The sequence below is a fragment of the Lithobates pipiens genome, unplaced genomic scaffold (assembly GCF_037356315.1).
Source record: "Lithobates pipiens isolate NorthernLeopardFrog02 unplaced genomic scaffold, aLitPip1_a1.2 Scaffold_27, whole genome shotgun sequence".
Lineage (NCBI taxonomy): Eukaryota > Metazoa > Chordata > Amphibia > Anura > Ranidae > Lithobates > Lithobates pipiens.
Genome location: NW_027507788.1, coordinates 4,511,489 through 4,572,436, shown reverse-complemented (window position 1 = coordinate 4,572,436; position 60,948 = coordinate 4,511,489). Strand labels below are relative to the sequence as shown.

The 60,948-nt window shown below is 47.7% G+C and overlaps 3 protein-coding genes across 12 annotated transcripts; 1 reads left to right on the top strand and 2 right to left on the bottom strand.

Annotated features, from left to right (window-relative positions):
- Positions 1 to 367: 367 nt before the first annotated feature.
- On the bottom strand, positions 368 to 2,822 carry RNF186 (ring finger protein 186). Its single transcript, XM_077456344.1, has one exon. The coding sequence runs from the start codon at positions 2,591 to 2,593 to the stop codon at positions 1,814 to 1,816; it is 780 nt and encodes a 259-aa protein (XP_077312470.1). The 5' UTR covers positions 2,594 to 2,822; the 3' UTR covers positions 368 to 1,813.
- A 2,836-nt stretch (positions 2,823 to 5,658) lies between these two features.
- On the top strand, positions 5,659 to 27,961 carry LOC143933432 (OTU domain-containing protein 3-like). 6 transcript variants are annotated; one of them, XM_077456341.1, is made up of 8 exons: positions 5,659 to 5,726; positions 19,747 to 19,895; positions 20,260 to 20,372; positions 23,215 to 23,337; positions 24,266 to 24,373; positions 25,663 to 25,759; positions 26,415 to 26,587; positions 27,191 to 27,961. In XM_077456341.1, the coding sequence occupies exons 1-8, from the start codon at positions 5,674 to 5,676 to the stop codon at positions 27,368 to 27,370; spliced, it is 996 nt and encodes a 331-aa protein (XP_077312467.1). In that variant the 5' UTR covers positions 5,659 to 5,673; the 3' UTR covers positions 27,371 to 27,961. The 6 variants fall into 6 exon arrangements, with proteins under 6 accessions (XP_077312467.1, XP_077312466.1, XP_077312463.1 ...); XM_077456337.1 differs by lacking the exon at positions 5,659 to 5,726 and adding an exon at positions 17,552 to 17,859 and having other exon boundaries at positions 20,272 to 20,372; XM_077456338.1 differs by lacking the exon at positions 5,659 to 5,726 and adding an exon at positions 17,552 to 17,859 and having other exon boundaries at positions 24,266 to 24,349.
- Positions 27,962 to 30,984: 3,023 nt separating this feature from the next.
- On the bottom strand, positions 30,985 to 45,373 carry LOC143933426 (phospholipase A2-like). Of its 5 annotated transcripts, none has more exons than XM_077456320.1 (5): positions 41,971 to 45,373; positions 39,833 to 39,905; positions 36,646 to 36,793; positions 34,227 to 34,333; positions 30,985 to 31,223 (listed from the first exon to the last, which is right to left on the bottom strand). In XM_077456320.1, exons 2-5 carry the CDS (start codon positions 39,864 to 39,866, stop codon positions 31,048 to 31,050), a joined length of 465 nt encoding a protein of 154 aa, XP_077312446.1. In that variant the 5' UTR covers positions 39,867 to 39,905; positions 41,971 to 45,373; the 3' UTR covers positions 30,985 to 31,047. The 5 variants fall into 5 exon arrangements, with proteins under 5 accessions (XP_077312446.1, XP_077312447.1, XP_077312444.1 ...); XM_077456321.1 differs by having other exon boundaries at positions 42,080 to 45,372; XM_077456318.1 differs by having other exon boundaries at positions 39,833 to 39,931; positions 42,036 to 45,371.
- Between the last annotated feature and the right edge of the window lie 15,575 nt (positions 45,374 to 60,948).

Genomic DNA, 60,948 nt, shown 5'->3' with positions numbered 1-60,948 from the left:
CCCTCTTGGTTTTGGCCACATGGAAGCAGCCGCAATCACAAATTATTAACTATATGATTCCAATTGTTGCCAGTTGGCAAAATGACGAGGTCGAAAAACCTCGCCATTGGGCAGAAGATAAATGTTTTTATTGTATTGATAATTTTGACAGCAACTGCAATTTCCACATGAAAATTTGCAGACTGTTATACACGGTTCCCTTCTAAGTGCAGCTTGTTATTGGCTGTGAACGAGTTTATCTCTGATGGAGGTAGCTCTCCTATATATAATCTGCAGAGGATCATGTACATGGGGTCTGAAGTAAGTAGATACCAATATTTATCATACCCCTTGACATTTTCCACATTTTGTCATGTTACAACCAAAAAAAACGTAAATGTATTTTATTGGGATTGTATGTGATAGACCAACACAAAGTGGCACATAATTGTGAAGTGGAAGGAAAATGAAAAATGGTTTTCTAATTTTTTTACAAAGAAATATCTGAAAAGTGTGGGGGGAGGGGCATTTGTATTCGGCAACTACCCCCGAGTCAATACTTTGTAGAACCCCCTTTCTCTGCAATTTCAGCTGAAAGTCTTTTAGCCCCTGTACACACGGTCGGACATTCTGCCAACCAAATCCGTCGGATTTTGTCCGTCGGATTTTGCCTGTCGGATCTTGTCCGAAACTGTTGCATACACACGGTCGGACTAAGTTGTCGAAAAATCCGATCATTCAGAATGTGATGACGTAATTTCGTTACGACGGGACTAGTAGCCAATAGCTTTGATGTAGGAATTTGATCTGAGCATGCGTGGCACTTGGTCCGATCAAAATTCTCTACACATGATCGGAGTATGTCCGATTGAACCAGTTGGTCGGAAAATATTTCCAACATGTTGGAAAATTGGGTCCGACGGATATTCCGACGGAATCAGTCCGATGCAGACCACACACAGTCGGATTATCCGACAACGCGGTCGGATAGGACACATTCTGACGGATTCTCCGACCGTGTGTACAAGGGCTTAGACCCCATTCACACCTGAGCGTTTTGTAGCTTGACGCCTGAAGCTACAAAACGCTGGAGGGGAAAAAATCCATTATTCTCAATGGAGATGGTTCACATCTCCACTCCAAGTCGCCTGAAGCCTTATGCCTGAAGCTCAAACAAGTTCCGGACCCTTTTTTGTCGCACGAATCGGGCTGATTTGGGCGTTTTTCTTCTTTTAACATTGGTGACCTTTTGCCCTGCACAAATTCGCGGCAAATCGCGGTAAAAAACGCTGCAAATCGCGGTAAAAAACGCTGCAAATCGCGGTAAAAAACACTGCAAAAAACGCTTGAAAACGCTACGCTCAGGTGTGAATGCAGCCTTAGGGGGTTGTCTCTACCAGCTTTGCACATCTAGAGAGGGACATTTTTTGCTCATTCTTCTTCGCAAAATAGCTCAAGCTCTCTCCGATTGGATCTGGGTTCAAAAGAGAGACTCTGATGGAGGGAAGACAGATAGAAGAGATCTGGGTATGAAAGAGGGTCACCTGGAAAGGAAAGGGGGACAGAAGGATTTGGATGCAAAAGAGGGACAAATTAATGAGACTGAAGGATGTGGTAAAAAAAGAGGGATACTAGGGGAGGGAAGGGGCATAAAAACTGGATTTGGGTTCAAATGAGGGAGGTTTAAAACTACGCAGTCCTGAAAATTGCAACCTGAAACTGTTCAGTTTTGTCAGAAGAGTCTATAGGTGAACATGTACACAGGTCACAGTCTGATCTATAAGTCAATACATGAGAAGATATAATGTTGAGAACTACGTTGTCCATTGTCCTCTTACACCTTTGCGGCGGCCGTGTCGTCTTTCGGTTGACTTGTTGCTCCTGGCAATCTCAGTTTCCAGTAAGGGTTGAAGCTCAGCAGAACAGTTATTATAACGACCACCCCCAGAGCAAATCCCAGCATCCACTTCATAATCCCAGTGTAGATAAACTGCAGAATGATGATCAGTATGATCAGCAGCATCAAAAGCAGGACCACCAATCTCTTTGCGGCGGTCCACTGCCTCCTGGTCCTTTCCTCATCTGAGATCCAGGTCATGCCAATGCGGTCCAGCCTTATGGAGGCTTCAGAAGCAATGAGCTTCTCCTCAGGGGTCGGCAACCGGCTCATCAGTAGCTCCTGGTTTTTCAAAGTACATATAAGTCCTCCGAAGACTGTGGTGGTCGCCCTACATATGGGGCACGCTATCATCCAGGTGCCCGCTTCATTACAAACTAGGAGTTTGAGGCATATTGCACAAAAGCTGTGTTTGCAGGACAGTTCTTTGGGGAGCCGATGGATATCATATCTGCTGAAACAAACGGGACAGTCCATATCTGTAAGGCAAGAGGAGTTTGTGATCTCCACTTTGGATGAGGAAGGTGTTGAATCATCTGAACCCTGGTTGACCATCTGCTGTACCTCTGAGGATTCTGGGGGAGAAGAAGCCTGTGTAGATGGGGGGACTTCTTGCGGTTCTTCTGTGGTCTCACCAGCTTCCAAATTGATTTCCATGAGATGGCCACATCCCAAAATTTCTTTGGTGGCCTCAGGAGGGCTCATTTCTTCCCCCATGTCTGAACTTGGCACGAATAGTCCCGAGTTTTCTGCTGGTTGTGGTGAATTCAGGCAGTCAAGGCAACTGTTTCCAGATGGCTACTGGCTGCTGTTTATCAACGGTGGTTTAAACGTTAACTTATGTTAGATTAGGTTTTATGGCCGCTGATAACGTTCTCATCTACCCCGATATGAGGGATGTTCCTGTAGGATGGAGGGGAAGTTATTTGTTTAAACAGCTGCCAGCGAGGTCGTCAGGGATGTTTAATAGGCCAAAACATGCTAGGCAGGCTATGATACAATACTGAGCAACGTGTAGAATGCCACCTACTTAACCACTTGGCGCCCAAGCTACGTCATATGACGTCGTGGGCTTTGTGGTGTAATATCTGAATGATGCCTGAGGCCACAGACATTCAGATATCGGCATTTTCAGCCGGCGATTCCCTGCACCATAAGAACGATCATAGTGGCTGTTCCGCCGCTTGATCATTCTTAAGGGTGGCGGGAGGGGACATCCCCCCCTCCCGCCGATGCTTGTACCGACTCACTGATTCCATCGGTGAGTCGGTCACAGAATCCGCCGACCTCCGGATGATACCATAGAGATTTCCGGCGGACCAGATCGTCCCAGGAGTCTCTATGATCGTTCGGAGGCCGGGCGCGATGTTATGACGTCACGCCTGGCCTCTGCATTCAAATTAACGGCGCCATTTTGGCTGGGAAGCCAGGATCGTTTTTTTTATTTTTATTTCAGGCTTCCCAGCCTAGAGGTGAGATGTGGGGTCTTATTGACCTTCCATATCTCACTGTAAATAGGTCCGATCGTGCCATATTCCTATTACAAGGGATGTTTACATTCCTTGTAATAGGAATAAAAGTAATCAATTTTTTATTTATTTTTTTAAAGTGTCAAACTAAAAAAATACAAATAAAATTAACAAAAAAAAAAAAGCGCCCCTGTCCCCGTGAGCTCGTACGCAGAAGCGAACGCATACGTAAGTCCTGCCCACATATGAAAACGGTGTTCAAACCACACATGTGAGGTATCGCTGCGAACGTTAGAGCGAGAGTAATAATTCTAGCCCTAGACCTCCTCTGTAACCCAAAACATGTAACCAGTAAAAAAAAATTAAAGTTGGTATTTAAAAATGGGGATTTTTAAATACCAACGTTTGGCGCCATTCCATGAGCGCGTGCAATTTTGAAGCGTGACATGTTGGGTATCTACTCGGCGTATCTTCCTCTTTCACATTATGCAAAAAAAATTGGGCTAACTTTACTGTTTTTTTTTTACATTTTATTTAAAGCATGAAACTGTTTTTTTTTCTGAAAAAAACATGTTCGAAAAATTGCTGCGCAAATATCGTGTGAGATAAAAAGTTGCAACGACCACCATTGTATTCTCTAGGGTCTTTGCTAAAAAAAAAACATATATAATGTTTGGGGGTTGTCATGGTTTTGCAATAGTTTGCTTACCTGTTTCCATGTGTTCATCTCTAGAGACCAGCCGACCCTCTCCTGACCGCTTTTGTAATCCATCCTCTGGCATGACTCCACCCTAGCTCCTATCAGACAACTCTATATTAACCTGTGCACTGCAAGCCAACCCTGCTGATCAACCTTTGTGTGTGAGCTTCCTGTTTCCTGCCGTGTGCTCTTCTGTTGTTCCGTTACCGACTTTGGCGTGTCCTTGACTATCCCTGTTTGCCTGTGATCCTGACCTTTTGGCGTGTCCCTGACTATTCCTGTCTGCTTGTGGCCCCGACCTTGGCTTTGTCCCTCACTATCCCTATCCTCCTGTTGCCTACTGTGGGTGTGAGCTGGGGGACCCTGGGGGTCGCACCCTGGAGCCAGTTGCAGCCAAGTCCATCCTCACCACTAGAGGCGCTGGTGAACACCTGCTGGCTCTTAGACTCCGCGCCCCAGGGAATCTTACGCTCTAACCCCGGTGGGATCTGTCTCCCGTCTGCAGCAGTCAGCCGTAGGGTCCACAACCTTGCGGTGCACTCCTGATCCCTACGGTGTGCATCTGTCACCTCGCCTCGAGGTGACCTGACAGGGGTTCTATGTAATTTTCTAGCAAAAAAAATGATGAATTTTACATGTAGGTGGTTAAAGAGATACTAAGCGCACTGTTTAATTTACATTATCTCTTATATTTCTGTATATGGACGATGGCTCTGTAATTATTATAATTTTTTTTTTTTATAATCACTTTTTTTTTTTTTTTTTTTTATTAGATAAGAAGGTAGGACCACCACCATGCCAACATCCATAGTCATATGAAAAAGGACAAGTATAGACTTTTTCAACGAAAAAAAGGGCTTTTGTAAGCACAACATGAGGCAGAAGGGCTATATATTAAAAATATAAAATGTCTTTACGACAAAAAAAAAAACAAAAAACAACAAAATGACTAAAAAAAAATACAATTAAAAAGAAAAATAGACACTAAAATATGACAAACAACAACGCCCTCAACTGGGTAAGGTCAGCAGATAACCAGTTTACGAACAAGGAGGCATGGATTCTGTCAATAAGTTGTAGAGCAATCCATTGTAAATTATATACATGAATCAATAAATGGGGTCTATGAACTCATCCAAGCTCGTAAAACTATAACTTGGAGTTCATGGACCCCATTTACTGATTCATGTATATAATTTACAATGGATTGCTCTACAACTTATTGACAGAATCCATGCCTCCTTGTTCACGCCCTTTGACATTTCCAACATTTTTTGTTATGTGACAACCAAAAAAACCGTAAATGTATTTTATTGGGATTTTATGTGATGGACAAACACAAAGTGTCACATAATTGTGAAGTGGAAGGAAAATGATAAATGATACAAATAAATAGGTGAAAAGTGTGGGGGGAGGGGCATTTATTTGTATTCAGCCATGGGAGCCGAGGTGGCGTGAAGCCGCATGCCAGCGGGACGCCCAACACAAAGCCCCCTCCCAAAAAAAAAAAAAAAAAAAAAAGAAACCAGAGACTCAGGACGCAGGTTGCTGGCATTCCTGATAGGGACAGTTAGTGGGTCAACGGGGACAGCCAGAGGAAGTCTAGAGAAAACAAAAAGCATAGTGACATGTTTGTTGATCCTGGCTCCATACGCACCACATTTAATCGCATTGATTCCATGTAAGTATCTAGGGTGGGCTCTATTGTCCCATCCCTAATATATTACAATATAACCATATTAATTAATTACACCTTTTTATATTCTGTAGATATCCCATAGCATCCGCCCCTGATGAGTGTTCCATACACGAAACGCGCCGGGCAATAGGGATGCGGATATATGTACTGAATCCATTATCGATTTTTTCATAATATCATCTGCTGTCAATCCATCATGGTTTCACAATTTTGTATTTTTCCTCGCAATGTTGCTTAGATGACATATGTATATAGATGAACTCATTAAATGTAATTACATATGGCACTTGGTTATTATGCACTGTTGTACCCTTGATGCCTGTATTGCATGTTTGCATACTTATGTGCGTGTCAAGATTTCCAGAATAACATTTATTATAATGTTTTTTTCTTGGATGTGGTTCTGCCTTCTGAGATGTTTTATGCAATTTTTTTACGATTAATAATTATATCTTTCCATTGAGTTCACCTTCGCAATGCCCACAGCTTCACTCAAAGTCCCAATTTCCCTTTTCTAGTTTTTGTACCAGGGATGGAGGCACATTATATTTGTGCCTCATGCAAAGTCCCAAATTCCCCCCCCCCCTTCTTTTAATTAGTAAATAGAGTCCACCTGTGTGTAATTTAATCTCAGTATAAATACAGCTGTTCTGTGAAGCCCTCAGAGGTTAGAGAATCTTATGCGGGCCATACACGGTTCGAATTTCGAAAGAATTTTCTTTTTCGAAAATCGTATCTAAGAATTTTCGTATGAATTTCGCACCATTAGTGGACTACAGCAACAGCCGATTTTCGTGTGGAAATAAAATTTGAGGAATCGGACATGTTGGAAATTTTTTGAAAAACGAACGATTTTCTAATCAATGATGGGAGAATCGTGCGAGAAATGTAATAAGAAAAGAAAATTTACGGAGATAAAAGAAAATTTTACGGAGAGAAAAGAAGATTCCCGGCCAAGAAAATTATTTTCTGTAGCAACATGAGGTGAAATTGAAGGCTTGGTTGGCCGAATTTCGAAAATCAATGGTGGCGCCATCGGATCACAAAAAAAACAAACGAATTTTCTGATTTTGAAAAGAAAATAGTTCGAAATTCGACCGTGTATGGCCTGCATTAGTGAACAAACAGCATCCCGAAGGCCAAGGAACACACCAGGCAGACAAGTCATGGATAAAAGTGTGGAGGTCTTTTAAGCAGGGTTAGGTTGTAAAAAAATATCCCAGATATTTGAAAGTATGTGCAAAAGTGGGTGTACCAAGATGGCCGTCAATTACAGTCTGGTGCGGCTGAAGCGGAATGGGAGCACCAAGATGGCAGCACCGGTTAGTACGGAAGCTGGGTGTAGTAAAATGGCAGCAGTAGCCCCCACCTCAGGTCCGGTACTGACCCGTCTCCCAGCACTTCTCTCAGCCGAAGCCCAGGATTTGTGATGCTGACCAACTCCTCAGAGTTCATTGTCTCTTCGGAGGTCTGTCTTTCTCTCCAGCCGGGAGAAACTTCAACTTCTGGTATTTACTAACAGACTTGCTGGCCACGCCCATTTTACAATAGAGAAGTTGAGACGTTACCAGACACGCCCACTTTACCATATAGAGAAGAAATGACAACAGTCAACTTGTCGAAATCTCCAACCACGTCAATTCTGGTGACTCTCCAACATCAGTAGTTGGAGATTTGGACGAGTTAGATGTTTTGACAGAACACTGGGTAAGGAGGAAAACAGTTTTCGCCACCTTGGAGGCGGCCATGTTGTTGGTTACTAGCGGGCGAACTAACAATGTCCACTCATTATATCGTCTAATGTAGTGTATACGCTGCCGGTGTTCTGTGAAAAACAACCAACTCGTCAAAATCTCCAATTATTGCTGCTGGAGAGTCACCGGTAGTGAAGTAATTGGAGATTTTGGCCAGCTAGAGTTTTCGGCAGAACATCGTTGTTCTCTCAGAATAGCGAACCCATCAGATTAGGTAATGGAAGTGACGTCCCGTCAGCTGCCCATGCGTTCCACCACTACCAGGTTTGCTAATCTGTCAGAACAGCTGCAGTCAGAAGAAGGCGGCGGCGGACATCTTACTACACCCAGCTACGTCTTGAATTTCACAGTCATTTTAACAATGAAGTGAGCGTATATAAATACATTTCCTGGTGCCTCCATGGCAGCATACCTATGGTTGGTTGCCCCCGTCCTCAACCAACCCACAGGACCACTTTAACTCTATCCTCAAGCCTGCAGGATCACAGAATCAGCCCTCCACCATCATTTGGTGCAACCATTGCAGGTTCATGCTCTCCTGTAGTATGGAGTCCCATTACTTGGGCTGCTAAAGGTGCCAAATAAGTATGGGAGCCCCGTTTTTCTGTGGATCTTTCTGGGGGGCACTGTGAGGACCTGTCAGGCAAAATTCATTTCTCCTTATATTTCCCAGGGTGTAGGCACAGCTCACCTTGCCCAGACATGCAAGTTCAGGGCACTGAGAATGGGTTTTCCTGCCAATAAAACCCGCCGGCGGCATTTCCCTAGGAGCTGTGTATGGTGATTGGCCAGCTCACCTTTAAATCACCTTGATCAGCATACCACCAGTGCTCATGATAGAGTTGTTACCGTGTGTACTACTGCTTGACCCAGCTGACATCTGCTCTGTATATTTTGTGTATGACCCTGGCTTTGTACTGACCCTGCTTTCCCCGCTTCTGATTTGGTACCATTTGAACTCTGATCTACCTGTGTATGACCCAGCTTGCCTAGACTACGCTTTTCCTGATTCTACAGTAGTTCCAGACTCAGCATTACTACTTGGCTGCCCAGCCCACCTCCACCTTCATCTGCAGCGGTGAACTACAAGCACCATCCTACCTCTATCTTAATCTGCAGCGGTGGACTACAAGCACCATCCTACCTCTATCTTAACCACTTCCCGACCAGCGCACGACGATGTACGTCGACAGAATGGCACGGGCAGGCATATTGGCGTACAGGTACGTCCAATATTCAATGCCGCCCTGCCATCGGGAGCGCGCCGCCGGCGGCGCGCTCCCACGCTGGTCGGGACCCCCATGAGTCCGGTCACGGGACCCGCGGACTCGATCGCCGCGGGCATCCCCACGATCGTCTCACGGAGCGGCCGAATGGAGGAAATGCTGTGTAAACAACATTTCTCCATTCTGCCTAGCAACTAGTGACGCTGATCTCTGCTCCATGTGATTGGAGCAGAGATCAGTGTTCACTAAATGAAAGCCCAACCCCCCCACAGTTAGTAACACACCCCTAGGAACACTTAACCCCTACACTGCCACCCACTGGTTAACCCCTTCACTGCCAGTGTCATTTACACAGGAATCACTGCATTTATATAGCACTGATTGCTGTATAAATGACAATGGTCCCAAAAATGTGTCAAAAATGTCCGATGTGTCCCCCACAATGTCGCAGTCACAATAAAAATCGCTGATCACCGCCATTACTAGTAAAAAAAAATAATAAAAAATTATTAATAAAAATGCTATAAAACTATCCCTATTTTGTAAACGCTATAACTTTTGCGCAAACCAATCAATAATCGCTTATTGCGATTTTTTTTACCAAAAATATGTAGAAGAATACGTATCGGCCTAAACTGAGGGAAAAAAATGTTTTTTTATATATATTTATATTATTTATATTTATTATAACAAAAAGTAAAAAATAATGCGTTTTTTTCAAAATTGTCGCTCTATTTTTGGTTATAGCGCAAAAAATAAAAACCGCAGAGGAGATCAAATACCACCAAAAGAAAGCTCTATTTGTGGGAAAAAAAGGACGTCAATTTTGTTTGGGAACCACGTCGCACGACTGCGCAATTGTCAGTTAAAGCGACGCAGCGTCGAATCGCAAAAAGCGGTCTGGTCTTTGACCAGCAAAATGGTCCGGTCTGCAAGTGGTTAATCTGCAGCCGTGGACTACAAGGTCCAGCCAACATCTACCTTCATCAAGATCCAGCTGACCTGCTCTGCTTAGACCCGCTCATGGTATGTGCTCTTGTTCATTGAACTCTTTGCATAATCAGCACATCTGAACTATATCTTATAACTTATCTGCTCCTAGCCTGATATTATCACGAGACATACATAAAAAGGGAAGACGATCATGAATCCTGAGCAGGCTCAGCTGTTTGCACAGGAACTTTTGCCGTTTATCGAATCAAGTCCAGGAAATGGCCACAGAGCTCACCAAGGTGCAATCTCCTTCTACTACCACCGCTACAAATACTCCATCATCTGAAACTGAAAATTCCTCCGCCTGACGAGTTTTCTGGTGACCGTAAAGGGTTCTGCAACTTCAAAAACAGCAGCAAATTATATTTCAAGTTAAAGCCATCCTTGTCTGGCTCTGAAACTCATTATATCATTACTCCTAGGTGACCCCCAGGCTTGGGCCTTTAACCCGGAACCAAACCATCTGGTCCTGCTAACAGTAGATGGCTTCTTTGCCATATGGTGATCCAGATCGTGCTGCTACTGCAGAATCAACCCTGCGTAACTTACAGCAAGGGACTACCACTGCTGAAATGTATTGCTCAGAGTTTCCCAGGTGGGCCCCGGAATCTGGCTGGAATGATGCAGCTCTCCGTAGCCAGTTTAGAATAGGCCTTTCAGATGAAATTAAAGAGGAAGTAAACCCTGATGAGTTTACTTCCTCTTTCATTCCCTGCAAAGGCAAAGCATAATGGACTACTATGCATCGCATCGCATCGCATCGCATAGTAGTCCATTATGTGTCACTTACTTGACACAGGAGTCAGCGATGTCCCCGCTGTCCCCTGTAGTCCGCCGCATCCATCTTGTTGGTGGGGTCTCGCAGCTCCGCCGCTGTCATTCGGCGAAGCCGCGATGACGTCACTCCCGCGCATGCGCACGGGAGTCGACACGCGCGGCAGCTCCATTCTTGGAAATGCCGCGCTCAGTGCGCCTGCGCGCCGCTGTCTACGGCGCATGCGCCGTAGACAGCGGTGCCCGTTTTCAGGCAAATATCTCCTAAACCATATAGGTTTAGGAGATATTGCTTGGACCTACAGGTAAGCCTTAATCTAGGCTTACCTGTAGGTCAAAGTGGTTTGTAAGGGTTTACAACCACTTTATGGACGCTCTGGTCAACTTTTCCTACCCTGGAGGAGGCTATGTGTCTAGCCATTAGAATTGACAGCCACCAGCGGGAGGGGAGGCGAGAATTCACTTCGGCTGTGGCAAATTATATACCTCCCTTGCCACCTAATTATTCCACCTCCAGTACCAGATCTAAGGAAGAACCTATGTAGTTAGGCTCCACACTTTTATCTGCCCGGGAACACAGACACACTGGCGTAACATGGGACTCTCATATGCTCCGTTCTTGCCCTACACGTCTGGGACCTAGGTTAGTGATGGTGAACCTTGGCACCCCAGATGTTTTGGAACTACATTTCCCATGATGCTCAGGCGCTCTGCAGTGTAGTTGAGCATCATGGGAAATGTAGTTCCAAAACATCTGGGGTGCCAAGGTTCACCATCACTGCCCTAGGTGATTGTGGGGAGGTCACCTTAGGTCTGCTTTTATCTCCCCAGGAGGACAATGATATACTATTACCGGGGGCGTGGCGACCGCCGAACGAGATGGCCGCAAGCGAATAGAGCTCCGCTCGGCCGAAGGGGAACTATCGACATACCGCCTTCAGGTCGCACCTCTGAATCGCCGCCGCGGCTCGACTAAACGCCGCAGAAGTGTGGAGTCCCGGGGACATGAAGAAAAAGCTCCGCGCGGCGGAGAATATGCAAAAATTACCGGCCTTTTTTCCGGCCGTATCCCGCGGACTACAAGAAAATGGCGGCGAGAGACAAACCCTCGGGCAAGCCTCGAGTGCTCTAGGGACGCCGTCCGGACCGGAAGCGCAGCGGAAGGAGAAGGAGAGGAACGCAGCCACTGCTCATAACATGTTCGCTGCACGGCACAGTGAAAATAAATCGCCCTGTGACTCACCCACAACTAGGAGCCCGGCAAAATCCAAGCCCAGGCTGGATCCGGATATCCCTGTACACTCTAACAAATTCTCAGCCCTGGACATGGAGGTGAGTGGTACTACTGACAAGGACTCAGGAACACATGCCCCAGCAGACCCAATAGCAATGTTTCCAACTACAGGGCAGTCAATTTCGGATATTACACTTAAAGAGATGCTGATGTCGCTTAGATCATCACTACAATCAGATATGTTGTCGTGTCTCCAGCAATGCAGAGCTGATATCACTGAATTGGGGGGCAGGGTGCATCAAGTTGAAACGCAGATGAGTGATGTTACCATATCCTTTAATGCACTGGTGGACTCCCATATGTCCCAGCAAGACTCTATATCTAAAATACAATCGAAATTGGCAGACCTTGAGGACCGTTCCCGCCGGAACAATTTGAAAATTAGGGGCGTACCGGAAAGCGTTACATCGCAACAGCTCCAGTCCTATGCCACAGATCTTTTTCATGCTGTTGCGCCATCACTGTCTCCTTTGGATCTGAAGATAGACAGGATACATAGAGTACCTAAACCTTCCTTCTTACCACAAGAAGTCCCGAGAGACGTGCTCCTTCGAGTCCATTTTTTCCAAACAAAGGAATTACTTTTAGATGCCTTCCGTAAAGCGGAGAACATTCCAGAACAGGCTGCAGGCTTACAAGTGCTCCCGGACCTTTCGCAACACACGTTGCAATTACGACGCAACATGGCGACAGTCACTAAAGCGCTCCGAAACCACAAGATAATGTATAAATGGAAATACCCGGCGAAACTTGTCGTTTCACATCAGGGTGCCACTCACTTAATTACCTCATTGGAAGATGGTCTGAGCCTCATTCGTCAATGGCAAATCCTACCGCCTGATACTAGTGCTGATCCTCCTCCACTGCAGGTGGCCCCTCCTGGCAAAGTTCAACCAGAGTGGCAACTACAACAGCGCAGAAGATCCAATTCGAGGCGTAATGATATACTATTACCCGCGCTTATTCTCTTTGGGATGGGGGCTCATGAACTGCTGGCCTTTGTAGATTCTGGAGCCGCTGAGAATTTTATTGATAAGACTCTGATTACCTCTTTGCCCCTGAAAACTCATGCTCTAGTTTGCCCAGTCCACCTGATTTCTGTGGATAATCGGCCTCTTTCACAAGATGAAGTGTTGCAATCCACCAACCCTTTCCAGTTCCAGGCTTTGCATCGGGAGAAGGTTTCATGCCTTGTCATCGACTCTCCATCCGCTCCTTTGAGCCTAGGCCAGTGATGGCGAACCTTGGCACCCCAGATGTTTTGGAACTACATTTCCCATGATGCTCATGCACTCTGCAGTGTAGCTGAGCATCATGGGAAATGTAGTTCCAAAACATCTGGGGTGCCAAAGTTCGCCATCACTGTCCTAGGCCTTCCATTGGCTTCAGAAGCACAATCCAGTAATTGACGGGCGAACAGGAAATATTCTGGCTTGGTCCAATCAGTGTGTAAGGAACTGCATCCGGCACCCTGTTGGATCTGCTGCCTGTCAAGCGGGAATGGAACAGATTCCGCTTTGTTATAAGGACTTTCGGAACGTATTTGCTGAAGCTTTACCTCCTCATTTATGATTGTCCCATTGACCTCTTGCCTGACGCTACACCTCCTCGAGGGAGAGTTTTTCCACTGTCTGAGCCAGAGAATCTTGCTTTGCAAGAGTATATCCAGGAAAACCTAGCTAAGGGTTTCATCCGTCCCTTGGGGGACTGAGGCTTTGTGTTGACTACAGAGGTCTAAATAAGATAACTCCCCAATTGGTATCCTCTTCCTCTCATCACAGAGTTATTCTCCCAAATCCAGGGAGCCAAAATCTTCTCCAAACTGGACTTAAAGAGGAAGTAAACCCTGATGGGTGTTACTTCCTCTTTCATTCCCTGCAAAGGTAAAGCATAATGGACTACTATGCATCGCATCGCATCGCATCGCATAGTAGTCCATCATGTGTCACTTACCTGACACAGGAGACAGCGAAGTCACCGCTGTCCCCTGTAGTCTGGAGCATCCATCTTCTCGGTGGGTCTCGCTGCTCCGCCGCTGTCATTCGGCGAAGCCGCGATGACGTCACTCGCGGCATATCGCCGTTGAACCACGGCACGCTCAGTGCGCCTGCGCGCCGCTGTCTACGGTGCCTGTCTTTCGGCAAATATCTCCTAAACCTACACGGTTTAGTAGATATTTCTTGGACCTACAGGTAAGCCTTAATCTAGGCTTACCTGTAGGTCAAAGTTGGTTGTAAGGGTTTACAACCACTTTAAGGGGAGCCCTATAATCTAGTATGCATCTGTGCAGGAGACGAATGGAAGACCACCTTTAACACCAAGGATGGCCATCACGAATGTCTTGTCATGCCTTTTGGTCTCTGGAATGCGCCAGCTGTCTTTCAGAGCTTTATGAATGACATTTTTCCGTGACCTGTTGGGTCACTTCATGCTTGTAAACTTATATGATATTTTGATATACTCTCCCAATCTTGAAACACATCAAAGGCACGTCTGCTCGGTATTGGCCCTATTGAGGGCTCACTCCCTTTTTTGTAAAGCCCCAAAAAGTGTTTATTCCATGTCCAACAAGTACCTTTGCTGGGCTACCTAATTTCTGACACAGGCTTCACCATGGATCCAGCCAACATTCAAGCCATTGTAGACTGGGCACCACCTTCAGACCTGAAGTCTATTCAGCGTTTCCTGGGCTTTGCAAATTTCTATCGGAAATTGATTAAGGACTTTTCCACCATTGCACATCCCATCGCCTCTCCCACCAGGAAGACTCAGACTAAGTTTAAATGGACTATTGAAGCCCAAGCGGCCTTCACTCAGCTGAAGAAAGCCCTTACCTCTGCACCAATTCTTACGCCATCCTGTTCCTGAGCTGCCTTTTATTGTGGAGGTAGATGCATCTGAAGTAGGGTTGGGGGCGCTTTTGTCACAACAGGATCCTGTAAATTCTGCCATCCACCCCTGTGCCTTCTTGTCCCGTAAATATTTCCCAGCAGAGAGAAATTATGATATAGGCAACAGAGAACTTCTAGCCATAAAGCTAGCTTTGGAGGAATGGAGACATTGGCTGGCGGGAGCTCGCTATCCATTCATAGTTCTGACTGACCACAAAAACCTTGAATATATTCATTCTGCTAAAAGCCTGAACTCACGTCAAGCCAGGTGGTCATTGTTTTTCTCCAGATTTTACTTCACAATTTCTTATCTATCAGTACCAAAAAACATAAAGGCCGACGCCTTGTCTCAAAGCTTTTTATCAGAGTCTCCTCCTCTGCTTCCTCCACAACCAATTATCCCTAAGGATAGGATTTTGGATTTCACCCAGACTGACATCTCTGAGGCCTTATTACCTTCACAGGCTGAGGCCCCTCCCTCCACTACCTCTGGTATGCTTTTTGTGCCCCTGGCTCTTCGTTTGCAGGTATTGCAGCAGGTACACGCATCACAGACGTCATTATACTATATTTATTGATATGCACTCACTTTATTGCTAAAATTACTGTAAAATTCAAGACGTAGCTGGGTGTAGTGAGATGTCCGCTGGGTGTAGTAAGATGTCCGTTGGGTGTAGTGAGATGTCGGCTGGGTGTAGTGAGATGTCCGCCGGGTGTAGTGAGATGTCCGCTGGGTGTAGTGAGATGTCCGCTGGGTGTAGTGAGATGTCCGCTGGGTGTAGTGAGATGTCCGCTGGGTGTAGTGAGATGTCCGCTGGGTGTAGTGAGATGTCGGCTGGGTGTAGTGAAATGTCGGCTGGGTGTAGTGAGATGTCGGCTGGGTGTAGTGAGATGTCCGCTGGGTGTAGTGAGATGTCCGCTGGGTGTAGTGAGATGTCCGCTGGGTGTAGTGAGATGTCCGCTAGGTGTAGTGAGATGTCCGCTGGGTGTAGTGAGATGTCCGCTGGGTGTAGTGAGATGTCCGCTAGGTGTAGTGAGATGTCCGCTAGGTGTAGTGAGATGTCCGCTGGGTGTAGTGAGATGTCCGCTGGGTGTAGTGAGGTGTCCGCTGGGTGTAGTGAGGTGTCCGCTGGGTGTAGTGAGATGTCCGCTGGGTGTAGTGAGATGTCGGCTGGGTGTAGTGAGATGTCCGCTAGGTGTAGTGAGATGTCCACTGGGTGTAGTGAGATGTCCGCTAGGTGTAGTGAGATGTCCGCTGGGTGTAGTGAGATGTCCACTGGGTGTAGTGAGATGTCCGCTAGGTGTAGTGAGATGTCCGCTGGGTGTAGTGAGATGTCCACTGGGTGTAGTGAGATGTCCGCTAGGTGTAGTGAGATGTCCGCTGGGTGTAGTGAGATGTCGGCTGGGTGTAGTGAGATGTCCGCTGGGTGTAGTGAGATGTCCGCTGGGTGTAGTGAGATGTCCGCTAGGTGTAGTGAGATGTCGGCTGGGTGTAGTGAGATGTCCGCTAGGTGTAGTGAGATGTCCGCTGGGTGTAGTGAGATGTCCGCTAGGTGTAGTGAGATGTCCGCTGGGTGTAGTGAGATGTCCGCTGGGTGTAGTGAGATGTCGGCTGGGTGTAGTGAGATGTCGGCTGGGTGTAGTGAGATGTCCGCTGGGTGTAGTGAGATGTCGGCTGGGTGTAGTGAGATGTCCGCTGGGTGTAGTGAGATGTCCGCTGGGTGTAGTAAGATGTCCGCTTCCGCCATTCTGACTGCAGGTGTTCTGTCAGATTAGAAAACCCGGTAGCGGTGGAACGCATGTGCAGCTGACGGACGTCACTCCCGTTACCTAATCTGGTATTAGATCACCACTGCGGTTTTTATTTTAATGCGTTATAAACAAAAAAAAAAAGAGCGAAAATTATGAAAAAAAAAAAACCCACAATATTTTGTACCTTTTGCTATAATAAATATCCCCAATTTTTATTAAAAAAAGAGAATTTTTTCCTCAGTTTAGACCGATATGTATTCTGCTACATATTTTTGGTAATAAAAATCGCAATAAGCGTATATTGATTGGTTTGCGCAAAAGTTATAGCGTCTACAAAATAGTGGAAAGATTTGTGGCATTTTTATTATTATTTTTTTTTTTTACTAGTAATGGCGGCGATCTGCAATTTCTATTGGGACTACGACATTGTGGCGGACACATCGGACACTTTTGAGACCATTCACATTTATGCAGCGATGAGTTCTAATCAAATGCACTGATTACTGTAAAAATGTCACTGGCAGGGAAGGGGTTAACACTAGGGGGCGATCAAGGGGTTAAGTGTGTTACTTAGGGAGTGATTGTAACTGTGGGGGTGGGGGGGGGGAGGGGACTGCCTGGGTGAGGAGAGCGATCGTTAGTCGTACTTAGTATGAACAACAGATTGCTCTCCTCACCCCTGACAACATGGAGATCTGTTTACATTGACAGATCTCCGTTCTGTCTCTTTGTGGAGCAACCGCGGGTGCCCGGCGGGACGCGCATCGGGTGCAGTGCACGCGCCTCTGTGCCCTTTCGGTCAAAAGGCGAACCGATGTGAAATTATGTTGGTCTGCCCCTGCGGCTGGTCAGGAAGGGGTTAAAAATACTGCATTTCAGTATAAAAGGTGAGTTTATTGCTAGAATAAGTGTGAAATTGAAAACTTGCCTGGGTGTAACAAGATGTCCGCTGCTGCCTTCGTGTTCTGTCAGATTAGGAAACCTATTGAGACGCATAGCGGCCATGTTGGAACGCATGGCGCATGCGCAATAATCAGTTTTGCTCAACCCGTCACTTCCGTTACATTTTCTGACGGGTATCGGTTTACTCTGACAGGACGCCGGAAGTCTTCTTCTCCTCTCTATGGTGAAGTGGGCGTGGCTAACAGCTCTGTCAGAGGATACCGGAAGTGGGTCTCTCTCTCCGTCTCTGTAGCTCGGGTTCCCCGGCTCGGTCCGTTTCCTTACCATGTCGCGGAAGCAGAGCGTTCGGCCCCGGCCGGGGAAGAAGGCGGAGGTGGAGAGGAAGAGAGACGAGCGGGCCGCCCGGCGGGCTCTGGTGAAGGAGCGGAAGAACCGGGCCGGAGAGGCGGCGGACCCCGAGGAGTTCGTCAGCTTCACTAACCAGCTTCAAGTCCTGGGGCTCCGGATGAGAGAAGTGCCGGGAGACGGGTCAGTACCCGGTGTGAGGGGCGCTAGTTCCGCCATCTTACTACACCCAGCTTGTGTACTGTATGGGGGAGTCGCCATCTTGGTACTCTCATGCCTCACCAGCGGCCTCAGAACGCATTGGACGGCCATCTTGGTACACCCATTGTGTGTGTGTGTGTGTGTGTGTGTGTGTGTGTGTGTGTATATATATATATATATATATATATATATATATATATATATATATATATAGTTCTTTCAAGTAAATAAAAGCTCCAAGCTCGGGCTGTCAGTGACAGGTGGTCAGTGTTCAGCCGGAGGCAGTGCCCGCTGAATATGACAGGAGATTGAATTTGTGCCAATCAGACACGGCCACGACGCTTTACGTCGCTGCCGGGTGCGTCCTTTTCAACCGAACCGGGCAGCCCCGCAACAGTGTGCAATGCATGCAGCTGCCGCGGAGTTTAAGGGGTTAAAACTGGTGATGAGGTGATGACACCCCCTCGCCGCCTGTCAAAGGCCCTCTGAAGAGCTTTCCAACTCGGATCACTCTTCAGAGGGAATCGCAAGCAAAATAAAGCCCTTTTAGTTTGCTCTGTGGTGCATGGCGTATTATAGGCGACGTTTTCCATAAAATATTTATCTCTGTGCTGCTGATCTCCTTCAGCCTCTTTGCAGCCATTTGTGACAACGCAGGAGCACAATTTGGGAGGCGGGGACAGAGCGTTGTCACCTTATAACAGGAACGGCCTGAACAGGGGTCTTCATGGCAGGATCACAAAAGTATCATTTATTTTCAAAGAAAAAAAAAATGCACTGGCCTGTTCTGAGGGGTCCCGAACCTCCTCCTGATGGGGGGGGGTGCTCCTGTGTTGGGCTGTGTGCTGATGGGGGGGGGTGCTCCTGTGTTGGGCTGTGTGCTGATGGGGGGGGGGCTCCTGTGTTGGGCTGTGTGCTGATGGGGGGGGGGGGGCTCCTGTGTTGGGCTGTGTGCTGATGGGGGGGGGGGGCTCCTGTGTTGGGCTGTGTGCTGATGGGGGGGGGGGGCTCCTGTGTTGGGCTGTGTGCTGATGGGGGGGGGGGGGCTCCTGTGTCGGGCTGTGTGCTGATGGGGGGGGGGGGGCTCCTGTGTCGGGCTGTGTGCTGATGGGGGAGGGGGGGCTCCTGTGTTGGGCTGTGTGCTGATGGGGGGGGGGGCTCCTGTGTCGGGCTGTGTGCTGATGGGGGGGGGGGCTCCTGTGTCGGGCTGTGTGCTGATGGGGGGGGGGGGCTCCTGTGTCGGGCTGTGTGCTGATGGGGGGGGGGGGCTCCTGTGTCGGGCTGTGTGCTGATGGGGGGGGGGGCTCCTGTGTCGGGCTGTGTGCTGATGGGGGGGGGGGCTCCTGTGTTGGGCTGTGTGCTGATGGGGGGGGGGGGCTCCTGTGTTGGGCTGTGTGCTGATGGGGGGGGGGGCTCCTGTGTTGGGATGTGTGCTGATGGGGGGGGGGCTCCTGTGTTGGGCTGTGTGCTGATGGGGGGGGCTCCTGTGTCGGGCTGTGTGCTGATGGGGGGGGGCTCCTGTGTCTGGCTGTGTGCTGATGGGGGGGGGGGGGGGGGGGGCTCCTGTGTCGGGCTGTGTGCTGATGGGGGGGGCTCCTGTGTCGGGCTGTGTGCTGATGGGGGGGGGCTCCTGTGTCTGGCTGTGTGCTGATGGGGGGGGGGGGGGCTCCTGTGTTGGACTGTGTGCTGATGGGGGGGGGCTCCTGTGTTGGGCTGTGTGCTGATGGGGGGGGGGGGGGTGCTTCTGTGCTGGGTTATGAAAAATGATCTGGGAAGGAAGGCGCCCCCCCCCCCCCCCCCCCCCCGGTATTGAAGAGGATAATAAAGCCGCAGATTTTATAAAGGTTGGAAATTCATGTCTTTTATCAGGAACTGCCTGTTCCGGGCCCTGGGGGACCAGCTGGAGGGCCACTCCCGGAACCACCTCAAACATCGTCAGGAGACCGCCGACTACATGATCCGGCACCGCAATGACTTCGAGCCCTTCGTGGAGGATGACGTCCCCTTCGGCAAACACGGTAAGAGCTCCGGTGTCCAGACCTGATAATCCTATACACAATACAATGTACAATATACATAACGAATATAAATACTAAATCTAATATCTAATGATATAATGTAACATTAATACATCAAGAATGCCTTGTACAATAATATTGTGAAATGGGTCCCATATATAGTACAATTTATGCAAAAATAACAATAAATGAAATAAGTCCACTGATCAAATCTTAAATAAAAGTCAATTCATCAAAATTTGTTGGAATCACAAGTTTTATTCAGCATTTCCTGCTATAAAATCACTCAGAAGCTTCAGTGAATATCGAGATCCCGATCCGCCTGAGCTCAGCATCTTATCGTCTCCTCTTCTTCTTCTTCTAGTGGACAATTTAGCGCAGCCCGGGACGTTCGCCGGTAATGACGCCATCGTGGCTTTCGCTCGCAATAACCAAGTGAATGTCGTCATTCACCAACTCAACAATCCGCTGTGGCATGTAAGAATTCAGAAACCGTTCTGGAAACTCGTGTAGTATCTTTTTTTTTTTTTTTGTTTCATTTTTATGCTCTGGATTGTACACAGTGACAGCTAGCAGTGTGCGCAGCATCATCAGTTCTCTTTATTTTATGTCCATCTCCAGGTAAAATAAACAAACAACCCCACACTTGCCCCTCCCCCACACACACACTATCTATGGGAGGGGGAAGACATAGGCTTCTAAAGCTGAGAAGTTCACCTTTGGGAATATGCAACATGTCCCACCCGTTTGCTGCAGCTGCTGCCCCAAGGTGCCCGTTGCAGCGGCCGCTGCCCCAGGCTGCCGCTGCTTAATTTACCGCAGCCTCCCCCACCCTTCTTTCCTCCCTATGGCAACAGTACAGGGAAGAAGCTCCTTGTATTAGTCATTTTTTGAAATTGGCAAGCTCGTACGGGTCTTTGCCCACACCACTGCATCATTCATTCACATACAGTGCCTTGCGAAAGTATTCGGCCCCCTTGAACTTTTCAACCTTTTGTCACATTTCAGGCTTCAAACATAAAGATATAAAATTTTAATTTTTTGTGAAGAATCACCAACAAGTGGGACACAATTGTGAAGTGGAACGAAATCTATTGGATTTTTGAAACTTTTTTAACTAATAAAAAAATGAAAAGTGGGGCGTGCAAAATGATTCGGCCCCCTTGCGTTAATACCTTGTAGAGCCACCTTTTGCTGCGATTACAGCTGCAAGTCGCTTGGGGTATGTCTCTATCAGTTTTGCACATCGAGAGACTGAAATTCTTGCCCATTCTTCCTTGCAAAACAGCTGGAGCTCAGTGAGGTTGGATGGAGAGCGTTTGTGAACAGCAGTTTTCAGCTCTTTCCACATATTCTCGATTGGATTCAGGTCTGGACTTTGACTTGGCCATTCTAACACCTGGATACGTTTATTTGTGAACCATTCCTTTGTAGATTTTGCTGTATGTTTGGGATCATTGTCTTGTTGGAAGATAAATCTCCGTCCCAGTTTCAGGTCTTTTGCAGACTCCAACAGGTTTTCATCCAGAATGGTCCTGTATTTGGCTGCATCCATCTTCCCCTCAATTTTAACCATCTTCCCTGTCCCTGCTGAAGAAAAGTAGGCCCAAACCATGATGCTGCCATCACCATGTGTGACAGTGGGGATGGTGTGTTGAGGGTGATGAGCTGTGTTGCTTTTACGCCAAACATATCGTTTTGCATTGTGGGCAAAAAGTTGGATTTTGGTTTCATGTGACCAGAGCACCTTCTTCCACATGTTTGGTGTGTCTCCCAGGTGGCTTGTGGCAAACTTTAGACGAGACTTTTTATGGATATCTTTGAGAAATGGCTTTCTTCTTGCCACTCTTCCATAAAGGGCAGATTTGTGCAGTGTACGACTGATTGTTGTCCTATGGACAGACTCTCCCACCTCAGCTGTAGTTCTCTGCAGTTCATCCAGAGTGATCATGGGCCTCTTGGCTGCATCTCTGATCAGTCTTCTCCTTGTCTGAGCTGAAAGTTTAGAGGGACGGCCAGGTCTTGGTAGATTTGCAGTGGTCTGATACTCCTTCCATTTCAAAATGATCGCTTGCACAGTGCTCCTTGGGATGTTTAAAGCTTGGGGAAATCTTTTTGTATCCAAATCCGGCTTTAAACTTCTCCACAACAGTATTACGGACCTGCCTGGTGTGTTCCTTGGTCTTCATGATGCTCTCTGCGCTTTCAACAGAACCCTGAGACTATCACAGAGCAGGTGCATTTATACAGAGACTTGATTACACACAGGTGGATTCTATTTATCACCATCAGTCATTTAGGACAACATTGGATCATTCAGAGATCCTCGCTGAACTTCTGGAGTGAGTTTGCTGCACTGAAAGTAAAGGGGGCCGAATAATTTTGCACGCACCACTTTTCAGTTTTTTTATTAGTTAAAAAAGTTTCAAAAATCCAATAGATTTCGTTCCACTTCACAATTGTGTCCCACTTGTTGGTGATTCTTCACAAAAAATTAAAATTTTATATCTTTATGTTTGAAGCCTGAAATGTGGCAAAAGGTTGAAAAGTTCAAGGGGGCCGAATACTTTAGCAAGGCACTGTAGCTCTCTGTGTGAGTGAACTACAAGCCCCAACATCCTTTGGGGCTGTCGGCTTGTAGTTCTCGATGAACTACCATGGTGCTGTGATAGTTCACTCATGCTTCCTTTCAGTGTATCTGAATGCCTGCGTGGGATGTATGGGCACACGGATACACCGACGGGTCTGCGGGAGACCCGCATGGCACCAGTGATTTGCTGATTGCGAGTGCAATGCTTTACAGCAGGGGGGTCTCAAACTGGCGGCCCTCCAGCTGTCGCAAAACTACAAGTTCCATGAGGCATTGCAAGGCCGACAGTTACAAGCATGACTCCCACAGGCAGAGGCATGATGGGACTTGTAGTTTCGCAACAGCTGGTAGGCCACCAGTTTGAGACCCCCTGCTTTACAGGCTTAAAAAAAAAAAAAAAAAAAAAATGCATGCACACTTTATTTATTTTATTTTATTTTTTTATGCAAACAAAATAACATTTATTGATTGAGTTGGTCTTTGATGATTATTTTCCTCCATGGTGATAATCTGGATTTCCATACAATACAATGTGATCTTTGTGGTGGATCTGTGATGGATAGTCCTGTGTGCAGTACATATGATGGGATTTGTATCTCTGAACCATCTTTAGAAATCCTTCTTTATTCTGTTTGCTGTGAATGTTCCGCCAAGACAAACATTTGCAGAGATTAGCGGGACGAGCCGCGTTCCCCGGGACTCACCTCTTTCCTTGTCTTTGATTTGCAGATCCGAGGATCGGATAAGAGCGGCGCCCGGGAGCTGCACATCGCCTACCGCTACGGGGAGCACTACGATAGCGTGCGCCGCATCAACGACAACGCCGAGACGCCGGCCAACCTGCAGACAGAGGTGAAGCCACGCGGCCGATGGGGAATCTCGTGGATCTCTGACATTTTCTGTGAATGACTTTAGTTACCATTTATGTAACAAAATGACTGAAATAAAAAAAATCATATGCTAAAGATGAATAGCAGGCTGTGCCTTCCTGTCCTGGTGACAACTGCTCCCCTATGTCTTGTATGGGGGGGGGGGGGGTCACAAGGGCAGGAAGTCCAGCAGTGTGCTCTAGCATTTTGGGTACTCCATTCTCCCAGTGACATCACTGGACCTCCCAGTGACATCACTGGACCTTGACATCACCGGACCTCCCAGTGACATCACCGGACCTGCCAGGAAGCGGGGAACCAAGGTTTATTTTTATTTTTTTTATTTTTTTCCAGATTTTGCAGTTTTTTTTTTTTTTTTTTTCCCCCAAGGTTTGTCTGTACTTCCTAACCATTTTTAGTTTATCTTCTTGAACTTGGCGTGACGCTGCATGCAGGCAGCCTATAGAAGTGAATGGAGATGCCGCGGCTGGGTGGACTCTCCTGCACAACCCAGGTGTGTAAGGACAGGTGCATGACACTAGATGCACCCGAGTACCCGTGAGACTGCGCTGTGCAGGCGAGTCCGTCCCAGCCGCGGCATCTCCATTCACTTATATAAGCTGCCCGCATGCAGCACCGCGCCAAGTCCCAAAACATAAACCAATGACTCTTCTCGTTGCACAGGGCGCTGAGCCCCGTGTGAATGAGCTCCTAAAATGCTTCTTATGAGCAATTACATTTTTCAAAGTTCAGTTTTGGAGTGTCAAAAACCCCAGGAAGTGTTTGCTGTACGAGTGTTTGAAGTACTTGCATTGACTACACAATGATACCCGATTGGCTGTCGCAGGCAAGAGGGGGAACGATCTTGTATGATTCCAGGGATCTGACTGTTCTGTTTCATTCTCCCGCAGACGTTGTCCAAAGACGAGTCCAATCGGAAAGGGAAACAAAAGTCCAATTCGTCAGATGAGCGGCGGGGGGACGCGGTGCAGAAAGTGCGCAACGCCACCGGCTGTGCGGTAATGGAGAGACCGGAGCGATTAATGGTTCATGTAGTGAGAGTTAGGCCCCCCCTACACACTATTAGATTTTCTGCAGATTTTTGTCTTCAAATTTACCAAAACCCACGGGTTCACACAGCGGCGACTTGTCAGGCGACTTAGATGCCTGACAAGCCGCGTCCCATTCTGTACTATGGAACCGTTCTAATAGGAGCGACTCAAGTCGCTCCGACTTAGAAAAAGGTTCCTGTACTACTTTTGGGAGCGACTTCTATACAGGAGTCATTTTGCAAGCTGCCCTTGAAGTCTTGTGCAGGTCGCCTGAGGCAGTCGTGCTGCCCCTGTGTGAACCGGCTCTTAAGGTTTGACCTCATATTATTATATGGTTTTGGTAAATCTGAAGACAAAAATCTGCAGAAAATCTAATAGTGTGTATGGGGTGGTCTTACACTCGTTCAGCTCAGAATTTAGGCTCAGTTGAAGAAAGGAACATTTTAGATGAGCCTAGAAAACACAAACACTTCTGGCTGAATATGAGGATACCAAATAATTTGTGTGTAATATTCAATAAAAAGTTCCCTTTAACCACTTCACCACCGGAAGATTTTACCCCCTTCATTACCAGGCCATTTAGCACCGCTCTACTTTTAACTGGCAATTGCTTGGTCATGCAACACTGTACACAAATTACATTTTATATTGTTTTTATTTACACAAATCGCACGCTTTTTTGAATTTTTTTTGTGGTATTGAATCACCATTGGTGTTTTTTTTTTTTTTTGTTTGTTTTTTTGTTTTTTGTGATATAAACCAAAAAATTCAGAAAATTTTGTGCTCAGCGACGTTCCAGTACGTCGCTGAGCCTGTAGCTGCTGCCCCCGCTCGCAGTAAAATAACTGTGCAAGAGGTTAAAGTCCTCCCAACAGTTTAGCAATTTTTGATCCCTTTTCATGAATATTCAGGCTCCTCCTCTATTTTTATTTTTTTTCCTCCGTCCTCCTTAGAATAAAGAAATCCTCGTCTTGGCCCCTTTGACATGGAGGATGCGGAGGTTTTCGTGCCGCCAAAGGAGGGTTCCAAGAGGATGCTCTGCCTCCCACCCCCACCCCCTAGATACAGAGCCCCTCATTGTACTAGTGCTGATTGGCTACAGTGGCAACATGGCAGTGAATGCACTGGCTGGGCATTTCAAAAACGTCCCCTGCCCAAAATAAGCAAAAATATTCAGTTTGATTGCCCTTTACAGGGAATCGGATGCTTTTTAGGTTTTTATGATTAATATTCATTCTCCATCTTTCTGTGCTCAGGACGTTCGCCTGATTCTGCAGAGTCTGGAAGCCGAAAGCTTTGACGTAGAATCTACTATTCAGGTCATCCTGCAGATCGAAGAGCTGAAACTAATCGGTAAATATTCTCATGTCTGCATTTATCATTTTGGTGATTTTATTTATTTATTCTTTTTTTCAATTCTGGCCTCTTCCCTGTGGGACCCCTCCTGGGGAAATCTCCTAATGAATACCCAGTTACTGTTATAGGTGTTAGAATAGGGGATAGTAAAAGAAAGGGGAAGATCAGAGAAGACAGGATCAAACAGCCTTTTTAAACAATGCAGAGGATTAAACCCCTAGGTGGTTCCACAGTGAGTATAACAAGCATGCTTTACTGCATAATACAGACTGATTTTACTGTTGTTGGTTTAGTAACACTTTAAGGACAGAAATCGCTTTTATTTCGTACTTTTTTTTTTAAATTTAAGCCATTTTTTTTTAATACTGTAATTTTATTTGGCAATTATAGTATTAAACAAATGAACCCTGAAATGACATCTGCAAGTTAGTTTTATAGTAGTAATGAAGCCTCCTGCCTTCATATAATCAATGGGAGGGGGGAGATTCACTAAATCTTAGAGAGAGGAAAATCTGGTGTAGCTCTGCAGAGAAGCCAATCGGCTTTATTGAACAAGCTGAAGTTGGAAGCCGATTGGCTACTATGCACAGCTGCGCCAGATTTTCGGAGTGCTTCAGTTTTAGCTGGTTTCCTTTTTATCTAATGTTGGCAGATGGCAGCACGGAATGCATAGCTGAGGGAAGCGGCTGCTACGAGGGTCCGGAACACACAGAAAAGCACAGCGCCGTATCCAAGAGCAGAACCGGACCAAAGCTAGAGCAATCGAGGGAGACCGCCGATCCGAAGAATGTTCCAGATGAGAACAAAGACAACCCCAGCCAAAAGGTGCGTTACCACACTGCCCCTAGTGGTGCAATAAAATCACAACACCCCTGGACCTCTGCAGTGACATCTGTACATGGAATATTGTTTTGTTTCACAGAATTTCTGTAACCTCTCTCTCTCTCTCTCTCTCTCTCTCTCTCGATCTCTCTCGATCTCTCTCGATCTCTCTCGATCTCTCTCTCTCTCTCTTGATCGATCTCTCTCTCTCTTGATCGATCTCTCTCTCTCTTGATCGATCTCTCTCTCTCTCTCGATCTCTCTCTCTCTCGATCTCTCTCTCTCTCGATCTCTCTCTCGATCTCTCTCTCTCTCTCGATCTCTCTCTCTCTCGATCTCTCTCTCTCTCGATCTCTCTCTCGATCTCTCTCTCGATCTCTCTCTCGATCTCTCTCTCGATCTCTCTCTCGATCTCTCTCTCTCTCGATCTCTCTCTCGATCTCTCTCTCGATCTCTCTCTCGATCTCTCTCTCGATCTCTCTCTCGATCTCTCTCTCTCGATCTCTCGATCTCTCTCTCTCGATCTCTCTCTCTCTCTCTCTCTCTCTCTCTCTCTCTCTCGATCTCTCTCTCTCTCTCTCTCACGCTCTTTCTCTCGCTCTGCAGTTGAGTAATAAGCAGCGGAAGGAGCAGCAGCGACTGCAGAAGAAGAAGCGGCAGGAGGAGAGGCACCGGCAGCGGGTGCAGGAACTGCGGGGTACTAACACGGACAATAACCAGCGAGATGACGACGAGGACCAGGCAAGCGTTACGGTTGTGAAGGCTTTTGCCGCTCTAAACATTTGACTTTTATTGGCTAATAAAGCCTCTGCGGTTCCCTTCCTTCCTGGTTTCTATGATTCCACACTTTGGACACTTCCTCGGGTGGTGCCACCTCCTTCCTTCAGGCGTCAGGTCTTCTCTCATGGAAACCCAACCCCCCCCCCACAGTGCCTTGTGGCTGCCACCATTTTTGTTCCTCTGATGTTCAGTGTTTTTGTGGTGCAAAGCCAGGAGATCCCAGAGCTGCCCAATCTGGAGACGTTGTGTGTCTGTACTGGAAGGGGCGCTCCCAGGTGAATACTGTCCGGATGATGTTGGGTTGGGGGTTGGGGGGGGGGGGGGGTGGGGTGCTATTTTTCCCATGACCGTTCTTAACAAGTTTGTTCCTATTACCAGGATTCTGCATGAAGCACTTTTTATTTTTTATTTTTTTTCTTCCTGCCTTTGTGGCATGTAAGACGCAATGTTTGCACCGGGCTCTGTAAATCCAGCAAGTCCGCCCCGCCATGAACACTTGGTACTGCGATCTCTGGTTATGCACCAGCAAGAGTTGGTTAATTCTATGTCTGGAAAATTTCTATTTTAAATAAAAAAATAATAATTATTGTGTATACAGATCAGACTTGGTGTATGCAAACTATAAGAAGAGCAAACAAGCACAACTCGGCACATATATCGTATCGTATAATCGTATCCGGATTCTTTGCAGTGCGATTTGCACCCTTTCATTTTGTATTGACACAAAGTATCGGTTTATAGTATCTGCAGCATTTGGCCGAGTATCGATACATCGCGCTATATACTATACTACATATGCTATATACTATAATTTATTTTTTGTTTTTATTTATCTTTTTTTTTTTTGTTTTTTTTTAAGCAGAGGCCCTAAAGAATTGGTGAGTTTTGCAATTTTTTTTTTTTTTTTATGTCGCAGTATTTGTGCAGCGTTTCTTTTTTTAAAATGCATTTTTTTGGGGGGAACACACTTTTTTTTTTTTTTTTTTTTTTTTTTTTTTTTTTTACAATTTTAATGCAAAAAAACAAAACACAATACATAACCCAATTTTTTTGTTGACTATAAAAGATTATGTTGATGCTGGTAAACGTATAACAAAACACGTCACGCCTTCAAAGGACTTGTAAACCCTCAAGGTTTTTCACCTTAATGCATTCTATGCATTAAGGTGAAAAACCTCCTATGGTGTAACTGCTGCCACCCCCACCCCCGGGTGCCCCCCCCCCCCCTTTTTACTTGCCTGAACCCGGTCTTTCCTGCGCCAGGAACAAGCTCCAGCCAGTGTCTCTCTCGTGTCCTGATTAGATAGATTGATAGCAGTGCAGCCATTGGCTCCCGCTGCTGCCAATCAAATTCAACGCCGCTGCGCCTCTGACACTGTGTGCGAAACGGAGCTGCGGCTGCCTGCTGATGCTGAGACTTACCGTATTTATCGGCGTATAACACGCACCCCAAGTTTAGGAGGGAATTTTAAGGAAAAAAAACTTTTAGGAGGGAAGTTTAAGGGGAAAAAAAAACCTTACATTTATATGCCCATCAGTGTCATCTGCAGCCTTGTCCACCATTGCAGCCTTATGCAGCCTTGTCCACCATTGCAGCCTTATGCAGCCTTGTCCCCCATTGCAGCCTTATGCAGCCTTGTCCCCCCATTGCAGCCTTATGCAGCCTTGTCCCCCCATTGCAGCCTTATGCAGCCTTGTCCCCCCATTGCAGCCTTATGCAGCCTTGTCCCCCCCATTGCAGCCTTATGCAGCCTTGCCCCCCCATTGCAGCCTTATGCAGCCTTGTCCCCCCATTGCAGCCTTATGCAGCCTTGTCCCCCCATTGCAGCCTTATGCAGCCTTGTCCCCCCATTGCAGCCTTATGCAGCCTTGTCCCCCCATTGCAGCCTTATGCAGCCTTGTCCCCCATTGCAGCCTTATGCAGCCTTGTCCCCCATTGCAGCCTTATGCAGCCTTGTCCCCCATTGCAGCCTTATGCAGCCTTGTCCCCCATTGCAGCCTTATGCAGCCTTGTCCCCCATTGCAGCCTTATGCAGCCTTGTCCCCCATTGCAGCCTTATGCAGCCTTGTCCCCCATTGCAGCCTTGTCCCCCATTGCAGCCTTATGCAGCCTTGTCCCCCATTGCAGCCTTATGCAGCCTTGTCCCCCATTGCAGCCTTATGCAGCCTTGTCCCCCATTGCAGCCTTATGCAGCCTTGTCCCCCATTGCAGCCTTATGCAGCCTTGCCCCCCCATTGCAGCCTTATGCAGCCTTGTCCCCCCATTGCAGCCTTGCCCCCCCATTGCAGCCTTATGCAGCCTTGTCCCCCCATTGCAGCCTTATGCAGCCTTGTCCCCCATTGCAGCCTTATGCAGCCTTGTCCCCCATTGCAGCCTTATGCAGCCTTGTCCCCCATTGCAGCCTTATGCAGCCTTGTCCCCCATTGCAGCCTTATGCAGCCTTGTCCCCCATTGCAGCCTTATGCAGCCTTGTCCCCCATTGCAGCCTTATGCAGCCTTGTCCCCCATTGCAGCCTTGTCCCCCATTGCAGCCTTATGCAGCCTTGTCCCCCATTGCAGCCTTATGCAGCCTTGTCCCCCATTGCAGCCTTATGCAGCCTTGCCCCCCCATTGCAGCCTTATGCAGCCTTGCCCCCCCATTGCAGCCTTATGCAGCCTTGTCCCCCATTGCAGCCTTATGCAGCCTTGTCCCCCATTGCAGCCTTGTCCCCCATTGCAGCCTTATGCAGCCTTGTCCCCCATTGCAGCCTTATGCAGCCTTGTCCCCCATTGCAGCCTTATGCAGCCTTGTCCCCCATTGCAGCCTTATGCAGCCTTGTCCACCATTGCAGCCTTATGCAGCCTTGTCCACCATTGCAGCCTTATGCAGCCTTGTCCACCATTGCAGCCTTATGCAGCCTTGTCCACCATTGCAGCCTTGTCCACCATTGCAGCCTTGTCCACCATTGCAGCCTTGTCCACCATTGCAGCCTTATGCAGCCTTGTCCACCATTGCAGCCTTATGCAGCCTTGTCCACCATTGCAGCCTTATGCAGCCTTGTCCACCATTGCAGCCTTATGCAGCCTTGTCCACCATTGCAGCCTTATGCAGCCTTGTCTATTTTATTTGGTATTTGTTTTTTATTTTTTTTAAATGCCGCCGCCGAGATACAGTGTTTATCTCGGCGGCGCGCGGTAGTTCTCGGCAGCTTTCGCCCGCCTTCGGACATTCTCGGCAGCTTTCGCCCGCCTTCGGCCATTCTCGGCAGCTTTTGGCCGCCAAGAACAGCCGAAGGCGGCCGAAAGCTGCCGAGAATGGGCGATGATGGCCGAAAGCTGCCGATGATGGCTGATGGCGGCCTGAAAGCTGCCCAGAGGCTCAGAATTTCGGGGGATCGACGTATAACGCGCACCCACGATTTCCCCCGCTTTTAAGGGGGGAAAAAGTGCGTGTTATACGCCGATAAATACGGTAGTTGCTTGCTTGCGAGAGAAAACCGTAGGAACAGCAGTGGCCGTGCGCCTAGTTTGCCTAGTGGTAGCACCGGCCATGACAGAGAGCTCCCCTTCCATTTCATAAAAAAACACTTTGTAGCCACATCAACGTTCTATTTTGTAAAACATCACCAGAACTATCAGAGCCGTTTCAACATATGATTTAATGATGGGCTGCCTAAAAGAGACCGGCGGGCCCCCCTCGGCCCTAGTTCCAGGTCAGGGGGTTGAGGTCGCAGGGCGGCTGCAGCTCGTCGCATCTCGTGGATTTGGAATAGAAGTTGTTGGAAGGGGAATACGTTGCGTCGTGTCTCTTGAAACAGAGGGCCGCCTCCCGGTCACACTCGCAGGCCTGCCTGGCGCATCCGTCCAACTGATTGTCCACTGGTGGGAAATAAATAGAGGATGTCAGATCAGTCCATCTACAGCAGGGGGGGAGGCAACCCCGGGGGGGCCCCTCCAGCTGTTGCAGAACTACAAGTCCCATCGTGCCTCTGATGGGAGTAAATGTAATTGACAGCTTTGCAATGCCTCATGGGAAATGTAGTTCCACAACAGCTGGAGGGCCCCCAGGTTGCCTACCACCCCCCCGGTCTACAGCAAAGAAATCCCATTCAGATTGAGGCTAGGTTCACATTGCTGCGATGCGGGAACGCCGCGAATCCGCGGCGTTTTCCCGCATCGCATACCTCCCGCCGGCAGTTCACACTGCCCTATGCGGACGGCTGGGGGTGTCAATGTTATGTTAATGACACCCCCAGATCCGTCGGCATATCGCAGTGCGATCTGCCGACTCGCACAGGAATCGGATCGCATGGTGTGAACCCCCATGCGATCCGATTCCGTTGCGGACCCAAAAAAGGGTCCCGTGCGAGTTTGCTGCGGGACCGCTGCGAGTTCAGCCATACTATCTGTATACTATCTGTATGGCTGAACTCGCAGCGCTACGGAGATCGGATGTGATTTGCTGTGCGAATCACATCCGGTTCTCCCCCCGCAGCGGTGTGAACCCAGCCTGAATCAGTTCTTTGTCATGGCGGCTGCTCAACTATCTGCTGCAAACTATAAAAGAATTATTATCCTTCTATTAATTATGTTGTCTATGCTTCAAAAAATTTCTGTGCAAATCGCAGATGGTCACCATCACACACATCACAACTATTCCCGATATCTCGCCAAGTATGTTTTTTTTTTTAATGATCATTGGCTCCATCTAGTGGCTATAATGCTGTATTTACTAGACAATTGCACTGCCAAAAAATGGGTTCGTTTTCGTTTCATTCGTTTTTTTGTTTTTTCAGTTTTTCTGGTTATTTGTTATCGAAATTCGTTATTTTGAGTAAATTTGAAAATCCGAAAATAACAAAAAAAAAAAAAATTCAAAAGAATGAAAATCCGAAACGATGACTAATAATAACTATTAAATTATAGATATTGGAATTTCCTTTCAAATTTTGGCTGTTAGTGAACATAATGAATACAAATGTATCCAAAGTTCCAAATTACCTGAAATAATGAATGTCGCATCTAAACAAATGGAACGTTTTTTTAATTATTAATTTGTTACGTTAAATTTTTATTTTTTTATAATTTATTATTATTAACGTAACAAATTAATAATTAAAAAAAACTTTTTCTTTTATTATTTCATTACGTTCTATTTGTTTAGATGCGACATTCGTTATTTTGGATAATTCGTAACTTTGGATAAATTAGTTGCAGAAAACCTCTTCTGAACAGAAACTGACAGCTGATAAAAAAATAAAAAATACACGGTTCGAATTTCAAAAGAATTTTCTTCCAAAAATCGCATCTAAGAATTTTCGTATGAATTGCGCACCAATATTGGGGGCTGCAGTAACGGCCGATTTTTTTTTTTTTATTTTTTTTTTTTATATTATTTATTTTTTTTTTTTTTTCCCGTGCGGCACTCAAATTTGAGGAATCGGACATGTTGGAAATTTTTTGAAAAACAAACGATTTTCTAATCATAAACTAGCCCCTTTGTTTCAAACATTTGGAGACCCCCTGCATTAGGGTAATATAGGGATATCTGTAGCAGAAATCTCTCTGCCATTCCTCTGTATATAATAAAAATTCTCTATGATGAAATATTTGAACATCAGAAACATGGAGTCTAAATGCTTTCCCTATGTTAATAGTGTTTCAAGCATTCAAGATGTTTCTAGAAGACAGACAGCCCTTGGCATGGATGTAGGAAGCTGGTGCCGATTGTACCGTCTATGGGGGGGATAAGACACAGATTGTACCGTCTATGGGGGGGGGGGGGTAAGACACAGATTGTACCGTCTATGGGGGGGGGGTAAGACACAGATTGTACCGTCTATGGGGGGGGGGATAAGACACAGATTGTACCGTCTATGGGGGGGGGGGGGGGATAAGACACAGATTGTACCGTCTATGGGGGGGGGATAAGACACAGATTGTACCGTCTATGGGGGGGGATAAGACACAGATTGTACCGTCTAGGGGGGGGATAAGACACAGATTGTACCGTCTAGGGGGGGGATAAGACACAGATTGTACCGTCTATGGGGGGGGATAAGACACAGATTGTACCGTCTATGGGGGGGGGAGGATAAGACACAGATTGTACCGTCTATGGGGGGGATAAGACACAGATTGTACCGTCTATGGGGGGGATAAGACACAGATTGTACCGTCTATGGGGGGGATAAGACACAGATTGTACCGTCTATGGGGGGGATAAGACACAGATTGTACCGTCTATGGGGGGGATAAGACACAGATTGTACCGTCTATGGGGGGGGATAAGACACAGATTGTACCGTCTATGGAGGGGATAAGACAGATTGTACCGTCTATGGAGGGGATAAGACAGATTGTACCGTCTATGGAGGGGATAAGACAGATTGTACCATCTATGGGGGGATAAGACACAGATTGTACCATCTATGGAGGGGATAAGACACAGATTGTACCATCTATGGAGGGGATAAGACACAGATTGTACCATCTATGGAGGGGATAAGACACAGATTGTACCATCTATGGGGGGATAAGACACAGATTGTACCGTCTATGGAGGGGATAAGACACAGATTGTACCGTCTATGGAGGGGGATAAGACACAGATTGTACCGTCTATGGAGGGGGATAAGACACAGATTGTACCGTCTATGGGGGGGGGATAAGACACAGATTGTACCGTCTATGGGGGGGGATAAGACACAGATTGTACCGTCTATGGGGGGGGGGATAAGACACAGATTGTACCGTCTATGGGGGGGGATAAGACACAGATTGTACCGTCTATGGGGGGGATAAGACACAGATTGTACCGTCTATGGGGGGGGATAAGACACAGATTGTACGATCCTGTCTATGGATGGTGATTGGACTTACAGCATGTTATGTCTCCATCGATGAAATCGTATCTGTAGATCACCCAGTGTGGGTAACATCTTCTGCTGGAGATGGAATCAAAGCAGCAATCATGGATGTGACAGCACCTGGAGAGGAACACGGAGAGAAAGGTGTATATAATTCATTACAGCGAGGTGTATATACAGGAAGAATGCAGCCTATCCAATCAATAGAGAGCGGTGACATCACTGAGAATGCAGCCTATCCAATCAATAGAGAGCGGTGACATTACTGAGAATGCAGCATATCCGTTCAGTAGAAAGCGGTGACATCACTGAGAATGCAGCATATCCGTTCAGTAGAAAGCGGTGACATCACTGAGAATGCAGCCTATCCATTCAGTAGAGAGTGGTGACATCACTGAGAATGCAGCCTATCCAATCACTAGAGAGCGGTGACATCACTCTCAGTACAGCCTATCCAATCACTAGAGAGCGGTGACATCACTGAGAGTACAGCCTATCCAATCACTAGAGAGTGGTGACATCACTGAGAATGCAGCCTATCCATTCACTAGAGAGCGGTGACATCACTGAGATTGCAGCCTATCCAAAGAGCGGTGACATCACTGAGAATACAGCCTATCCAATCACTAGAGAGCGGTGACATCACTAAGAATTTAGCCTATCCAATCACTAGAGAGTGGTGACATCACTGAGAATACAGCCTATCCAATCACTAGAGAGTGGTAACATCACTGAGAATGCAGCCTATCCAATCACTAGAGAGCGGTGACATCACTGAGAATGCAGCATATCTGTTCAGTAGAGAGCGGTGACATCACTGAGAATGCAGCCTATCCATTCAGTAGAGAGTGGTGACATCACTGAGAATGCAGCCTATCCAATCACTAGAGAGCGGTGACATCACTGAGAATACAGCCTATCCAATCACTAGAGAGCGGTGACATCACTGAGAATGCAGCATATCCGTTCAGTAGAGAGCGGTGACATCACTGAGAATGCAGCCTATCCATTCAGTAGAGAGTGGTGACATCACTGAGAATGCAGCCTATCCAATCACTAGAGAGCGGTGACATCACTGAGAATGCAGCCTATCCAATCACTAGAGAGCGGTGACATCACTGAGAATGCAGCATATCCGTTCAGTAGAGAGCGGTGACATCACTGAGAATGCAGCCTATCCATTCAGTAGAGAGTGGTGACATCACTGAGAATGCAGCCTATCCAATCACTAGAGAGCGGTGACATCACTGAGAATACAGCCTATCCAATCACTAGAGAGCGGTGACATCACTGAGAATGCAGCATATCCGTTCAGTAGAGAGCGGTGACATCACTGAGAATGCAGCCTATCCATTCAGTAGAGAGTGGTGACATCACTGAGAATGCAGCCTATCCAATCACTAGAGAGCGGTGACATCACTGAGAATACAGCCTATCCAATCACTAGAGAGCGGTGACATCACTGAGAATGCAGCATATCCGTTCAGTAGAGAGCGGTGACATCACTGAGAATGCAGCCTATCCATTCAGTAGAGAGTGGTGACATCACTGAGAATGCAGCCTATCCAATCACTAGAGAGCGGTGACATCACTGAGAATGCAGCCTATCCAATCACTAGAGAGCGGTGACATCACTGAGAATGCAGCATATCCGTTCAGTAGAGAGCGGTGACATCACTGAGAATGCAGCCTATCCATTCAGTAGAGAGTGGTGACATCACTGAGAATGCAGCCTATCCAATCACTAGAGAGCGGTGACATCACTGAGAATACAGCCTATCCAATCACTAGAGAGCGGTGACATCACTGAGAATGCAGCCTATCCAATCACTAGAGAGTGGTGACATCACTGAGAATGCAGCCTATCCATTCACTAGAGAGCGGTGACATCACTGAGATTGCAGCCTATCCAAAGAGCGGTGACATCACTGAGAATACAGCCTATCCAATCACTAGAGAGCGGTGACATCACTAAGAATGTAGCCTATCCAATCACTAGAGAGTGGTGACATCACTGAGAATACAGCCTATCCAATCACTAGAGAGTGGTGACATCACTGAGAATGCAGCCTATCCAATCACTAGAGAGCGGTGACATCACTGAGAATGCAGCCTATCCATTCACTAGAGAGCGGTGACATCACTGAGAATGCAGCCTATCCAATCACTAGAGAGAGGTGACATCACTGAGAATGCAGCCTATCCAATCACTAGAGAGCAGTGATATCACTGAGAATGCAGCCTATCCAATCACTAGAGAGCAGTGATATCACTGAGAATGCAGCCTATCCAATCACTAGAGAGCGATGACATCACTGAGAATGCAGCCTATCCAATCACTAGAGAGCGATGACATCACTGGGAATGCAGCCTATCCACAGGATCAATGACAGACGAATATGACTATATATAATGCACAAGGCCTTACTCACCAGTCAATATTGTCCACAGGCCACCCGCTCCCTCCGGCACCGCAGTGGCAGCCATAAAATGCGTATGAAAATATTGGCGATCTGCGAACCACTTTATCTATCATGATACCAAACTGAAATATTCCGCCGTATGTCTGAGCCAACATCACTGCATGGAGAAAAAAAAAAGGGGAGGGGTCACCAATGTTCCCAATAAACATTAAGGTCCAATTCTACCTCCCCTCCCCACAGCACAGATGGAACCTGCTGCCTACAGATGGGTCCAAATTTGGCCCGAATTTTGATCCACCTATGCCCGTTCCCGCTCAACAGAGTTTGATATAATAATTGACTTCTGGCAATCGGGACTGCTGGAGAATGTTTCTCGATCAGCTGGCTGCAGCCCCTGATCAGTGTAATCTAACAGCAGAGAAATTCCCACTACGAGAGTCCAATGGGGAGGATTCCTCCATCCATCTCACATATGTAGGTGGTATTTTTGTTGATCGACCCTCTTACTGATAAGAAATAAGACCCATCTATGGTCAACCTTAGCTAGTTTAGAGAGTTGCAGTCGGTGCTGGGCAGCTCTTCTCGCCCCCTTGGCCAGGACCCTGACTCCCCTCTCCTGGTTCCTGATTCTGTACCTCTGCTGTCCAGTTGTTGCCAACTTCTGCCCGCCTGATCCCTCATCTGCGATCCTACATCTGCCAGCTTGCCTGCCGCCAAGCCTTCAGCTCCACATCTGCTACAAGATGATCTCCCGACCCGGATTTCCTACAGGCACCCTTGCCACTCTACCTTGTTATACCCAGGTCACCAACCCCAGGGGGAAACAGGACAACAAGTGTAAGGGAAGTCCAATCTTTAACCCAACCTCCACCAGGTACATGACACAGATATTGCTTTTGAATGATATTATTCATGTGGATCGACACTGCGTGTTTCAACAAACTGTCTTCTTTAGGGGTAAATGTGGGACATATATAGGGAATGGGAGAAACGTCAGCCAAATGGGTTAAAAATATAGAATGATCAAATATCATCCGTCTATATTTTTAACCCATATGGCTGATGTTTCCCTCCGTCCCTATATTACATATGTAACACATTTACCCCTGAAGAAGACAGTTGAAGCGCTTCGGATGGCTCCACATGTGTAATGTCATTCCATAGCAAGACCTGTTTCTAATTGATCTGATATGGAAAAAATACCTCTACTCTCTCCACATACTACCATCAATTACACACAGATCTTGCTTTTCAATGATGTTACACATGTGTAACCATTTGACGCATTTCAACAAGTTGTCTCCTTCGGGGGTTAATGAGGTACATATATAATACAGGGACCGAGGGAAACCTCAGCCATGTGGGTTAAAAATATAGATGGATGATATGTTTTAGCAATCTGTATCTTTAATCCATATGGCTGATGTTTCCCTTGGCCCCTGTATTACGTATGTACCACATTTCCCCCTGAAGAAGACAGTTGAAATGCGTTGGTAAGCTCCTGATGTGTAATGCCACGCAAAAGAAAGATCTGTTTGTAATTGACGTAATATGGAAAATATCTCTTTTCTCTCCTACATCTTTCATCAATTACAAACAGATATTGCTTTTGAATGACGGTCTTCTTCAGGGATAAGTGTGTGTGTGTGTGTGTGTGTGTGTGTGTGTATATATATATATATATATATATATATATATATATATATATATATATATATATATATACAGGGACCAAGGGAAACATCAGCCATATGGATTAAAAATGTTTGATAAAATATCATCAATCAGAATTTTAAAACAACATGTCTGATGTTTCCCTTGCTCCCTGTATGATATATGTACCACATTAAACCCTGAAGAAGACAGCTTGTTGAAATGCGTTGGATAGCTCCATGTGTTTAATGTCATTCAAAGGCAAGATCTGTTTGTAATTGATGCTTTTTGGAAATTATACCTCTGCTCTCTCCACATATTACTTCAATTGCAAACAGATTTTGATTTTGAATGATAGTATTCATGTAGAGCGACCGGACACGGTCTACATAAATGCAAAGTCTTCTTCAGGGGTAAATGTGGTACATGTATAATACAGGGAGTAAGGGAAACCTCAGCCATATGGAATAAAAATATAGCTTGATAAGATATCATCAATCTATATTTTTAATCAACATGGCTGATGTTTCCCTCGGTCCTTGTATTATAGATGTACCACATTTACCCTGAAGAAAACAACTTGTTGAAACGTGTCAGGTGGCTCCACATGTCTAATGTCATTCGAAAGCAAGATCTGTCTGTAATTGATGTAATATGGAAAATATACTTCTACTCTCTCCATATATTACACAATTAAAAACAGATATTGCTTTTAAATGACATTATACATATATAGCGACCCTATGTGTTTCAACTGTCTTCTTCAGGGGTAAATGTGGTACATATATAATACAGGGACAGAGGGAAACAACCATATGGATTTAAAATATAGAATGATGAAATATCATCAGTCTATATTTTTAATCCACATGGCTGATGTTTACTTTGGTCCTTGTATTATATATGTACCACATTTACCCCTGAGGAAAACAGCTTGTCGAAATGCGTTGTATGGCTCCATATGTTTAGTGTCATTCAAAGGCAAGAATTGTGTGTAATTGATGTAATGTGGAAATTATACCTCTACTCTCTCTACATATTACATCAATTAGAAATAGATCTCACCTTTGAATGACATTACACATATGGAGCCCACTGACACATTTCAACCCACTTCTTCTGGGGTGTTACGTATATAACACAAGGGCAGAGAGAAGCGGGTTGAAAATATAGACTGATGATATTTTATAAATCCGTTTTTAATCCATATGTCTGATGTTTCACTCGGTCCCTGTATTATCTATGTACCACGTTTACCCCCTGAAGAAGACAAGTTGTTGAAATGCGCCGGGCCGCTCCACATGGCCAATGTCATGCAAAAGCAAGAACCGTTTGTAATTGATGTAATAGGTGGAGAGAGTAGAGATATATTTTCTGTAAGTTTTTGTAACAATAATGCTAGAAACTTTGATCGGCCATGATATATTTTTATTACGCGTTGAATACAATTCTTGCGATTTTTAGGATTTTGTCGTTTTTGTGTTATTCTCTCTGCAAAGTTTGATACGGAGGATAACTGAATTAAAAAAACGCTATCGCTCACCCAAGCCAAGGAGGGTCACCAGAGACGTCGTCATGGGTCTGGCTGCAACAGCGTAAAACCTCAGGAATTTTTTCTGCAGGACAATAAAGAAAATCTGTCCTGGGGGTTTGTAACAAAAATGTATTTATGTCTCCACCACGGGAGTGTTAATAAAACACAGACTACGATACTTTAAGAAAGTACATAGATCAGCCATAACTTCATAACCACCCACCTAATATTGGTTAGGTCCCCCCCTTTGCCACCAAAACAGCCCTGACTCGTCGAGGTGTGGACTCCATGTGAAGGTACGCTGTGGTATCTGGCACCAAGCCATCAGTAGCAGATCCTGTAAGTTGGGAGGTGGGGCCTCCATGGATCAGACTTGTTTTTTTTTTTCCCCCACGTCCCACAGATGCTCAATTAAATGGAGATCTAGAGAAATTGGAGGCCAAGTCAACACCTCAAACTCAATGTTGTGTTCCTCAAACCATTCTGGAACCAGACCAGGCCACCTTTTTCCATTGCTGCACGCTCCAGTTCTGATGCTCACGTGCCTATTGTATGCGCTTTTGCCTGTGGACACGGGTCAGCACGGGCACCCTGACCAGTCCCATACACAACCAACTGCGATGCTCTGTTCTGACACCTTTCTATTGCAGCCAGCATTCCTTTCACCAACAATATGAGCTCCAGTAGCTCTCCCCCCACCTCCATCAATGAGCCTCCCTATCGCCTCCATCAATGAGTCTTCCCTCCCCCACCTCCATCAATGAGCCTTCCCTCCCCACCTCCATCAATGAGCCTTCCCTCCCCACCTCCATCAATGAGCCTTCCCTCCCCACCTTCATCAATGAGCCTTCCCCTCCACCTCCATCAATGAGCCTTCCCTCCCCACCTCCATCAATGAGCCTTCCTTTCCCGCCTCCATCAATGAACCTTCCCTTCCCCACCTCCATCAATGAACCTTCCCTCCCCACCTCCATCAATGAGCCTTCCCTCCCCACCTCCATCAATGAGCCTTCCCTCCCCCACCTCCATCAATGAGCCTTCCCTCCCCACCTCCATCAATGAGCCTTCCCCTCCACCTCCATCAATGAGCCTTCCCCTCCACCTCCATCAATGGGCCTTCCCTCCCCACCTCCATCAATGAGCCTTCCCTCCCCACTCCCATCAATGAGCCTTCCCTCCCCACTCCCATCAATGAGCCTTCCCTCCCCACCCCCATCAATGAGCCTTCCCTCCCCACCTCCATCAATGAGCCTTCCCTCCCCACCTCCATCAATGAGCCTTCCCTCCCCACCTCCATCAATGAGCCTTCCCTCCCCCCACCTCCATCAATGAGCCTTCCCCTCCACCTCCATCAATGAGCCTTCCCTCCCCCCACCTCCATCAATGAGCCTTCCCTCCCCCCACCTCCATCAATGAGCCTTCCCTCCCCCCACCTCCATCAATGAGCCTTCCCCTCCACCTCCATCAATGAGTCTTCCCCTCCACCTCCATCAGTGAGCCTTCCCCTCCACCTCCACCAGTGAGCCTTCCCTCCCCCACCTCCATCAATGAGCCTTCCTCCCCACCTCCGTCAATGAGCCTTCCCTCCCCACCTCCGTCAATGAGTCTTCCCTCCCCCACCTCCATCAATGAGCCTTCCCTCTCCACCTCCATCAATGAGCCTTCCCTCTCCACCTCCATCAATGAGCCTTCCCTCCTCACCTCCATCAATGAGCCTTCCCTCCCCACCTCCATCAATGAGCCTTCCCTCCCCACCTCCATCAATGAGCCTTCCCTCTCCACCTCCATCAATGAGCCTTCCCTCTCCACCTCCATCAATGAGCCTTCCCTCTCCACCTCCATCAATGAGTCTTCCCTCCCCACCTCCGTCAATGAGCCTTCCCTCCCCCACCAGCATCAATGAGCCTTCCCTCCCCACCTCCATCAATGAGCCTTCCCTCTCCACCTCCATCAAAGTTTGGAGACCCCCTGGTCTAGACATAACAACTTGGTCCTCGTCAGAGTCCCTCAAATCCTTACACTTGTCCATTTATTCTGCTTTCAACACATCAACTTCAGGGATGACATGTTCACTTGCTGCCTAATATATCCCCCCCCCCCCCCACTTACAGATGGCATTGTAACCAGATAATCAATGTTTACTTTACCTGTCAGTGGTCAGAATCTTATGGCTGATCGGTGTACATCGCCACTGCCTTTGTTAGCTCCTTACCTGATGGAGATCAGCAGTAGGATTTGGGTGAAGGTTGGGCTCACCTGTCCACGGATCCTGCTCGTCTCTCGCACAGTCTGGGGAACGCTGCCAATACTACCAGCCGGGTGGAGCCTCTCTAAATGTCAAAACGTTCCTTTCCTGCTAGACTCTGTCTGTCCCATCCCCGATGTCCGGCAGATCGGAGCGCAGACATGTTCACCAATCTGCTGTGAACATATGTTGAGAATGAGATGAATTGGCAAATCAACAATCAAAGCGAATCAGCGAATAAGATTGTGTGCTGTGCGGACCAGGGCAGTGTGATTTTCCCATTCCCAAAACCTCAATTACAGCAGATTGGAACAAAATATGGTTGGCTACCCTCAAATACTCACTTTATATTTTAGCCCAGAAAAACACATGGAAATTAGTTCTTGTTTTGGTACGTGATCCAAATCTGGCCCTAATGGCACCTCCACCCGAGGGCTGTAATGAGCCTGGTACCCTCTACTCCACATGTGGTGGCCCCAAGGCTACATATGAGTTTATAACTTCCTTCAGTTGGTCCTAAATAGGGATGAGCTCGATGTTCGCCTCGAACATCGGCCGTTCGTCTGTTTGGCGAATTCAGAACTTTGTGGACCGTTCGCACCAAATTCGTGTGGCACGAACGGCCCACAATGCACTACGCCATTGCAGTGCATTGCTGGCTCATGATTGGCCAAGCATGCGCTGTGACCCCGCATGCTTGGCCAATCACAGCGCCGGCAGCGAGGAGAGCCATAATTGGCCAATTATAGCTCAGGGGGTTTAGTACACGCCCCACACTATATAAGGCTGCCAGCGCGGCGGCCTTGTGTAGTGTGTTCCGGCGTGCAGGGAAAGAGCAAGATAGGCAGGGACAGTGTGTTCTTTTCTCAGGCATCTTAAAGTTAAAGTGGGTGTTGTGTGCCTCCAGCACAGTATACACCTGTATCTACCCTTTTTTGCTGGTGTTCTCTAATACAGGCATCTGCAGGAGTTAGTGGGTGTTGTGTGCCTCCAGCACAGTATACACCTGTATCTACCCTTTATTGCTGGTGTTCTCTAATACAGGCATCTGCAGGAGGTAGTGGGTGTTGTGTGCCTCCAGCACAGTATAAACCTGTATCTACCCTTTATTTCTAGTGTTCTATAATACAGGCATCTGCAGGAGTTAGTGGGTGTTGTGTGCCTCCAGCACAGTATACACCTGTATCTACCCTTTATTGATGGTGTTCTATAATACAGGCATCTGCAAGAGTTAGTGGGTGTTGTGTGCCTCCAGCACAGTATACACCTGTATCTACCCTTTATTGCTGGTGTTCTCTAATACAGGCATCTCCAGGAGTTAAAGTGGGTGTTGTGTGCCTCCAGCACAGTATAAACCTGTATCTACCCTTTATTTCTAGTGTTCTATAATACAGGCATCTGCAGGAGTTAGTGGGTGTTGTGTGCCTCCAGCACAGTATACACCTGTATCTACCCTTTATTGATGGTGTTCTATAATACAGGCATCTGCAAGAGTTAGTGGGTGTTGTGTGCCTCCAGCACAGTATACACCTGTATCTACCCTTTATTGCTGGTGTTCTCTAATACAGGCATCTCCAGGAGTTAAAGTGGGTGTTGTGTGCCTCCAGCACAGTATAAACCTGTATCTACCCTTTATTGCTGGTGTTCTCTAATACAGGCATCTAAGTGTGTGTTGTGTGCCTCCAGCACAGTATACACCTGAAGATACCCCATTATTGCTGGTGTTGTTCTGTTGCATATCTTGCATATTAGCCTTTAAAATTAGCACTTTTGATTTTGAACGTTCGAGTCCCATAGACTTTAATAGGGTTCTAAAGTTTGTACGAATTTTAGGTCCGTTTAAAGGTTCTGGTGCGAACCGAACCGGGGGTGGGGGGGGATGTTCGGCACATCATCCCTAGTCCTAAACATTAATCTAACTCATAACCCATGGGAAGTCCATGTAGCAGAATACAAGTTGGCCCAAATTTTTTTTTTACATTTTTTTTTTATTGGAAATGTTTTATAGCAGAAAGTAAAAAAATACTATTTGTGTGAAAAAAAAAAAATGATTTAAGTTTCGCTCGGGTTCAGTGTTGCATGACGGCACAATTACCAGTTAAAGTAACGCAGTTCTGAATACCAAAAAATAGGATGGTCATGAAGGGGTGTGGTGGGGGGTAAATCTTCCTGAGTTGAGGTGGGTTTGGAACGGGGAAAAATGCTTCAAAAAATACGCTGCAGAATGCACACGTCTTCAAATGAGATGAAAAAAAAAAGAAGGGGAAAAAATACAATGGATCTCATCACAAATGTGATAAAAAAAAGGCACCAGAACGCATCGAAAACAAGCAGAAATGCATCGGAAACGCGGAAATTGTTTTGCGAAGCGGCCCTCGGTCTCCTAATTCGCTCGTCACGCTGACCTTTTCTCGCACGGATTTGTGTACTCGTGTCTTACACGAATGCTCTCTGCAGGTAATCTTATAACTAAATAAATCTTTTGTGAAACAAAACTTCCATTCAGCTGGAAAATTAAAAGAGGCAGCAGAATCGCCTCCTGAGTGCCGGGCAGCCGCTGCTCCGCCGCCTGCTGAAAAGCGATCCGCCGAGTGTAAACAAGCCCTAAAGGTGACGATACCCCAGTGCCACAGAACCTGGCATAGCCGGACTTGAGGCACAGCTGGAGAGGCAGAGGAGGCGCCGGCCATAAGGCACAGCTGGGGAGGCGGAGGAGGCGCCGGCCATAAGGCACAGCTGGGAAGGCGAAGGAGGCGTGGGGCATGAGGCAGAGCTGGGGAGGCGGAGGAGGCGCGGGGCATGAGGCAGAGCTGGGGAGGCGGAGGAGGCGCTGGGCATGAGGCACGGCTGGGAAGGCGTAGGAGGTACTGGGCACGAGGCACAGCTGGGAAGGCGGAGGAAGTGCTGGGCACGAGGCACAGCTGGGAAGGCGGAGGAAGTGCTGGGCATGAGGCACAGCTGGGGAGGCGGAGGAGGTGCCGGGCATGAGGCACAGCTGGGAAGGCAGAGGAGGTGCCGGGCATGAGACACAGCTGGGGAGGCGGAGGAGGCACTGGGCATGAGGCACAGCTGGGGAGGCGGAGGAGGCGCCAGGCATGAGGCACAGCTGGGGAGGGAGAGGAGGCAAAGGGCATTAGGTCAGAGAAGGAGGCACCTGCCATGAGGCACAGCTGGGGGGGGCGGAGGAGGTGTAGGCCATAAGGTTAGTGGTGAGCACAGCGGGGGAGGCGGAGATGTATCTGCAAACCAGTGAGTCTGCCTAGGGGGGAGTGTTAGTCTTGCTTAGGGTGTGAAATAGGTAAGCATATCCACAGATGTGCCCCCCCCCCCCACAACTTGAGATAGATTTGACACATGGAGGGCCAACTATAAAAAAAAAAAAAAAAAAAATGGCTGTGCGAATGCTTTGAAGAATTTCACAGCCATCACAAAGAATCACCGTATTGTTTCTAATACGTTTATTTCTTATGCTTATCAGCTCCATCTAGTGGACATAATACAGAACTTTCCTGATTAAAGTATTTTATGAAAATACTGCATTATGGCCACTAGGTGGAGCTGAAAATCATTAGAAATAAACATATTAGACACAATCCAGTGATTGTTCATGATGGCTGTGTGAATGCCGAGCCCTTCCCACAGAGAATGTTTTTATAAATAGACCCCCCCCCCCCCACAGGGAGCTTTCACAGAAATGAAGAAATCAGGCGCGCTTTGGCCTTGGGTGGTATAGGTCTTGTCCCAGCACTGGTCCTGGATGCTGCAAAGCGAACAGAGATGAAGGAAATGAAGAAGAGGCTTATTGATCGCACGGGGTGAAGGCGGGGGGTGGCGATGACCCCAATAAGAGGCGGGCACAGCCTGGATCCGCGTTCATGGGTACTCACATCCTGCATCGCTGTTTGTTCTGCAGGGCAGTCAGGTATTTCCTGGATCATTAACTCTCTCCGAAAACCCTCTGCGTGCCAAGCGCCCATCCACATCCTTGCAAGTCCAAGAGGAAAAATGTCCTATATGAGAGCTTCCCAGTCATTGGATATTCAATTCCCCCCATTATCCCCCCCCCCCCCTCTGCTCCTCTCCATAACCTGGGTGGGAGGGGTTCTGTAGTCCTCAGTGCATGCTGGAAGCAATGTATCTCAGAGGTGGCACACGTTGTTGGTAATGTTTGCACTCATAGATTTTCTGTTAATGCCAAGTTATAGAATATTTCATGAGTTTAACTACTTGCTGACCTGGCCGTTTCTGGAACGTTTTGTTTAGAAGTTTAAATCTGTATTTTTTTGCTAGAAAATGACTTAGAACCCCCCAAACATTTATTATATATACTTTTAGCAGAGACCCTAGGGAATAAAATGGCGATTGTTGCAATATTTTATGTCGCACTGACCTCGAATCGGTCCCAATGCATGAACCATCAGCCCCAATGCATGCACTTCATATGCCCAGATAAGCCCCAATGCATGCACTTCATATGCCCAGATCAGCCCCAATGCATGCACGTCATATGCCCAGATCAGCCCCAATGCATGCACGTCATATGCCCAGATCAGACCCAATGCATGCACTTCATATGCCCAGATCAGCCCCAATGCATGCACTTCATATGCCCAGATCAGACCCAATGCATGCACTTCATATGCCCAGATCAGACCCAATGCATGCACTTCATATGCCCAGATCAGCCCCAATGCATGCACTTCATATGCCCAGATCAGACCCAATGCATGCACTTCATATGCCCAGATCAGACCCAATGCATGCACTTCATATGCCGAGATCAGACCCAATGCATGCATGTCATATGCCCAGATCAGACCCAATGCATGCACTTCATATGGCTAGATCTGCCCCAAATGCATGCATTGGGTCTGATCTGGACATATGATGTACATGCATTGGGGCTGATCTGGGCATATGAAGTGCATGCATTGGGTCTGATCAGCCCCAATGCATTCACTTCATATGCCCAGATCAGCCCCAATGCATGCACTTCATATGCCCAGATCAGCCCAAATGCATGCACATCATATGCCCTGATCAGACCCAATGCATGCACTTCATATGCCCTGATCAGACCCAATGCATGCACTTCATATGCCCAGATCAGCCCCAATGCATGCACGTCATATGCCCAGATCAGCCCCAATGCATGCACGTCATATGCCCAGATCAGACCCAATGCATGCACGTCATATGCCCAGATCAGACCCAATGCATGCACTTCATATGCCCAGATCAGACCCAATGCATGCACTTCATATGCCCAGATCAGCCCCAATGCATGCACTTCATATGCCCAGATCAGCCCCAATGCATGCACTTCATATGCCCAGATCAGCCCCAATGCATGCACTTCATATGCTCAGATCAGCCCCAATGCATGCACGTCATATGCCCAGATCAGACCCAATGCATGCACTTCATATGGCTAGATCTGCCCCAAATGCATGCATTTGGTCTGATCTGGGCATATGATGTACATGCATTGGGGCTGATCTGGGCATATGAAGTGCATGCATTGGGTCTGATCAGCCCCAATGCATGCACTTCATATGCCTAGATCAGTCCCAATGCATGCATTTCATATACCTAGATCAGCCCCAATGCATGCACTTCATATGCCTAGATCAGCCCCAATGCATGCACTTCATATGCCCAGATCAGCCCCAATGCATGCACTTCATATGCCTAGATCAGCCCCAATGCATGCACGTCATATGCCCAGATCAGCCCCAATGCATGCACTTCATATGCCTATTTCAGCCCCAATGCATGCACGTCATATGCTCAGATCAGACCCAAAGCATGCACTTCATATGCCCAGATTAGACCCAATGCATGCACTTCATATGCCTAGATCAGTCCCAATGCATGCATTTCATATACCTAGATCAGCCCCAATGCATGCACTTCATATGCCTAGATCAGCCCCAATGCATGCACTTCATATGCCCAGATCAGCCCCAATGCATGCACTTCATATGCCTAGACCAGCCCCAATGCATGCACGTCATATGCCCAGATCAGCCCCAATGCATGCACTTCATATGCCTATTTCAGCCCCAATGCATGCACTTCATATGCCCAGATCAGCCCCAATGCATGTACTTCATATGCCCAGATCAGCCCCAATGCATGCACGTCATATGCCCAGATCAGCCCCAATGCATGCACGTCATATGCCCAGATCAGACCCAATGCATGCACTTCATATGCCCAGATCAGCCCCAATGCATGCACTTCATATGCCCAGATCAGACCCAATGCATGCACTTCATATGCCCAGATCAGACCCAATGCATGCACTTCATATGCCCAGATCAGCCCCAATGCATGCACTTCATATGCCCAGATCAGACCCAATGCATGCACTTCATATGCCCAGATCAGACCCAATGCATGCACTTCATATGCCGAGATCAGACCCAATGCATGCATGTCATATGCCCAGATCAGACCCAATGCATGCACTTCATATGGCTAGATCTGCCCCAAATGCATGCATTGGGTCTGATCTGGACATATGATGTACATGCATTGGGGCTGATCTGGGCATATGAAGTGCATGCATTGGGTCTGATCAGCCCCAATGCATTCACTTCATATGCCCAGATCAGCCCCAATGCATGCACTTCATATGCCCAGATCAGCCCAAATGCATGCACATCATATGCCCTGATCAGACCCAATGCATGCACTTCATATGCCCTGATCAGACCCAATGCATGCACTTCATATGCCCAGATCAGCCCCAATGCATGCACGTCATATGCCCAGATCAGCCCCAATGCATGCACGTCATATGCCCAGATCAGACCCAATGCATGCACGTCATATGCCCAGATCAGACCCAATGCATGCACTTCATATGCCCAGATCAGACCCAATGCATGCACTTCATATGCCCAGATCAGACCCAATGCATGCACTTCATATGCCCAGATCAGACCCAATGCATGCACTTCATATGCCCAGATCAGCCCCAATGCATGCACTTCATATGCCCAGATCAGCCCCAATGCATGCACTTCATATGCCCAGATCAGCCCCAATGCATGCACTTCATATGCTCAGATCAGCCCCAATGCATGCACGTCATATGCCCAGATCAGACCCAATGCATGCACTTCATATGGCTAGATCTGCCCCAAATGCATGCATTTGGTCTGATCTGGGCATATGATGTACATGCATTGGGGCTGATCTGGGCATATGAAGTGCATGCATTGGGTCTGATCAGCCCCAATGCATGCACTTCATATGCCTAGATCAGTCCCAATGCATGCATTTCATATACCTAGATCAGCCCCAATGCATGCACTTCATATGCCTAGATCAGCCCCAATGCATGCACTTCATATGCCCAGATCAGCCCCAATGCATGCACTTCATATGCCTAGATCAGCCCCAATGCATGCACGTCATATGCCCAGATCAGCCCCAATGCATGCACTTCATATGCCTATTTCAGCCCCAATGCATGCACGTCATATGCTCAGATCAGACCCAAAGCATGCACTTCATATGCCCAGATTAGACCCAATGCATGCACTTCATATGCCTAGATCAGTCCCAATGCATGCATTTCATATACCTAGATCAGCCCCAATGCATGCACTTCATATGCCTAGATCAGCCCCAATGCATGCACTTCATATGCCCAGATCAGCCCCAATGCATGCACTTCATATGCCTAGACCAGCCCCAATGTATGCACGTCATATGCCCAGATCAGCCCCAATGCATGCACTTCATATGCCTATTTCAGCCCCAATGCATGCACTTCATATGCCCAGATCAGACCCAAAGCATGCACTTCATATGCCCAGATCAGACCCAATGCATGCACTTCATATGGCTAGATCTGCCGCAAATGCATGCATTGGGTCTGATCTGGGCATATGATGTACATGCATTGGGGCTGATCTGGGCATATGAAGTACATGCATTGGGGCTGATCAGCCCCAATGCATGCACTTCATATGCTCAGATCAGCCCCAATGCATGCACTTCATATGCCTAGTTCAGCCCCAATGCATGCACGTCATATGCCCAGATCAGACCCAAAGCATGCATTACATATGCCCAGATCAGACCCAATGCATGCACTTCATATGCCCAGATCAGACCCAATGCATGCATTTCATGTGCCCAGATCAGCCCCAATGCATGCACGTCATATGCCCAGATCAGACCCAAAGCATGCATTACATATGCCCAGATCAGACCCAATGCATGCACTTCATATGCCCAGATCAGCCCCAATGTATGCACTTCATATGCCCAGATCAGCCCCAATGCATGCACTTCATATGCCTAGATAAGTCCCAATGCATGCACTTCATATGCCCAGATCAGACCCAATGTATGCACTTCATATGCCCAGATCAGCCCCAATGCATGCACTTCATATGCCTAGATAAGTCCCAATGCATGTACTTCATATGCCCAGATCAGACCCAATGCATGCACTTCATATGCCTAGATCAGACCCAATGCATGCACTTCATATGCCCAGATCAGACCCAATGCATGCACTTCATATGGCTAGATCAGACCCAATGCATGCACTTCTGATCAGTTTGTGCTGTGAAAGGGGGGGAAGATATGTATTGGGGGGGGGGGGGAGAATTGATTTTTGCTGATGGGGGGGGGGGGGGGGGGGAGCGAGGGGAGGATGGAGGGTGAGAATAAAGACTTGTGCTGGATTTTTTTTTTTGCAGGCGAGGGAGTGGGATTTTTGATGCCAGGGTAACATGGGGGAGAGCATTGCTCGCAGGGGGAGGTTACACTCTTCTTACCCCTACACTGTGCGTTGTTTTTGTTTTGTACTCGTGACTCCTAATATGCATTACCCTCTCCTGTCCCCTGCATTCTGTGCATAGGATTCACAGGCTCCATTCACACCTACGCATTCCGGATTGCAGATGGAATTGCCGCGATTCTGCCCAGGATTCCCGAATCGTTCGCTAATCGCAGGACGCGCTCAGGATGCCTTTACTCTAATGGGCACCCCAATCGCGGAGCAAAACTTCTTTTAGGGTGACAGGCACCCCACGATTCTGTTTGCGTGATTTTGCCACGATTTGTCGGGTGACAATCGCGGCAAAATCGTGCTGCGGTTGGGGTGCCACGCCTTGCCCCTGTAAGGTGTTCGGGTTTGGCTTGAAGAAAAGGTGGCACCACCTGGAAACCCACCCTGACAAATGTTGTGCCGGTAGGATTGCCACCTTTTCTTCAAGCCAAATCTGAACACTTTAGCGGCCCGGGACACCGGTGCCCCAAGGATAGAAGTAATGCGGTGTGCATAGCATGCTGCAGTGAACAGTGGGTGTGACCAAGTTGCTCTTGCTGATGTCATCACCCTGCCCCCCCCTGTGATGCCGAACCTGCCCCCCCTGTGATGCCGAACCTGCCCCCCCTGTGATGCCGAACCTGCCCCCCCTGTGATCCCGAACCTGCCCCCCCAGTGATGCCGAACCTGCCCCCCCAGTGATGCCGAACCTGCCCCCAGACAGTCGCCCGCAGCTCCCGGAGGGCAACATATTTGTGTGTGACTATCTTGATTACCTGGGTAGCCACAGCCCGGTCTGAATAATGTGTCCGGGTTTCAGTCCGCCCTGAAACCCGGGCACGTGATTCAAAACCCGGACTGTCCCGGGTGAATCCCAGACAGTTCCCATCCTTTTGACACTCCATTTGCCAGGACAGAAAAAAAGGCCATATTTTTTTCCAGCAGGGACACAGACAGCAATAATAATTTAAAAAAAAAACTTACAGAGGTTCTAACCCCTCACCAAAAAAAAACAACTTTTTTTTTTTGGGCTGGAGTTGGCCTTTGATCATTCCCTCATGGTCTTTAAAAAGTCCACTTTTTAAAAATAAATTAAAAATGTCTCTCCTTATTCATTTTACAGCTTGCAAGGATGACTAAGCAAAAAAAACAAAAAAAACAAAAAACAAAATAAAAACATAAAATATCGACTTTACAGCAGTGGATCGCAATACCAAATTTAGCCACAAGATGTCGCTTATGTTCAAAGAATATGAGAATAAGGAACTACATTGCACAGAGGTGAGCGATTTCCTAAGACAGTTCGGAAAAGACTTTACACATCCGATTGGTTACAATGTTGATTAAGATCAAGACAACATTGTTTTATTATATTATAAGTTTACAAATTTATATATATTTTTGTAGCAGTGTTAACTTTTTTTTTTGTTTTTTGTTTTAAGCTTGAAGTTTATAAAACATCATACCAAAAACAAAACATCGCTTGTCCTTAAAGTGTATCTACACCCCCAAACACTTTTTATAGATGGATGGAGAGCGGATTAGAAGCTCTGTCTGCTTTTACTGCTATCGGAGGCTCCGTTATGCCCCGTACAGACACGGTCAGACATTCCGACCACAAAATCCGTCTGATTTTTTCCGACAGATTTTGGCCGAAATTTGTCTTGCATGCACACGGTCGCACAAAGTTGTCGGCAAAATCCGATCGTTCGGAACGAGGTGACCTTATACACGTACGGCGGGACTATGCAGAGGCCGGTAGCCAATAGCTTCCGTCTCCAAATATTTGCTGAGGACGCGTGGCACTTTGTGCGTCGGAAATTCACTGCACACGATCGGAAAAAGTCCGATCGGATTTTGTTGTCGGAAAATTTTTAGATCCAGGTCTCAAACTTTTTACCGTCGGAAAAAGTCAGACACACGATCTGATTTTCCGACAACATAATCCAATCGGACTTTTTCCATCGGATCGTGTGTATGGGGCATAAGAGAGAGAATTCCCCTCACTTCCTGTCCTGGAGCAGCCTTTTACTAGATAGAAAGGGAGCAAAAACTCCAGTTTCTGCCCCCCACAGGCCGGCTCCAGTAGGTGGTCATGTGGTCCACAGATCAGTCCTGTCCATGGAAGAAGGTTCTCCTAATGACATCTCGTTATGTGTATAGAAGACTCCTCTCCACAGAATCTCTTTTTTTTTCATTCAAGACAAGAAACCTTTAAGGATTTAGAGAAGATCTGTAGAGAAGAGCGGACCAAAAATCTCTTTCTTCCATCACCATCATGGGGAAGACCAAAGAACGGTCAGAGGACGTCGGGGAGAAGATTGGAGACCTGCACAAGGCTGGAATGGGCTACAAGACCATCAGCAAGAAGCTTGGTGAGGAGGAGACGACTGATGGAGCGATTATTCACAAATGGAAGAAATATAAACTAACCATCGATCCCCCTCGGTCTGGAGCTCCATGGAAGATTTCTCCTCATGGGGTGAGGATGGTCATGAGAAAAGTGAGGGATCGGCCCAGAAATACATGGGAGGAGCTTGTGAAGGATCTCTGGGCAGTTGGGATCACAGTCACCAAACAAACCATTGGTGATACAATATACCACCATGGATTGAAATCCTGCACCCAAGGTCCCCCTCCTCAGGAAGACACGTGTACGGGTCCCCCTCCTCAGGAAGGCACATGTACGGGTCCCCCTCCTCAGGAAGACACGTGTACAGGCCCCCCTCCTCAGGAAGACACGTGTACGGGTCCCCCTCCTCAGGAAGACACGTGTACGGGTCCCCCTCCTCAGGAAGACACGTGTACGGGTCTCCCTCCTCAGGAAGACACATGTACAGGTCTCCCTCCTCAGGAAGACACGTGTACGGGTCCCCCTCCTCAGGAAGACACGTGTACGGGTCCCCCTCCTCAGGAAGACACGTGTACGGGTCCCCCTCCTCAGGAAGACACGTGTACGGGTCCCCCTCCTCAGGAAGACACGTGTACGGGTCCCCCTCCTCAGGAAGACACGTGTACGGGTCCCCCTCCTCAGGAAGGCACGTGTGCGGGTCCCCCTCCTCAGGAAGACACGTGTACGGGTCCCCCTCCTCAGGAAGACACGTGTACAGGCCCCCCTCCTCAGGAAGACACGTGTACGGGTCCCCCTCCTCAGGAAGACACGTGTACGGGTCCCCCTCCTCAGGAAGACACATGTACGGGTCCCCTTCCTCAGGAAGACACATGTACGGGTCCCCCTCCTCAGGAAGACACGTGTACGGGTCCCCCTCCTCAGGAAGACACGTGTACAGGCCCCCCTCCTCAGGAAGACACGTGTACGGGTCCCCCTCCTCAGGAAGACACATGTACGGGTCCCCCTCCTCAGGAAGACACATGTACGGGTCCCCTTCCTCAGGAAGACACATGTACGGGTCCCCCTCCTCAGGAAGACACATGTACGGGTCCCCCTCCTCAGGAAGACACATGTACGGGTCCCCCTCCTCAGGAAGACACATGTACGGGTCCCCTTCCTCAGGAAGACACATGTACGGGTCCCCCTCCTCAGGAAGACACGTGTACGGGTCCCCCTCCTCAGGAAGACACGTGTACAGGCCCCCCTCCTCAGGAAGACACGTGTACGGGTCCCCCTCCTCAGGAAGACACATGTACGGGTCCCCCTCCTCAGGAAGACACATGTACGGGTCCCCTTCCTCAGGAAGACACATGTACGGGTCCCCCTCCTCAGGAAGACACATGTACGGGTCCCCCTCCTCAGGAAGACACATGTACGGGTCCCCCTCCTCAGGAAGACACATGTACGGGTCCCCCTCCTCAGGAAGACACATGTACAGGTCCCCCTCCTCAGGAAGACACGTGTACGGGTCTCCCTCCTCAGGAAGACACGTGTACGGGTCCCCCTCCTCAGGAAGACACATGTATGGGTCCCCCTCCTCAGGAAGACACATGTACGGGTCCCCCTCCTCAGGAAAACACGTGTATGGGTCCCCCTCCTCAGGAAGGCACATGTACAGGTCCCCCTCCTCAGGAAGACACATGTACAGGTCCGCCATAAAGTTTGCCAATGAACATCTAAATGATTCAGAGAAGGATTGGGGATGAAGAGCTGTGGTCAGAGGAGACCAAAATTCAGCTCTTTGGCATTAACTCGACTCTCCAGGTTTGGTGGAAGAAAAATGGTGACTATGACCCTAAGAACACCATCCCTACAGTCACACACGGAGGGGGAAACATGAACACCATCCCTACAGTCACACACGGAGGGGGGAACATGATGCTTTGGGGCAATTTCTCTGCTAAAGGTCCAGGCTGACTTTGCCCCATTGAGGGGCCAATAGACGGGGGCCGTGTATTGTAAGATCTTGGAGGAGAACACTGAAGATTAGTGATGGCCGAACGGTTCGCCCGGCGGTCGTTTCGCGGCGAATTTCCGACTTTCGCCGTCCGCGGGTTCGAACGCCTTTTTCCGTCGTTCGCCCCGGCGGACTTACGTGTTTAATGTATACAAGAACTTTAACCTTTCGTGACACGTTTATCATGTGTTACAGGACAACCAATTGAGACATGACAGCTCATGGACACTTGGACATTCCCCCTAACCTATAAATACACCCGATCCGGTGGCCATTTTACATTCTTTCTTCTGTCACTGTAGGGAAAGGATCCTGTGTGGAGTAGGGACAGAGAAAACGCTAGCTATTTGGTACACAAAAGTTCTTTTCAGGACTGGTATAGGTGTTAGGTCAGCAGCCTGAGTTTCTTTTGTCAGTTTAGATAAAGGGACAGAGCGCTGTATGCTGCTATTTTAGGGACAGCTCAGCCAGATTAGTCTTTCTTCATCATCATCATCATCATCATCATTAGCTGTTACTATCAGGTCCACAAAAGAGCTGTTCCAGCTAATCGTTCCAGCCTACTCTTTTTTGCCAATTTGTATAGGGACAGGCAGGAAGCAGTGTGTCAGGCAGTGAGGATAATTTTAAAGACTTGCTGTTACTATTAGTTCCACAAAGGTTCTTTTCAGGACTGGTATCAGTGGTACGGTAATAGGCTTGTACACGTATAATATTCTTTCTTCCAAATATAGAAAGAATATTATACTTGACTGCTGCCCTTCTGCTGCAGTCTGCTAATCATTCACAACTCACTTGTTCCACAAAGCTCTTTATCAGGACTGGTAACTTGGTCTGTCTAGGGTGCTACGGTACATAGGCTTGGGTGCGGTACAGTCTGCTGTTCTGTAAGGACCGCTATCGGTCCACAATACATAGGGTTGCCGTGCACTACTGCTGACCGCTGCCCTATACTGCAGCAGTCCTTCAGCGGTATAGGGACTGACGCACAGTCTGCTAAACACTAATACACAACCTGCTTGGTCCACAAAAGTTCTTATAAGGACTGGTAACTTGGTATAGGGTGCTACGGTACATAGGCCTGAGTGCAGTACAGTCTGCTGTTCTGTAAGGACCGCTATCGGTCCACAATACATAGGGTTGCCGTGCACTACTGCTGACCGCTGCCCTATACTGCAGCAGTCCTTCATTGGTATAGGGACTGACGTACAGTCTGCTAATCACTAACACACAACCTGCTTGGTCCACAAAAGTTCTTATAAGGACTGGTAACTTGGTATAGGGTGCTACGGTACATAGGCCTGAGTGCGTTACAGTCTGCTGTTCTGTAAGGACCGCTATCGGTCCACAATACATAGGGTTGCCGTGCACTACTGCTGACCGCTGCCCTATACTGCAGCAGTCCTTCAGCGGTATAGGGACTGACGCACAGTCTGCTAAACACTAACACACAACCTGCTTGGTCCACAAAAGTTTTTATAAGGACTGGTAACTTGGTATAGGGTGCTACGGTACATAGGCCTGAGTGCAGTACAGTCTGCTGTTCTGTAAGGACCGCTATCGGTCCACAATACATAGGGTTGCCGTGCACTACTGCTGACCGCTGCCCTATACTGCAGCAGTCCTTCATTGGTATAGGGACTGACGTACAGTCTGCTAATCACTAACACACAACCTGCTTGGTCCACAAAAGTTCTTATAAGGACTGGTAACTTGGTATAGGGTGCTACGGTACATAGGCCTGAGTGCGTTACAGTCTGCTGTTCTGTAAGGACCGCTATCGGTCCACAATACATAGGGTTGCCGTGCACTACTGCTGACCGCTGCCCTATACTGCAGCAGTCCTTCATTGGTATAGGGACTGACGTACAGTCTGCTAATCACTAACACACAACCTGCTTGGTCCACAAAAGTTCTTATAAGGACTGGTAACTTGGTATAGGGTGCTACGGTACATAGGCCTGAGTGCGTTACAGTCTGCTGTTCTGTAAGGACCGCTATCGGTCCACAATACATAGGGTTGCCGTGCACTACTGCTGACCGCTGCCCTATACTGCAGCAGTCCTTCATTGGTATAGGGACTGACGTACAGTCTGCTAATCACTAACACACAACCTGCTTGGTCCACAAAAGTTCTTATAAGGACTGGTAACTTGGTATAGGGTGCTACCGTACATAGGCCTGAGTGCGTTACAGTCTGCTGTTCTGTAAGGACCGCTATCGGTCCACAATACATAGGGTTGCCGTGCACTACTGCTGACCGCTGCCCTATACTGCAGCAGTCCTTCAGCGGTATAGGGACTGACGCACAGTCTGCTAAACACTAACACACAACCTGCTTGGTCCACAAAAGTTTTTATAAGGACTGGTAACTTGGTATAGGGTGCTACGGTACATAGGCCTGAGTGCAGTACAGTCTGCTGTTCTGTAAGGACCGCTATCGGTCCACAATACATAGGGTTGCCGTGCACTACTGCTGACCGCTGCCCTATACTGCAGCAGTCCTTCATTGGTATAGGGACTGACGTACAGTCTGCTAATCACTAACACACAACCTGCTTGGTCCACAAAAGTTCTTATAAGGACTGGTAACTTGGTATAGGGTGCTACGGTACATAGGCCTGAGTGCGTTACAGTCTGCTGTTCTGTAAGGACCGCTATCGGTCCACAATACATAGGGTTGCCGTGCACTACTGCTGACCGCTGCCCTATACTGCAGCAGTCCTTCATTGGTATAGGGACTGACGTACAGTCTGCTAATCACTAACACACAACCTGCTTGGTCCACAAAAGTTCTTATAAGGACTGGTAACTTGGTATAGGGTGCTACGGTACATAGGCCTGAGTGCGTTACAGTCTGCTGTTCTGTAAGGACCGCTATCGGTCCACAATACATAGGGTTGCCGTGCACTACTGCTGACCGCTGCCCTATACTGCAGCAGTCCTTCATTGGTATAGGGACTGACGTACAGTCTGCTAATCACTAACACACAACCTGCTTGGTCCACAAAAGTTCTTATAAGGACTGGTAACTTGGTATAGGGTGCTACGGTACATAGGCCTGAGTGCGTTACAGTCTGCTGTTCTGTAAGGACCGCTATCGGTCCACAATACATAGGGTTGCCGTGCACTACTGCTGACCGCTGCCCTATACTGCAGCAGTCCTTCAGCGGTATAGGGACTGACGCACAGTCTGCTAAACACTAACACACAACCTGCTTGGTCCACAAAAGTTTTTATAAGGACTGGTAACTTGGTATAGGGTGCTACGGTACATAGGCCTGAGTGCAGTACAGTCTGCTGTTCTGTAAGGACCGCTATCGGTCCACAATACATAGGGTTGCCGTGCACTACTGCTGACCGCTGCCCTATACTGCAGCAGTCCTTCATTGGTATAGGGACTGACGTACAGTCTGCTAATCACTAACACACAACCTGCTTGGTCCACAAAAGTTCTTATAAGGACTGGTAACTTGGTATAGGGTGCTACGGTACATAGGCCTGAGTGCGTTACAGTCTGCTGTTCTGTAAGGACCGCTATCGGTCCACAATACATAGGGTTGCCGTGCACTACTGCTGACCGCTGCCCTATACTGCAGCAGTCCTTCATTGGTATAGGGACTGACGTACAGTCTGCTAATCACTAACACACAACCTGCTTGGTCCACAAAAGTTCTTATAAGGACTGGTAACTTGGTATAGGGTGCTACGGTACATAGGCCTGAGTGCGTTACAGTCTGCTGTTCTGTAAGGACCGCTATCGGTCCACAATACATAGGGTTGCCGTGCACTACTGCTGACCGCTGCCCTATACTGCAGCAGTCCTTCATTGGTATAGGGACTGACGTACAGTCTGCTAATCACTAACACACAACCTGCTTGTTCCACAAAAGTTCTTATAAGGACTGGTAACTTGGTATAGGGTGCTACGGTACATAGGCCTGAGTGCGTTACAGTCTGCTGTTCTGTAAGGACCGCTATCGGTCCACAATACATAGGGTTGCCGTGCACTACTGCTGACCGCTGCCCTATACTGCAGCAGTCCTTCATTGGTATAGGGACTGACGTACAGTCTGCTAATCACTAACACACAACCTGCTTGTTCCACAAAAGTTCTTATAAGGACTGGTAACTTGGTATAGGGTGCTACGGTACATAGGCTTGAGTGCGGTACAGTCTGCTGTTCTGTAAGGACCGCTATCGGTCCACAATAGATAGGGTTGACGTGCACCACTGCTGACCGCTGCCCTATACTGCAGCAGTCCTTCAGCGGTATAGGGACTGACGTACAGTCTGCTAAACACTAATACACAACCTGCTTGGTCCACAAAAGTTCTTATAAGGACTGGTAACTTGGTATAGGGTGCTACGGTACATAGGCTTGAGTGCGGTACAGTCTGCTGTTCTGTAAGGACCGCTATAGGTCCACAATAGATAGGGTTGACGTGCACCACTGCTGACCGCTGCCCTATACTGCAGCAGTCCTTCAGCGGTATAGGGACTGACGTACAGTCTGCTAAACACTAATACACAACCTGCTTGGTCCACAAAAGTTCTTATAAGGACTGGTAACTTGGTATAGGGTGCTACGGTACATAGGCTTGAGTGCGGTACAGTCTGCTGTTCTGTAAGGACCGCTATAGGTCCACAATAGATAGGGTTGACGTGCACCACTGCTGACCGCTCACCTATACTGCAGCAGTCCTTCAGCGGTATAGGGACTAAGAGTTTTGTCACAGGGTCATTTAAAAAATGACATGCAGAGGAAGAGGCAGGCCCTTCCGCAGGGGTGGTAGGGGTAGGGCAGGAGCAACAGGCTTGAGCCAAAGTGGGAAGTTGCAGAAGGTGCGTTCAATTACTTTAAAGGATGCACCAGACTTGGTTGAGTGGCTCACTCAGCCTTACTCTTCTGCACCCTCCTCATCCTCTCGATCTGCACCCTCTTCTTCACTCTCTGCTATGTGCACCCCCAAAGACACTACCACCAACAACACGACCACCACCACCACCACCACATACCTTCCGCTTGAGTCACTGGAATTATTTTCCGATCCATATCAAGAGGACATTTCTGATGCGCAGCCACTCTTGGTATTGGATCAGGAAGAGGAGGTAGCAACAAGCGCTACTCAGCAGTCTGACGCCAGTACCCAGATCAGCCCAAGGAGGAGGTTGGTCCCCGGTGTTGCTGCCTACTCTACTTATAGCGGTGGGGAAGGTGACGTTGATGATGACGTGTCTAGTGATGTCACGTGGGTGCCCACAAGAGAGGAAGAGGAGGGGAGTTCAGAGGGAGATATGGACCAGCAGATAGGGAGGAGAAGCAGCAATGACTTACATTGCACAGCAGGGACAAAGCAGACTGCAAATGTATCAGGAGCGAGTCATCGACCATGTACGGTCACATCTGGCGCTCCCAGGACACCGGCACATGGCTCCGCAGTGTGGGCTTTTTTTAACGTGTCCGCTGCTGACAATAGCGTTGCCATCTGCAATCTTTGCAGTCAACGCGTTAGTCGCGGTAAGCCCAATACTCACCTAGGGACGACCGCCTTAAGAAGGCACATGAGCAGCCATCACCGAGCCCAGTGGGAGCAACGGAACACACAAAGCCACACTGCAGGCTCTCACCGTCCAGCCTCGTCTTCTACTTCTCCTTCTCCTCTCTCCTCACAATTGTCCTCCACTCCACCTTCCATCACGCCAAGCTCACATTTTTCTGCAAAAAGGCAGG

Bases quoted from the DNA above. Each gene is read 5' to 3' on its own strand.
- LOC143933432 (XM_077456336.1), top strand. From the start codon at position 17,657: ATGTCGCGGAAGCAGAGCGTTCGGCCCCGGCCGGGGAAGAAGGCGGAG. The intron at 25,760-26,414 runs GTAAATATTCTC...TAATGTTGGCAG, and splicing joins CGAAGAGCTGAAACTAATCG to ATGGCAGCACGGAATGCATA. The intron at 26,588-27,190 runs GTGCGTTACCAC...CTCGCTCTGCAG, and splicing joins AAGACAACCCCAGCCAAAAG to TTGAGTAATAAGCAGCGGAA.
- RNF186 (XM_077456344.1), bottom strand. From the start codon at position 2,593: ATGGGGGAAGAAATGAGCCCTCCTGAGGCCACCAAAGAAATTTTGGGA.
- LOC143933426 (XM_077456320.1), bottom strand. From the start codon at position 39,866: ATGACGACGTCTCTGGTGACCCTCCTTGGCTTGG. The intron at 34,334-36,645 runs GTGAGTAAGGCC...GTTCCTCTCCAG, and splicing joins CCTGTGGACAATATTGACTG to GTGCTGTCACATCCATGATT. The intron at 31,224-34,226 runs GTAAGTCCAATC...ATTTCCCACCAG, and splicing joins CGATGGAGACATAACATGCT to TGGACAATCAGTTGGACGGA.